The sequence below is a fragment of the Vanellus vanellus genome (genome assembly GCF_965231255.1).
Source record: "Vanellus vanellus genome assembly, chromosome: 3".
Classification (NCBI taxonomy): Eukaryota; Metazoa; Chordata; class Aves; order Charadriiformes; family Charadriidae; genus Vanellus; species Vanellus vanellus.
In genome coordinates, this window is record NC_138907.1 from 70,227,148 (window position 1) to 70,288,095 (window position 60,948).

The 60,948-nt window shown below is 40.4% G+C and overlaps 1 protein-coding gene across 1 annotated transcript; it reads right to left on the reverse strand.

Moving 5' to 3' along the window:
- Positions 1-3,088: 3,088 nt before the first annotated feature.
- TPD52L1 (TPD52 like 1) lies at positions 3,089-59,196 on the reverse strand (the record flags this gene model as incomplete). Its single annotated transcript, XM_082481469.1, is given in 9 exon segments — positions 3,089-3,220; positions 6,594-6,654; positions 9,267-9,305; positions 12,064-12,078; positions 19,004-19,105; positions 32,030-32,178; positions 40,997-41,112; positions 59,117-59,147; positions 59,149-59,196. Coding segments are annotated over 9 exon segments (693 nt in total).
- Between the last annotated feature and the right edge of the window lie 1,752 nt (positions 59,197-60,948).

The window sequence follows — 60,948 nt, forward strand, 5'->3', positions numbered from 1 at the left end:
CTGCTGAGGGAGGGAGCAATAGAGCAGCTTTGGTGGGCACCTGGTGTCCAGCCAGGGTCAGCCCACCACAGTGCCCTATGGCAACCCTGGAAGAACACACTGTGCTTTACTGAGCAATATGAAACTAGTGGTAATTGGTGGCTGACTGTGACAGTACAAGCGATGGGTGATGGAGTGGGCCCACCATTCCTCAGCATTTTTATTCCACTGAGATGCATACACACCAGTCTCTGTTAGCTTGTATTGAATGCCAAGCACGAGAGCGCTACAGATGCATTGGAAGACATAACTGAGAACATTCTTGACAAACAAGAGAAGTGGCCTTAAAAAAAGATGTGTGATAGAAACACACATGGCACAAGCGCCACCCCAGCAAGAACAGTCGGTTCCTCCAACGCAGCAGGAGGCTTTACTGGCTGGCGGGATGCAGTTCTGCAGGGGTCCAGGGGAACCAAGAACCCCCATCAGCCACGCGATGGTGCAAGGTGAGTGTTATCCTGAGAAACAAAGATGTGTTTTGAGTGTGTGTTGTTTGGGGTTTTCTTTAAAGAAATGCAGCAGGTACTTTATGTAAAATTACATTCCCTTCTACTCACTGCAGGTGCAGTTGCGTGTCAGTTTTGGGCACTGCATTTTAATAGAAATAGGAATTGGCTGGAAAGAGACTGGAGGAGAAAGTGCAATCGGAGTGGGAGCTGTGATGACAGGTTGATGGAAAGGTCAGCAAACAGTCTGTGGGGCTTCAGGCTTCCTTACGCAGTAGCGAAGTGCACTGTTCACCTGTCAGAAAAGTGTGGTAGGCTCTGGACATGCGACCTGTGAGAGGAAATTGCCTCCTCCCCCATCTTTCTCCTGATCACCATATCGGAGATGAGCTTACACATCATGGCAGCTGCTGTAATGACAATAGCATGTCAGGGTTTATATGGAAGAGAAGCTTGTCTGGCCACCCTGCCTCTGCTAAGTCATATTGACACAAGCTCTTTAAAGCGTACTCCTAATGAATCTAGCTAAAAACAATTTACTGCTTTCCCAGAAGCATTTTGCTGTGTGTATGTACATACGTATATATGTATATGAATAAAATGAGGTCTAATCAGCATCCTGTAGATGACAGTACTTGGACTATGTGTTTTAACCTCAGTATATATGCTGGCCCTGTTGCAAAGAAAGTCAATATTGTCAGAACTAGAAGATGTTTTCTGCCATGCATTTCACTTTTACTGATCTTGGTTCAGTCTTTTTTCTCCTTTGAACCTCAACAATTTCAAAACTTGGGCCACAGATTTCCATGGGGAATTTCAGGTCCAGAAGGGAAGTGTAGGAATGGCAGATTACGTTCTTGCAATGTACCTTGATACTCTGCAGTGACACAGAAAGGCTTAGAGATGCACAGTAATACTGGTAAATACAGAATTAAAAAGAAAACGTCACAAAGTGTAAAAGAGTAAGAGAGAAATTTATTTTTAGTAAGAATCAATAACTTCATTTACACAAAGCTGACCATTAATACCTTCTTTATTTAAATAAATTCACATTTATGCACAAAACCACATAAAATAAGCTAGCAAACTGTCACAAGAAAACTGCACTTAAAAAAACAAATTAGATTTGGTTCCATGCTAAAAATCACACTAAAGAGGCATTTGATATAAATGTCCAAAGTTAACTTATGTCCAGTAGAACATTATGAAAGGAATTCTAACTTTATAAAAACTATAACAAAAGCCACACAGGGAAAAAATCACTTAAAGCCAAGTTTCCTCACAAGATTTTAAGCAGTCTGTAATGTCAAACTCACTAACACTGATTTGAAGCTTTGGCTTATGATCAAAAAATGCATCCATTTTGAAAGTAGCCAGACTCTTTTCCATCTTGTTTATACTATATTTACTTTCATCAGTCTGGTGAACTGAGCATTGCAACATGCAGAATGACACAGGCTCACTAGACAGCAAGACAGTGTCACAAGTGTGCTGCTCTTTTCTTAGAAAAATATGTTAAAAGGATGCAAGAGAACATGCTGAAGCAAAGCTGAGAGATGACTCTGGCTCTGGGTGATTAAGCAGATATAATGCGGCTGGTGGAATTATGTCCCAGAGCGAAGCATGACAAAATTTGACACCAAAAGTGAAGTACCTACTCATCCTGTGTATTGTAAGATAACAGGGTATATGCGAGCAGCTCTGAAACGCGGACTGAAGGCATGGGCTCTCTAACCTATGGCACATCTCAAGCCAGTTGTTGGTGTTGTCTTCTTTCACTTAAGGCTGTATCTTGACTGAGGCTCATAAATTTACCTTCCCTTATTTTTGAGGGGAAGATATGGAGGCAAAATTATTAGAGGTTCCCTCTGCTCCACTTCCTTTTGTAATTAACTTACACTGTCAACCCTTATCGAACCACAGAGGGCAAGAAATGGAACATATTTTTAAACTGAAGCTTTTCCACCTACAATGATCATCTTAAATCAGCAGCTCTGATCAGTTCAGTTTCTGGGTGTCTCTTCCTGTCCTCCTTAACTCTGCTGACTAATGGGTGGAGGGCAATGCCAGGCTGTACCAGTGAAGGAGAAAAAACTTTTTGTGACAATAAGTGATTAAATTCCCTTAGGAAATAGATCATGTACAGACACTCCTGAGCAAAGGGCACCTGGTTTGGCTGGTAGACAGCTGGTACATGGGCTACTGCTGGCAGTAGAAATCTTTGCACAGCTCTAGGTCCATCTGTCTGATGTGGCACTGAGAGGGGAGTTGGAAACCAACAGATAGAAAACTGTAAACTAAAAGAAAAAAGAAACAGAGACTGGGAGAGCATTGGAGGGAAGTTATGTGAGAATCAAAACTATTTTGGTCACTTAACATAGAATTTAGACCATTGTAAGTCAATGACTTGCATGTGGTTTCTATGGTGTACCAGATGATTAAATGGCCCATTCAAAATACAAATATAGATCCCCAGCACGAGGCAATTTTCCAAAGCTGACCAAACCGTGTTGCACAAGTTGGGTGATGAGGGAGGTCTAAAAATCACTGGCCGATCATCAGTCTCTGAAGAGAGGCATGTGAGGCTCAGGAGGGCCTGTGGTCTAACACTGAAGCTCCTCTTCGCTCTCAGGGAGTCGGGCGCCAGCAAGAGAGCTCTGAGCGCTGGCATGGGCTGTAGAGCTGAGAACTTCTTCAAAACTGCCCCCTGTGTGGCTTGTCCCACCAACCTTGGTCTGAAACAAAGCAAACAAAGAGAGCAGCAAGTTCCTCTGCTCACACTCTAGCAAGTTCCATTTGCATTCCACTCCCTGGCCATGGAGGGCTGGGAACTGTTCAAAGCAGGCAGAGAACTTGTGGGGCTGGGTTTTTCTTAGAACAGAAGCCATAAAAACAGTCAGATAAAGCAATCCCTTTCTTCCCCTAATTTCTAAACTTCTAGGCTGCAATCATAAAATCTGCCAGCGGCATTTATCATATGCTTAAAGGAACAACTCCCTAAGCAGATCCCAGGCAGGATCCTAGATCCTACGAATAAACTTAGTGTGGTTCTTTCTACGAGTAGCTCACTGGTTTCACTATAGTTCTATGCAGGCTGAATAAGAGCTGGGTATTAAAATGAACTGGTTCATTTGCTGAGTAAAGTGGCCCATCCGCCATCAGTGGTAACACAGCTGCTGTCAAAATACATAAGCCATACTGAGATTTTGGACAGAAATAGTAATCAAAGAACAAAACCAGCAGCTTGTCTCCCTTTAGGTACTTGTAGCTGTCTAAATACTGATACCTAAAACCGCCCACAGCATTTTCCTGTGGGGAAGGCAGGAAGAGCTATCAAATTCCATTAATGAAACACATGACACTGTGCTCACAGGTCAGCTGCTTTCAAAATGAATTTGGAAATATAAGTATTAAGAACAAAACCCAATATGGCTAAATCTCTGAAACAGAGTTTTCCTAACAAAGACAGAACTTTAGATAAAGATTTGGAAATGGTCAAGGCTAAGTGACAAAGAGACAAAGCTGTTTTGACTGAGTTGTCTTGGTAAGCAAATGTTCTTTTGTAGTTTGGCTTGCTGATATGCCCACTCAAAGTTGATTCAAGTCTGAAAATAGGGCAAAACTTTTTACTCCATCCTAGAACTGCAGCACGACTTAAAGACAAGCTGGCATTTTTCCCGGCTGTCAGCCACTGAATGCTTAGGAAGATTATTTTAATTAAATGAACTTTGTGTCTTAAGTTTCCAGAGGGTTAGTTCTACATAATCCTTTGTTTCACCAGCTAGCACAGAAGCTTGCCTAGCTTGAAAGTTCAATAAAATAAGGTAGTAGTAGGCTTGATATTTGCTCTGACAGTTTGAGTCACTGTTATTAAAAGTTCCCATCTCAAGAGGTAAAAATCTGTATCCAGTCTAGCGGGCTGTGCTGATGTTCAGAAAATATCTATTGGTTATCTAAATGGGTAGAAGTAGAAGGAAAACAAAGGGATAAGCAAGCAATACGCTTGACTGCAACAGACAGGAATTCAGACCTTCCAAGCTGATGCACCCACTACATGGATGATTTCTCTTACAGTGAGGTTGAGTATAAAAAGCATTTGCAGCAAAGGTGAAAAGAATGAACAGGAAGGCATAGAGTCGCACTGAGCTGGGGCTTTGGAGATCTTTGTTCCGTTCCAGCTCTTTGAGATGCTCCTAGTCTTCCCTGGGATGCAGCCTCCCACCTGTAAAACTGTGATGACATTTCCTTCTCTGACACAGTGCAATGGAGATGACATTACCCTATGCTCTCATGACTTAAAGTTGTCAGAACAGCCTATCACTAAATAGACGTGAACACTCAAAATCTGAAAATGATAGAGCAACCCTGCATTCTTTGATGGACGTGCTTATTATTTAGAAACATAAAAATAAATGAAGCTCTCTGCTGCTTACTTTCCTCACACGCTGACTGGAAAATTTTATCTGCTGTATGATTTCACAGTGGCATGGAAAAGACAGACCTTCCCTGTGCACCTGCTGCTTCAGTTCTAGCTGTAATTTGCGTTTTCTATAAGAAGGAATGTCCTTCTGCCCCAAATGGAAGGCCATTTTCTTGCCTTTTTAATGTTTTACAAGTTTTAACGCCTTTTGACATTAATCTAGCATTTTCAGTTCTCCCTAAAACGAGGGGTGATCAATCTGGCCCTTGTCTGCTGACAGGAATGTGTTGGAATCTTTCTGTCTCAACAAAGTAAAATGCCATTTTATGAGCACACTTGACTTTATCTAATTAATGAGAACCATTAGGAGACAAACCCTCTTGTTGCCGCCTTGAATGTGCTTTACCATGTAGCAAAAGACTAGCTCACTGCAAATTTGCCATGTCTGCCCTGCTCCGTAAGAGCCTTAAGTGTTATTAGTGATAACTGGTAACTTTCCCATCAGATCTTCCTGTCCCACAGCAAATATGCCAACGTAGTTTTGAAATTTAAAATCCAGAGAAAACATTTAAATTTGAGAGGAAACACACCTGCATTAAAGAAAGATGAGTTCAGCACTAAGAGCCTCACTGGTAGCGTGAATCACACCCGAGTTACATGACAGCTCCCACCAGCTGTATGCGGGGCACTTGGTGACTACATCTCTGGTATGGACAGGAGTGTAGCTCAGGGGTGGAAGTTCACTCTGTGGCCTCATCTGGCACAAAGCTCATGAGGCCACACTGCTTTCAAAACCTGACCTTGCATCTGCACACGGCTCTCTGCCTTGCACAGCCTAATCAATTGTGGTCACACCTTATGAGATGTCTCTGCCTTTTATTTTCATAATGCCATGTTTCTGGCACCTCTGAGACCACTTGTTCACTTTGGCAAACAGAAGTAATTTCTTAGTAATAAAGCAGAGAAAGACTATTTCTTTGCATATTGCCTTCATTTTCCATTAGTGCTCCTGCAGTTCACACAGAATCCACAGAATGGTCAGGGTTGAAAGGGACCTCTGGAGAACTAGTCCAAACCCCCTGCCAGAGCAGGGTCACCTACAGCAAGTTGCACAGGATGGCGTTCAGGTGGGTTTTGAATGTCTCCAGAGTGGGAGACTCCACAACCTCTCTGGGCAGCCTGTTCCAGTGCTCTGCCGCCCTCAAAGTAAAGAAGTTCCTCCTCGTGTTAAGATGGAACTTCCTATGTTCAAGTTTGTGCCTGTTACCTCTTGTCCTATCACTGGGCACCACTGAAAAAAAGACTGTTCCCATCCTCCTGTCACCCTCCCTTTAAGTATTTATAAGCATTAATAAGATCCCCCCTCAATCTTCTTTTCTCTAGACTAAAAAGACCCAAGTCCCTCAGCCTTTCCTCATACAAGAGATGTTCTAATCCCCTAATCATCTTTGTAGCCCTTTGCTGGACCGTCTCCAGCAGTTCCCTGTCCTTCTTGAACTGGGGAGCCCAGAACTGGACACAGTAGTCCAGATGTGGCCTCACCAGGGCAGGGGAGGATGACCTCCCTCGATCTGTGAAATTCTTGATGGAATAGCAAATTCAGTCAGTCTCCTCTACAAATGATAGGGACAACTAAAGCTGTCACGCTTTAACACGCACAGTCACGTAACTCTCCCTCTAACCTTTACCTTAAGGCTTGTGACAGTGGTCTCAACCTTCTCCTCAAATGATTTGAAAGTTGGAGAATTCCTAGGAGAAAAGCAAAGTTGAAGGAAGGAAGAAGAGTCAGTTGCAAACGTAATGGGGTAACACCACAATTTAATCAATTCTTACCAGGCAACAATGCTAGAAGAGAACAAAGGCTGGCCAGCAGCAGAGGGTATAGACTGATAGGGTATAAACAATCACTTTTGTTCTGTCAGTCAAATCCAATTACGCTAATTGGATGAGGTTTTTTTAGCTACAAATTTGCAAAAGCAGAACCTGCCTAGTAATTGAAACCAGTGACTGGCCTGCCTACCCTCTGATACTTTTATTATGTTCTCAGAAGAACAACCAGAGAACACCGGCTGTAGTGCTGCATTTCTTCTGTTTTATCCATTTGTGTTGTTACTATAAAGAAATTAAATTTTTTTTCAGCCTATGAGCAAGTTCATAATTTACATAATTATAAAGATGACAGTTTAATGTCCTAAGACTAGGATTAGAACTATATAGGAAGTGGGACCCAAATGCCTTTAAGGAAACCTGACCCCCCTAACTCCATGGCTTTGTGACTGCAGGTGTATCCTGCTGCTTTCAAAGACTTTAGGGACACTTTTCCAAGGGTGCCCCTCTGACAAAGCTAAGCTTTTCTCTGCCTTTCATTCCCCGTAGAACAGAAGACAACACTGGTTTTTGGGAAAACTGTGAGTTGGACATATCTTAAAAGAATAATAAAAAAAAAAGGCAACAGCTGTGATTTTCCTTCTTAAACCAAATCACATATTTTGCTTGCCAGCTTGCCTGACAACTTTGTTCCTTCTTTCTTTCTCCAAAACTTGAAACATAGCTTCTCCCTCATTTTAAATGCATCCATTTTTTTACATTTCTTCCTGCAAATAGAACATACTGACCACAACAAATAACTGCCATGTAATGTTATGAATATAATGCATATGCTGTTTCAAAGTGAGAGTATGGATCCCCATGGAGATCTGTACTCAAGTTGCCCCTCAGTTGCTTAGATGGATACCTCTTCTCTGCTGTTCGCAGCAGCTTCCCCCTGCTGATAATCCCCATCCCATATAGGAAGATGTGTTAGAAGTAGGCAAGCTGTAGTGAATCCAAAGGCTTGTCTCCTCCTCCAGCAGTTCAGCCAGCACAAAGGACTTGGGCAAATCTACAGCGGGTAAAGGGGACCTTCTTCTCATTCTCTGCTCCTTGCTTGACAACTGAGAGCTCAATTATAGCACACTTTGTGCTTCATTATTAGTGAAGACTCTGCAGCTCAGAAACTATTGTCCAGCAGGGTTCCTCTTGAACTTTCTCTAACACAAAGAGGTGACAGGATCTCCATAAGCCCAGTGCAGCATAACGAAGCAGTTACTTAATCGAGTGTTTAGTTCTTCAGCTTTTTTTTTTTTCTTTTCATGTATCTATTGTGGTATATCCAGAAAGAGATTATAGAAACTACTACCACTGAAAGCACTGGTACCTCCTACCAACATGGCCAACAGGATGCACTAAAAACACTACACCCATTTGTTCCTACAAGAAATAAAACATAACAGTGATCTTCAACCATAACAGAGGGTACCCTCACAGTGGAACAATGAGGCAGAACCACTTTACCCTGGCAGGTGCCCATGCCTCTGTGTCATCCACAGGGAAAGGCAAACACATGCAAGAGCCTGCGCTTCATTTCACACAGCAATGAAGCCAATGGCTGCTAAAGTTTTAGTGTTCCAGTACATCCTCTTTGCACATTCTGGGAACTTAGCAGGAGTATGATGATGGCCTCTATTTCTGCACATACATTTACATCACATCCCTCATCAGGCTAAGTTAAACTGACCCTAATTTAAGGAAAAGGCAAACGGAAGCCAACTGGAAAAATAATGCAGGTTTACTTCTGGTTTCTGTTAAACAGGTGAAAAACTTTTCATAAGGCAAGAAGGGTCAAAAGGAGAGAGAAACTGGGTTTTATGACCCACATTTGACCCATATTCACACTGGTGAACGCTTGCCTTAAAGTATCCACTTTGTGAAATTGAATGAGTTAGCATCCATCGTATAGTTAGGAGATTTGTTTTCCCTACATGCTTGGCGGGGAGTGGGGATCTTCATATATGTAGAGACTGAGGGGGTAAAAAGAAAGCTGGATCCTAATTTTACTGGAAACAGTCGAAGCTTTACTTGAACAGACATCAATATTTGGCTGCAGTCAAATAAAGCGTGATTACAGCCATTAAAATATGAAAGCACTCATATAAAATCCCTCCATAGGAGCATGATCCAAAGCCTGCTGAAGTGGAAAGCATCTCCGACGTTAATGGGCTTTGGATGATGTTCTAGAGACAGCAAAACAACTGAATTTCAGATTCAGTAATACCAACAACAATCAACTACCCAAATACATCTCAGAACTGCTTCATTCACTCAAAGGCTTGTACAAGAGATTAAACAGTTAATACAATTAAAAGGAAAAAAACCACAGATGGCCTCTCCTGCAGCCCTTATCTACATGAATAACCTTAATTGATTGAAGTGGCACTATTCATCCAACTAAAAACTGCAGGATCAGGATCAAAGTATGCAAATCCCCCCTCATTACATGGTTGAACATCACCATAGCAAATAGAATATGGGTAGCACATTACCTCATCGCAGGCATGCTTATGGAATGGCGAATAGAGTAACTGTAGGATGAAAGCAAAAGACAAGGAAAAACACTTGTAAAATCCCATTTGCAACATGATTATAACATATAATTTCTATTCTTTAAAATTAACTTAAAAAAATGCATATATTTTCAAGAGTGCTGGTACTCTCCCCTCTCCTGATGGCAACAGCTTGTCAAACTCACCTGTAAATTCCATCTCACTTTCAGCACTGAAGATCTTACCACCACGTTCTCATGTCAACTGATCAGCAATTTAATACGGCTCAAAAAAATGATGCAGAACAGTTCCTGGCAGTGTCCATTTAAATGACACAGACCCCTGCTATCCACAGAGACATGCAACACGTGAGAGAGGAACAGAGAGCTACCTCTGTGTTCCACAGCGATAAGACGATAAGCTGTGTTGGGAGAATATGGTACATCTCAGGTCTGTGAATACAAACAGAGCTGGTTCAAGGCAGTAAGTAAGCAGGCAATTGCCTGCCTTTGTTGCCTGTACAACGTATACAGTTCAAATAGCTAGTGCTGGTCCCCAATTTGTATAGGTTCCTGCACAACAGGCTACCTTAACAAGAGGTTTCTTCAACCAGAAAGGCAGCGCTCTCAGATGCAGCGGTTGCTGTCCCCATCTCTCTAGGACATTTCACCTCCTCCTTCACACCTCAACGCTACCAAGAGTAGAAGGCTGTTCTCCACAGCTCTTATCCAGCTCTCCTTGCCACACTTCCCTCCTCAGACTTCCCAGCAGCAAGAGTATCAGAAGGTTGGCAAGTGGAGGATGGAGCCTCTGCATCCTTCAAAGATCCCCAAATCCTCCTGTACACCTTCAGACCTGCAGATGGCCACTCACCCTAACTGCTTGACTTAACATTAGCTGCATTCTCCCACCTGAGCTGCCAACACCAACTCTGCTATCTTAGCATCACCTATTCCTTGCTGCTGGGAAGCATCAAGCCTGTTCCGACTATCAATCTTTATTTGAAGTCTAAGAACTGTCCATAAGGACATTTAGATCTGAACATTATAAGTGCACTGCAAGAGTACGTATTGTTTCAAAAATTCACGCATGGCTACTTTCAGTGTTGACTGACAGCTGCAGCCTGGTCTGATTGAGAACAGCGAGAGCTTTACTTAAGGGACACCAACATTTGGCTGCAATCAAGCAAAGCATGATTATAGCATTAAAAAATGAAAGCTCTCATATAAACAGCACATGTGTTTGTTCTAAACTATACAAATTCAGAGCAGCGCTGTGTTCATATACAAACAAAAGGTTGGGTTTTTCTTCCAGATTAAAGATTCAGAAATGGGGGCAGGAAGGGGGAGAGCTACTTGGCAAGCAGGTGAGACAGCGAGATCTTATATGAACTGTTTGCTGTTGTGTATATTTTAAGGCTTCTGCTAAGCTCAGATAGCAAGAACTGACAGCAGACAATGCAAATGTTTCAATTTTTCACATAATTTTTAAGACTTACAAAAGATTAGCCCAAACATTTCACAAGTGCAGCAAATCTTTAACAATCCTAGTTAAATTAAACAAGCACGCTTGCCATTTTAGTCTTGTAATGCATGACAAATAGGCAAAAATAAGAAATTGGAAGTATTTCAGCATAGGCTGCTTGTCTAATAGCAAAACATTCCAAATATGAAGGTCTAAGTAAGAAGATTACATTGTGCCAAATTGAATTCGCACAGCTGAGAGATGGCATGTGACAGACAATCTGAATACTAAGTGCACATTTCACTGAGTTCATCTTTTAATTTCTTTACAGAGGTAAAGATGCAAGTTATAGGAACAGTGGCGACACCTTCTTTTACTAGAAGCCTAAAACATTAAGCTTTTTAAAGACACGTCTGTGATGGTGATCAGTGCAGAGGCAGAGAACAGAGATTCTCTGACAAAGGTTGCTAAACATTACATTTTGGTTTCATGTCAGAGTGAGACAGGATGCTCACCCTATGACCATTTTGCAGTTTTCTGAGTGAAGTAAGGGGCAATGTTAGGATCACTTAGCTGAATAGAAAAATTGTTCTTGAGCTGTCCTGTGCGCTGGCAAAGCTACAAGGCCAGAGGGACTGCAGGGGATTCAGGACTGTTCAGCCCCTCTGCTGGGTGAACTGACATAAAGCCAGACCACTTGTAGAATCTTTCAGCACACATAAAATTGTTTTATAATTCATCAAAATTGTTTTATAATTCATCATATACTGTAGTGTTTTACAGCATCAATAAATTCAAACTCTAAATATAAAGAACTCCTTTAATCATGTTAAGAACTTGGCCTACTATTGGAAATTTCCCCAGGATTCAAGACTTCTAAAGAGTCACCCCATACACTTCAATAAAGCAAAAGTATGTTAGTCATGAAGAGGAGGTAATTAAATGCTTTAAACAATCTTTATAAAACTCTGCTGGCTGAATAGAATTTTTACTGAGCGTTTGTTGTCTATGTTCCAACCTCTGACAGAAAATGGTTGAGAGAACGGGATTACATATAAATAGGTTTTCCCAAGAGCAACATCTTTTGAATGTGTTCATTATTTGAATTTGAGACTAATCTAGTCAAGAGCAAGGCAAACAGACACTAGCCCCTTAGTCCAGTCCTCTCCTCATTATACTCACCATGCTGTAAAAATGAGGCATTACAATGTAAGTAGTGTACGTTTTTATCATATCTAATGATGCTAAAAGGAAAGATGTTACGGCATTACATTCCATAAACCAAATCCTGCCAAATACAGAGGCAGTATTCAAGGACAGTAATGTGTCTTACCTAATTGAATGCGATCTGTGGTGGATGCACAAGGAAAGAGAAGTAAGAGTTAAAAGTATTATGAAAATATAACAAAAATATACATATCTATCTGTAGCATATCAAACTGCCTGAGGAGAAAAATAAAATCATTTGCATTCGTATCTTTATGCTGGAATTCACACCAGAACACAGATCAGTTGAGATGCCTTCAAAGCAAAAATTGTCACACACTCCTTCACTATGCAGTCGCCTATTCTGTATGCAATGAAGGACAGAAGTTTTGTTTGCTAAACCTTGTTTTCTTTTCATTAGATCAGATTTAAACAATGCTAACTGTTTGTCCCTCCCAAAATCCTACCTTAATCTCATTAAAGAGAAAGTATAGGTGAACTGGAACTGTACATCAGCAGCAAATGTCTTTTCTTCCCCTCTGGATTTCATAATCATCTCTCAGTTGAGAAGGGTATGGAAAAAATAAGGGGGTTTTAATTCCTAAAATGACATTTTCTAAAACACTTCTTTTTTGAAAACAATACTTGAGACACTTTGACACTGTTTTCCAGCTCACAAGAAACTTAATTAAGGCAGCAGAACTGCAAAAGGCACACTGATACACAATATTCAAAGGATGTCATTAAGGTTCCAAAGTCAAGAAATGATGAGGCAGACAGCCTCTCCTTCATCTGTGTGATACTGATGTAGTCTTTAATTACAGACCACTTCAAGGGAACACCTGCCTCATGCAGTGAGCCAGATAGATGGTGCACACTTAATGAACATCTCTTCAATACTTATTTTTCACATCCTTTTTCAATCTGTGGTGTGATGCATTATTTACTGCACAACATTCATAGCTTGCTCTGAAGAAAAGCATTGATTTCTTCAGGGTTATTTACAGGGCTCATCATCATGTATATTGGTGCTTCTCAAACATTCATGGATTTATCTTCAGAATAAATGTCTGCTTAGACCTGCTTAAGTAATACTGTTGCCATACGTAGCCTCCTTTTACTACCTGCTGACTCCCAGTGACAGCCACCCCCTTCTCTGTGCTAATACAGGTACTTGTACACCCATATTTGTTACTGGAAATCTGTGTTACTGCAGAGCTCTAAAAAAACAGCACAAATGAAGGGGTGTCGGTAGAAATAAGAGAAAACAACTGCTTCACTAATCAGCAAAAGAAATGCTTATGAAATTACATTCTGAAGCAAGACAATATTACTATCTCCTTTATAGGGGATATCAGAGACACAGAGGTTTAAGAATGGTAGTTTGGGGTATGACAGCTACAATAGGTCAAGGAATTCAGCTCCCAATTTGTTCAGCAACAGTTTTAAGAGCCCAGAACATCCCTAGATCATGGAAATCCTGGAAATGCACAGCAAAAGGCTGTGCAAAAACTCCCACAGCACTAAAGCAGATTAATTATATCTGAGCCATCTCCAACTGATATTGGCCTAACCTGCTTCTAAAAACTTCCAGTGAGAGGATTTTGCAGCCTTCAGAAATAACCTGTGCCCCTGTTCATCTTTACAGCTGAATGCTTTTCCTGATCTCTCGCATTAACTTACTACATCCTCCCTCTCCTTTCATTACTCAGGCACACTTGTCCAGCCTAAAAGCCAACTCGTTCAAACACTCTCACTGGCTGTGTTTTCTGAAGCTGATTTTTAACTTTATTTTTATTTTTCTCCCCATTCCTTCCAGTTCATCTATACACCCTTCCAAGGGTGGTGACCTTGCACTGGCCTGAATACTCCAGCTGAGTCCTCATCAGAGCTGGGCTCCTGTAACACTTGCTGGAATTAAGTATGTATTAGCAATGATCACATGACAGCACTGACTCCTGCTGCATTTGTGAGCCACTAGCGTAGCACTTGCTAGGCCCTTATCTGCAAAGACACAGCCCAGCTGGCTGGTCAGTGCTGCCCATCTCTGCTTTTGATTTTTTTTTATCTGTCAATAAAGCACCTTACACTTTCCTACACTGAATTTTATTCTATCATTTAAAATAAATTTGAATTCTAATCCTGCTGCCTAAAGTGCTTGCATTCCCTCCTACTGCAGTCATCTGGGGATTTTAATTGTACGCACAATGTCATCATCTAAGCCTGTAATGAAAATGCTGAAGAGTAACAGATTCAGGACAGATGCCTGCAAAATCCTGCATTATGGTGAGCTATTGAGACCTATTCTTTGAAAATCATTTTCAACTCCCTATGTCTTCTTCCTGCTAAAGCAGTAATATGTAAACTCTGTTTCTCTAGTTCACTTGCAGGAGCGAAACAAGTATGGACAGCCTTATCAACGTCTAGCTCTATCACATCTCCTGCCTCCCCTCCATCCTCTATGACAGGTGCTGTCAGTTTAAGATAATTGTTCCTGACAAACTCTTTTATGTTTTTGCCATCACGCTATCTTCTAGACACTTAGAAAATAACAGGTTAATGCATTCCCCCACTATCTGCTTTGTATTTCCCAGAACTTCCCTTGCCCCTTTCCAGAGGGATGAACTTTGCCTTCTTCCACCCCTCTGGGACCTCATGTGCCTTCTGTGCTGATTCCCGTCATCTCTGAGGGGTAAATTCAGCTGCCACAGTCATGCCTCCAAGCTCTCCCTCCCTGCAGTCTTCTGTCTCTTTCCACATGTGCCTTGCAACTCCTGGCAGCAATGAGGCATTATATTATCTTTATTCATCTTTAGAGCTGGCTCATCCCAGGCACTGAATCTGAAAGGGGTCTGTGCTATCATGTAATTAAAGAAAACGTCGAGACAGTTGAATGAAGGATGTATAAGCAGCATAACTGCTGACATCCTAATTTGCATGTATGCCTTTGTTAGCTTAATCTTTAAATGCATTTACTTGTGTAGTATTAATATATGTGGTAGTGTGCATGTAGTAGTGTAATGTACGTAGTTTCCTTTTTTATTTTTTAAAGCAAACAAAATTCAGAAAGTCTCTCACTTGGTATCACAACTTATTACTAAAAAGGCCATCAGCAGGGACGAAACTTTGATCCACGTAGACAGCCAGAGAGTAGTCCATCAGTATTGCATGAAAATACGCAAACTTTACCAGTATGCAAAAGAGTAAGGGATAAAGACCCTCAACTTTGTATCACATCTGTGCTCTACATGGCAAGAGCCATGTTGAAATGTTAGCGTAACCTCTATTTCTGAGAGGACTGAGCTCATGCTACTGGCTTTCGAGTGATCTGGGACTCACCTCTTCCCCTTTGCCTTCCTTCTCTGTGTCAGAAAATGTTGAAGGACACAATATAAGCAGGGGGTGGAGGGACAACAGAAAATCCTGATGGCATATCATTAATCACAAGAGCTATTAATGAAGAATCTATTATCTTAACTCTATTACTAGTGCCTGGTTTGTATCCTAAAGCAAAAGTATCTGTATACTGTTTTTATACACATTTCTGGTATATCTAGTAACATGATGATACTAAATAGAATGCATTACTACAGTAGAGAGACCTTACAAGCACTGATAATTAATAAAAAATTTGCAAGATGTAAAATGCTACTGATTATTCATGCACAAAATGAACTAGAGAGTTGCGACACTGGGAAGCTGCGGTGGGGATAAAAGAGAAGCACAGCAGCTGCATGAAAAGCACTTTGTCCCCAAAGGGTGGCTTCTCTGTTCTTTGGGACACACAGAATTTTGTGATTTTTCTTTCTTGTAGTTTTCATCTTCTTGAATTCTAATGCAGCATAATAGCACATTTAGGGGAGACTATCTGGCCTGTTGCTGATATATGATATTTTAGTAATTTTTTTAGAGATAACACAAGGTGAAAATTAAGACCCTGCATCTTCAGAACAGAAATACATGATTCTCGTGGTGCTTTGTACAGTTGACGTAGCAGGCAACCCAGAAAGCAGAATTTTGTTTCACAATGAAAGCAGGCTTCAATATTTAGAGTCAGGCTGACTACAAGCACTTTCAAAATCACCATCGCCACAGGCAGGTGGTAAAGGCCAAACACGCCAGACTGCTGAACATACTGGGAATTATGATGAGCATCTGGATTTTAGAAATCAGTTTCAAGTGCCTGCTCTGAATGAAAGCAGAACAGGGATTTGCATCTGGATGCCATTGGTGACTGTCAGCCTTAATGCCCTAACCAAGAGAATTAAGCCAGAGTCCAATGTGTGTTTAAATCAGCATTATGGGAGGGAGCGGTGATAATCCATATACTACATCACTGAAATGAAATGGTCTGGATTAGCAAAAGAGCAAGCAAACAATGAAACAAAGAATGCTCGCCTCCATACAGCTTACTCCCCTAAACATGGCTGGCATTGGAGTGGGAGAGAGTTTTAAAATCAGGTCATTCAAGTGCTAAATTTTACAGTGGGACCCCACACAGAACTGCACCTGCCCAACTTCAGCCAAGGTCTTAGGCCAGCTTTGCTGCTGACCGTTACTCCAGATTTAGGATGTTCAGCTGATGCAGAAGGCCCAAGTCATGCCACGCTTTATGTATCTATGGGATACTGGCTATACCACTTGCTGCTTCATCATCAAGTGTCAAGAAAAATCTATCATCTGAGAACTTAAATGAAAACAGTAAGCATACACAAAAAGTGGCAGTGCTGGTAGTTCATATTTTCCTGAAAAATTCCCAACCAGGTTCAAGGTAACCATTTTGATCAAAGAAAGCTACTAGAAACAAGCTTCTTGATTAATCAAAATACTTACGGACTTAGCTTCTGCTTTGAGCTCTTGGCTAAAGGACTAATGGGATAAATACCACCCATCTGCTTTCCAAGTGTGAGTCAGAAGCGTGATCACCGTGGGGGTGGGGGTTGGTACTCATAGGTAGGACAAAGGAATTTGGTAGCAGTCATTAATTAAGGCAAATATTAAAGGAAAAACATGCTCTATTACAGTGAAGACATTTTTTCCTTTTTAGTTAATCTTGCACCCTGTGCAAAGCACAAGCAACAGGACCTGAGAAGCAGGGAATTGTTAGAGTCATCCTTGCCTCTATGACCAAGAGCCGGCGTTCAAGGTATTTGCACACCGACTCTTTGGTCACTGCTGTAGGATCTAAAGCATGGAAGCAGCAACAGGACCTGTTCACTGAGCAGTGGGCTTGTCTTTGTTACAGGAGGAAGCGTTAGGAAAGAACAGAAGATGAAACAAAGGGTATGTTGGTGCCACGTGCAGCACATGCATCTCATGCTCTTCTCAAAAATACAGAATACAACTATGAATGCAAGGAAGGCAGTAAGAAGAAACAAAGGTAGGAAAAAGGCTTGTGAAAGCAACTCATGCAACTGGAGCCTCAGCCTGTAAAAAAGGGAACTGAAGTGAAATACGATAAAACCACAGGAAATCATGAGTGAGATGAAGGACAACAGAAGGACTACACTCACTGCTTCTCACAATAGAAGAGCCAGAAGGCATCAAAGGAAAGACCAGGGAGAATCAGAATAGGGAATGAATGAACAAATGAATAAACCATACACTACCACAAAATTATCTGTTCATCTGGTTCATTCATGAGGTGTTATGAATGACAAAAGCTCAAACAAGTTAAAACAAATAAATAAAAAAGATACATTAATGAAGAAAAACTCTTCAAAGACTTTTAAATGAAAGCCCAAACTTCTGTTTTAGAAAGTTTTCAGCTCTCAGATTGCTGAATGCTAAAAAAAATGTACTACAAAAATGTAACTGCATGCCTCCTTATTTTTGTATCCTTTTCTAGGCATGTACAACCTATGGATGTTTAAATGTATTAAGTCAAACAATTCTTAGTTTATGTTCCCACCCTCATTTCAAGTCACTCACTAGTTTTCTATTTTAAACTGCAATGTGGAAAAAGACATTGTAAAGCAGATCACACAATGATGAAGATTTGCCTTTTTTAGTTTCACCTAGTAAAACAGTAGTACTTCTGTAGAGGGTTTATTAAGCTGTATGTAAAAAGTAGGTATAAAGGAGGGACTCTGCAGATTTCTTAAGATTCAGATTAAAACTAAAAAAGTGGAAAAATAACTTTTACCTGCCAAGAACTATGCTTCAGCCATTTGCAGAAAAAAAAAAAAAACGCATATATTTGAATAACTGTAAAATGATTCACACAGGATATGTGATATGGATATGGTTAGCTCATACATTACAAAATGACCAAAAAAGTGAGTATATACCAATCTCTCTAATAAATGAGACCCTAATTCTGCAGCTGAAACAATATATTGTAGAGTTACCCTTGCCCATTTTGTTCATCACAAGAAAGTCAACTCCCTAAAACACTTGAGAATAAGTTCTGTAATCCTGCTACCAAGTTGAAAACTGAAGTGCTGGTTTACAGTGTACAATTTCTTCATTTATGCTGTTATTCTGAGGAACTTTAAGACCAATACTTTTAAACATACATCAACATATAAAGCATGATATTTAAGTTGCATTTAAGTGACAGTTCTCCTGACCTCAATTCCTGCTACTTTCATTTTATACATACAAATGCAGAACAATACTTTGCCTTTGTACATCTTTAAAAAGCTGGTAAAAAATAGCCTGAAATATTTTTTTCTATTTATCTTTCCACAAGCACCTCGGAGGCAGGCTTGTTTTTGTCAGATGATGTTGGTCTCCAGAATCCATGTAAGAATAAAATTGGGTTAATAAAGAACTAACAACAATTTTTTGTTCCATTTTACGTGTACATTTCGTTGAGCTTGCAAACTTATTCCAAAAGGATTTCAAATTGCAAGGTTTTTTTAAAACCAGGACTCAAATAAGAATTATATCTTCATTCATTGTTAACCCTTCTTTTTGGTTGAAACCATGAATGTTGTAAAATATTCTGACAAAAAAAGTACTTGAACCATTAAAACACTAATGCAGAAGGAAAAGAAGAGCCAACAGACAACTTAAACTTTTTGTCCTCAAAATAAGACCAGAGAAGCAGCAGATCCTTGTACCTCATATCTCCAAACTTCTTGCTGATAGCAGTTCCTACATTGCTGATAGCTGCTGTTGCTTTTTGTCCTGCATGGCTCAGGGTCTCATGTGTTTTCTTGTAACTGGAAACAAAAAATACAATAGAAATAGCGATAAGTATTAAAAGAGGGAGGCTAGAACCCCCTACAATTAATTCCCCTTTCCCTTATTTCCACACCGTAATGTCCTATCCACTGCAAGGTTAAGAAACGTAACAACTGTAGCACAAAACAAATTAGAAAGATGCCCACTTCTGCACAGCTTCCTAAGTGCAGTTTAATCCTAATGTGAGAAAAATGCTCTCCAGAGCAATGCTTCACTGTCTCTCCCCCTTGCAGGTAACATCCTCTGAGTAGGTCAGCGCAAGCTGTTTAAAAGTGGAATGCAGTGATTTGTTGAATAGCTGTTTGATACATTTTCTGTAAATTGACATCAAATAAGCATTCTTGCAGCAGACACTGACTTGGTAGCAAAATCTGCTGTGTAAAGCACAAAAAAGAATCGGGACATATAAACTCTGCTCTTCCATGCACATAAATAGGTACATTTAAAAGATGCACTTCAAAATTACTTACTGACATTTCAAATTAGACAAAATTAATCAATCAAATCTGTTTCCATATGCTACAATTTTACTTTTTAAAAAATTATTTAAAGGAAGAAGGTTTTGTGAGAGACACAGAAAGAAAGATGAAAAATCTAGACAGTGGATGCATATTCTTAACAGCACTGAATATTTTAGAAGTCACTCATTCACGTGTAGCATACACATTCAAACACAGAATCATCTTAATTTACTGATCTGGTATATATGCTCTGAACCACATAGATCCTTCAGTACAGTTAAGTTGCATTCTCAGAGTAATCAATAAGCTTTTCTGCATAGACGCCTTTTTGCTGAGTGAACCAACTCTGAGCGTGTCTGAGGCTTCCTTCCGAGTAAATTATCTGATACTCCCAGTGACGCAGACAAGCTCAGAATTAGAAGTACTGACCTAGTAACAAAAAGAGAGCACATTATAATCAGCCTTGTATCCTGTGGTGTGCGTTGGCAGACAAGAACTGAAGAACTGATCATGAAAAATTCAGAAAAACAATTCCACTGGTTCCACTTCTCCTTTGAACAAAATCTGTATGATTGCAAACGTGTACCAAAATACACTGGAGATTAATAAAAAAATGCCACTGCCTAATTCCTGAAACAGAGTATTTTCTTCTTACTTTTAGGTATATGAAAACAATATAACTTTGTGGAAGGAGGAAGGGAAATAAGAGAAGATTAACAATTGCAATATGGCAAATCATATTTTTATATAGGGTCCTTTTAGACTTAGCAGTACCTATTACCAAAAATCCTCTGCTGAGGACTGTTTTACAAACTACAGTTTAGAAGGCAGATGCCACGTAATGCTCTATTCTTTCAGAAAACAGTCTATCAGCAATTAAATTTTCCCAATACAAATACTTTGATTTTATGTTCCTGAGCCACAAAATATCTTACAGACTACTGACCTAACAACTTCTAAAACTGCCAAGTGAAATGATTCGTTCTATGAAGGTGCTTGTCTCTGTTTTAATTGACTAGAAAGGCAGTCTACAGGGAGCAACTTAGACCAGGGTACCAAAACTCTAGAGACCTAGAGTTAGATAAGCTGAATCAATCACATGCACAATGTTGAAAGACAAGAAGGGCTAAAACATTCTAACAGTGACCGAAGAAACACAAATTACAATAAGATAGGTAGTAGCACTGATTATGCCTGTTATTTTTCTTCTGGCAGAATACACAGAAGACAGAAAAGATTGTTTTCACTGGGTCTCCTTTCTCCTCAGCCATGCTGTCTGTGCCTGGACATAGCAAGATTGCTACGGCCTTATTTCACTGAGGCCTCATTCTTGAGCTTAACTAGTTTAATAGCTCTGTAATTCTCTTGCTGTCAGTGGACATACTCTCATATATACTAGAGTGGGATTGAGACCCTAAAATTGATATCATGATGCTTCAGTCAAACTATAAGCATGTTGCTTTTTGATAAGTGTTGCCTATGGGGAAAAAAAAAAAATAAATCATATATTCTAATGCCTGTGGGTTTTTTTATATCTATGGGCATTTCTTAAAATGCCTACATTATTGCATAGAAGTCTTTAGACATTTTCCTAACAGAGAAGTTTCCTAAACCATTCAGCATATGTGGAATTTTGCTGATGACAAAATGAAGTCCAAGACTTCACTTCCAGGTCTAAGAGGTCCTTGATAGAACAACCTAATTATGTACAGGTTGACCGTACCTAGTAAAATACTTTGCAGATATCCTTCTGAATAATTTTTTTGAAAAAGACACCTTGGAGTTAATTTTATTCACAGGTCTATTTAGCTTTATGAAAAAACATCTCCATGTCTTCATGTCTTACGTTTCTGCTGCAGGTTCTTCACACTGTGTAAAACTGTTAAGAGACTAGTCCCAAATGCCCCATGTGGCAGACAGACTCAACTTTAATTGAGAAACATTAGAGTCCTCTATGTATTTCTGAACATTACATTGGCCAGAACACACTTTCTGGGAATTGGCTAAAATGACACAGATTTTGGCATTCCAACTAATACTGTGTTTTCTCTGTAAATCCCATAAATCCAAGATCCACCCCAGTATTTCCACTAGCAAGGAAGACATGGAGACTGCATTTATGTTCCTAATGCTTTTGACATTATATAACAGCATCAATCCAGCTAAGACTGTTACAGAACTCATCTTTTTTCAGCACCAACTTCAGCAAAATGACCTTTGACATGAACCCCCCCCCCCAATGCTGAGGAAGAGCAGAACAAAAGAATAACAAAGGTAAAAATGCAGTGCAACATCCAATACCTGTCAGCAGAAACAAGAAACCCTAATTTGCATCTCAGTAGAGCTTCTTGATAGTTTGCTTAAAAATCAAGCCCCCCGCCATCTCTGTCTCTTCAGCATTATGCATGCCACTGTGCCTTCTTCATAAATAAATTATCTTTCCACAGAGCACATTGCCTTACTGGACTTGGTTATGCTCTGTATTGATATACAGCATGGTATTTTGGCTCAGATTTTTTATCATCTATCATCATAGTTATGTCATATTTACAGCATTCATTTGATACCTTGCCAAACACTCTGGTAACAATGTTCTCCAACTTATTCTCTTTGACTTCTAGGAATCTTCTCAGTTGTATGTAGCATTAATAATCCACGCCAGCAATTTTCATATCCTCATGTAACACACACTAGTTTGCAGTTTTGTTTTAATGCACTGAACAGCTTACACAGTTTTCGGAAACCTTTAAGAGCAGAAATAAAATTGGATATTCCAGCTGAGACCTACTAACATTTATTCATTAGAAAAAGTGCTGTACATATGGCTTAAGCCCTCCTAACACCGTCAACTGCTCCAACATGCTAAGTCATCTACAATACCTGTACACTCTCTCATCCTTTGAGCAGCCATTGCTGGCAATCATTGGGCAAGTACTGACCACCCAGCCCATCAGGACAGGTGACAGCATCTCAACAGGCAGTCAGCCATCAGCTGAAATAAAGTCAGTGACCCTGAACCTTAAGGCAGAAATGCTCCAGGAGAAACAAACTCAGAGAATTTAGGACACAGAGATTAAAGAAATATCACTTTCTGTCTGACTCACAGCACTGATTTTTACACATTGGGCTCTATGCCTTTCTTACACAAAGTCACCATGATGTCCCTGAGTATAACAGCATTATGCCAGACACCCAGTGGCATTAGTAAAAGTAGGAACAGGCTACTTGATTTATGCAGTTAAAGTAGAAATGCCTTCTCTGTTTTTGTGGCATCTAAACATACTCCATAGCACAGAATTGCTGGTAGTGGCTGACAAGGATTATATTCCATGTTTTTCACTTAGCACTTAACAGTAAATATTTATAACATATTTTATACACAAGAAAGGTTAAACAAACATGGTACCTGAATTGTAAACTTCTTACTCACCTGTGTCATTTTGAGCATTACTTTTTTATATGACACTTACCTAAGAATTTCATCCATCATCTTCTGTTTATAATTTGATTTTTAAAATAGGGTATTTCTTTAACAAAAGCACATGTTTATAAAACTGATTATTAGAGGTTATCATAAAATATGCTGATATTGCAGTTATATTTTAATAATATGCCCAACACATTTAAAAGAAGCTTTAAAGATAACTCACATCTCCAGTACTGTAACATATGAATTAAGCAAAGTAGATTTGCGGCATATTTTGACTGCTTTTTCACCTGACTTTTTCGTATACTGCATTTAGGTTGTGCTGTCATACGACAACCAGGTCTCACCAGCTGATTTTTACAGCTAGCGAAAGGAAATGAAAGAAGATACTGTTTCATAAAACAGAAGATGTGAAGGAAATACTGCTTCATATAGGGTATAGCCAGGCAGCAGACATATAGAGAGGTCAGAGAACTAGATGTGTAAATGACCAACATCATCTGCAGGATAAGACAGAATAGTCATACTGCATGCTATTTGATCTCAACTCAGTACAGAATCGCCCTTCACAGGGCAGAATTAAATCAAACCTTCCTTCATAGGAGCAGTACATGCACTGCTGACAGAAGTAGGCTACAAACACAATATTCACATTTTGCATGGCAAGCTGCACATTGGACCTACTACAGTAAATTATAAAGAATTTAAATGCAGCTTCTGTAAAATCAGTACATCTGCTAATTAGTATGTCTTCATTCAGCATTGTGCCCCTCCATCAGTGCTTGCTGGCAAAATTAATCCATTTGAGAAACACTCTTCTGTGATAAAGCTTACATAAGATGCAATAAAATGCAAACAATTAACAACAAAACCATACAGCAGAGCAGAGCCTGGTGGCACAAGCCATGCCCTATGGAGATTCCTTCTTTTCAGTTTTTAAACGATTACTCAGCTTAAAAATGACATTTCTGGAATCCATGTGAAGCATCTTGATCTCATGAGAACCTCTCAGCTAGTAAACTATTTTTCTGTCGATTTTCTGTGAAAAACTGGGTTCAGCATTAACTAAATTATGCTCATGCTCAAATGAAATAAATGCATATATGAATGGCAGATAACATGTACATAAAACATTCTCTAAGAGCATTCATATTGCCATTTTGCCCACAAGTGAACTCTAAGGTGTTGTGGGGTTGGTTTTATTTTTTTAGTGGTCACCTGAAATTCATTCCAACTTCAAAAAACAAACAACGAGAGATGTACTTTTTTTAGACATTCTTCCCTTTGCCACGTATGTTAAGAATGAATGGGAACTGTGCTGGCACTTGGGTGGGTACATATGACTAAATCAGTAAAGGAAGCGTGCCCCAGGTAGTTCCTCTCCTACAGAGACAGGAAGGGCAGAGATGAGGGAACCGAACCTCTGCAGGTCGCAGGGGATCTGCCTGCAGCCAGAAATCTGTGCACAGCACACCAAAGATGACTGTTCAGTAGGACGGAGAGAGTCACGGGTCAGGAAAGGTGCCAGAAAAAAGGTGACAAATATTCTGTGCTGTCCTGCTTTGTAATCTTCAAAACCTTCAGAAAAAATAGGGATACAATTGTGTGAAATGTGCTATTTGTGCAATGCAGCATAGAATACGGGAAAACCATGCAGCTGTGGTACATTTAATCTCCAGGTAGAAAAGCCACAGTATGTTGTCTTAAGCACAGATCAGATTAAGACATTCCAAACCGAAACTTCACAGTTCATCACACCTTTAACTATGCCAATACTGCACACTACATCAACAAAATTACACAGATTAAATATATCCCAGCCTCCCTTTTCCTTTTCTCCCCTTCCCATCCTCTCCTTTCTTCCCCTTCCTTTCTCCTCTTCCTCTTTCCTGTCTTTCTTCCTCTTCCTTTGTTTTTTTTTTTTCTTTCTTCTTTAGTTTTCCCTTCCTTTTCCTTTCCTCCCTCCATTTCCTTTCCTTTTGCTTCATTTCTGTTCTTCCTTTTCCTTCCATTTCTCCCTCTCCTTTCTTTTCCTTTCCTTCCCTTTCCCCTGTCCCCTTTCCACTGACCCTCTGCTGAATATTTTTAATCCTCATCATTTCAGAAATTCCAATTTACACTCAGGTCTCCCCTCCTTACAGTTAGATAGACATTTATACAGATATCTATAATATATGTATCTGCATTTTCTGGTGCACAATCATAATTACAGTGGAGTTTTCCCTGAGAAACTACCGCTATATTCACTGACATTGCTGGGGAATTTCCATTAGCTGAAGCTCCTGGTGTAAACAAGTAGACATACATCTTTTAGAAAAGGGACAATGAGAATAGCCTAAGTTAACTTCTCAAAGTCCTTTCTCCAACCTTATTTTCCATTACTCCACCCTTCCAAGTTCAAGGTTAGAGATACATGTGGAAAAAGCAGCAAAATAATTGTCTTTAAAGAAGTCATGAACATTGCCTGATGTGACCCAAAGGACACAAAGTCAGTGGAAGTGAGAGGCTCCCTTTCCTTTCATATAGCACAGACTCACATGCAGGTAATGTAGTTGCTAAAGCTAACACGCTTATCTCTTCACTTACACAACTGCTACATTTACTTGCAAATTTACAGAAGAAAATGTCAAAAGGTGATTACACATTGCAATGAACAGAAACACCCACGTTTCTTTTACCACCACTCGTAACAAGTATGTGTGTGGGAACATGGTATACTGAATTCCTAAAAGTCACAATAGGGCTGCGGTTGTCCACAAATTATATGCGACTTCCTGAGAAAATTCTGAACCTCTGGAACACATTACTATGTATTTAAAATTATACTAATGAAGACTGCAGGTACAGTAGATTGTAAGTCTAAAACACATGCAGCGCAACTATTACTTTCTATTTTCTCATCACCTGGCAGAAATTTGAACAACAAAACGTTAAGTTCCCACTATTTGTGGAAACCCATACAATTGTCCTCAGGTCCCCTATCAGTAGAACTAAGCTTGCTCACATAGTTTTCAACTAGTAGTCGACAAAGAGATCTTTATTCTGTCTCTGGAGGGAAAGGCCAAGTCCCTGTTGAATGCACTTGTCCCAAACCTCAGGTAAGTATTACATGTAAGAGCATGTATTGAAACCTTCCTAAAAAGGCTCCAAAAGACAGGCACCACCTGAGAAAGCCCCAGGTACTGTCTAGGAGACATACTGTTCAGAGCTTGCAATTACAGTTCTCTTGATTCTGGCCACTAATTGATGAGATTTTCTGTTTATACAACAAGTGACAATTTTTGTCTGTGAGGGCAAAAGATGAAAAGTCATTTTGAAAACACAGCTTTGTGAGACTCCTATCCTAGATGGCAGTCTTGCATGGGTCCACTTTCCATCACATCAAAGGCTTCCCAATCCCCTGGTTGGAATCACTAAGTATATGGGCTTTGAGAGATTTCACTTCATTTCACTACTACAGGCCTCAAGGAGAGAATGGGTTTTCTTTAAGTTTTTAGCTATTCTAATAATTTATTAGCTGTAGCAGAACTGCTGCTTACAGTGGTCTGAATGTCTGGGGTATTGGGTTTTTTGAGGGAGTTAGTAGCAAAACCCAACCATTTTCATCTTCCTAGAAGCTATCTCTGTAACTATATTGCTATTCCATCCATAGGCTGAAAGGTTATCCATTTAAAACAGAGGAGGCTTATGCCTTCTCGCAGTTGCTAACATTTCAAGCAAGAATAACAAAGGAGCTTCTGGGAACTATTAGGCTGGAATAAGGTTATTGGTGGGTAATTTTACAGATACAACTGCTCCTTAGAAACTCAGTAGTACCAAAATATCTCCTGAGAGGAGAACACTGTAATGCCTTACTGTTTTTTCCCCAGAGATGTACAGAAGAGCACCAACTCAAAAGCTGAGGGAGAGACAAAACTGAGCATGGTTACAACACAGATGCTTCGCAAAGGTCAAGGTATCTTGTGGATCCACGTTCTTAGTGCTTCATGTGAAGGATTGGTAAGGAGGATAAATTAACCCTTGTAACTTCCTCCAAACATAATACAGTGCAATTCTGTGACTGCATTGAAGAGTACTATTACTTGGGACCTTGACTGTCTGAAAAAAAAAAAAGGGGCAACAGGAGTCTCATGAAGTTCAACAAAGGGAAATGCAGAGTCTGGCACATTGGGATTAATAACCCCACGCACAAGTAGAGGCTGGGGACCCACCAGCTGGAAAGGAGCCTTGCAGAAGACCACCTTGGGTCCCGGTACACAACCAGTTGAACATAAGTAAGCAATGTGCCCTCACAGTAAAGGTGGCTAACAGTATCCTGGGCTGCATTAGGAAGAGTGATTACAGGTCGAGGGAGGTGACCCTTCCCCTCTACTCAGCCCTGGTTAAGGCCACAGCTGGAGTGCTGAGTCCTGTTCTGCGCTCCCCAGTACGAGACCGACATGGATGTACTGAAGCAAGTCCAGTGAAGGGGCATAAAAATGTCTAAGGGACTGGAGCACCTCTCATATGAGGAAAGGCTGAGAAAGCTGGGACTGGCCAGCCTGGAGAAGAGAAGGCTCGTGGGGGGATCTCATCAATGTGTACAGAAAACCTGATAGAAGGAAGTGGAGAAGACAGAGGCAGACTCTTTTCAGAGGTATTTAGTGAAAGCGCAAGAGGCAACGGACACAAAATGAATGCAAGAAATATTTAAACAAAGGAAAAAGGGGTTTCAGATTAAGGGTAACTGAACACTGGAATAGGTTGCCCAGAGAGTCTCCAGAGTCTCCATCCTTGCAGATATTCAAAACCTGACTGGACATAGTCCTGAGCACCCTGCTCTAGCTCACCCTGCTCGGAGAGGGAGAGTTTGACTAGACAGTCTCCTGACATTGCTGCCAACCTCAACTATTCTGTGATTCTGTATAAAACTCGGTCAATCTTTATAGAAGCTATCTTCTTACCTTAATGCACGACGCAGTGAAAATCTGAAGTACGGAAAATTAGAGAGCTGTGGAAACTTTATTGAAGCAACACCAATCAAACAGCTTTAACTAAGGAAGCATACTGCACTCAGGTTACATAAAACCTTTCCTTTGTAGCAAAAAATTAATTTAAAAAGCTCAATTATAGTCTTTGCAAATATCCCTGTAAAGACATTTTTAATGATTCCTTAAGCTAAAATAAATAACCTCAAAATATGCCAACATTACCCTGCTTCTAGCATCTAAATAAGAATGAATTATCCCTGTTTAAAATATAAATTTAAAAACCTGCATTGCTAGAAACTAACTGCCTATCCACCCACCTCTATTCACTGGAAACCTGATCTTTAAAAAGGTGTGTGGGGGGAAGTCATTCCAGTTGAATGCCTTACCATCATGAAAGCAAATTAAACCTGAGGCAACCATTTGCCCTCTAGTTACTGATATCCTCTATAGTAGAAACCCCTGCCTTCTTTAACATATTATGCTAAAAAACAGTGCACAGAAAAGAGCAGAGGAAATGAACAAGGAACTTGAAAAATGCATTCTGATTCTGGTCATCATAATAAGTGAATGACTTCCAGGTGTATTTCATACAAGGCTGAAAAGTGCAAACAACATTACAAGTTTTCTTTAGAGAGAAACAAAGCCGATTTAAATAAGAAAAACCCACCAACTTATTTGATACATAAAAAGCTGCACATTACTGTTGGAAATGTAATGTCTCACTAGAGGTAGTCAGAATTGCTTTTGCATACCTTAAAGTATGAATTAATGACAAGGAAACAGATTGTACAGAACTGTATTTTGAGCCTGACAATCTTCAATCTATGGAGGACATCAGCCCATTGACCTTTAGCTCTAGCTTTCCTCATGATTAAAACTATTACTTTTTTGTTTTCTTTTTAAGCATAGCAATCCTTTAATGACAATTTCTAACATGTACATGTCAAGCATGCTCAGGCTAACTTCTAAGCTACCTGTGGCCAACCTTTTAAAATGTAAATGCTTAAAAATAGTCAGAATCTCAAGTTTAAATTTAGTCATTCCAGGTGGCATCCATCCTGTGAGTTAGGTCATGAGTCTTAACTAGTTGTTCAGACACGCTTTACAGAACTGTTTCTGAGAGAAGTCCATCCCTCTGCCTCTAAGTCCACTTTAACCTTAAGAATGCATTCCTAAATGGAGAACTTAAAAAGATTATTAACAATACGAGGACAAGAATTTGGTGCTTAATTGTTCTCTGTGGCTTTGAAAAATTCCCCAATAAAGAGGTTTTAACTTCCAGAAAAGCACAGCAGCTACAAAACCCAGTAAGACTGAGTGAAAGCAAAATTTGTCTCCTTAAAAGCATGTCTTCTTAAAATTTAAAATCACTAATTGTGTATTTAGAAGCCTAAAGTACAGGCATGTAAATATTTTGAACTTTTATTTTTTAGAAGAGGCTTTTCATCCTTACTAAATCAGAGAATCTTGGTGAGTAATGCTATCCCATTGCTATTTTGGTGCAGCAACAATGAATCACCTCTATTACTTGACACATCCATTCTGAAGAATGCAGGATTACCATGATTTGTACCGGCATCAGTATCCTGGTGTGAATGTCAGCCAGAATTATAAAGAAGTTGGACCATGGACATCAGGATTTTCAAGGGCGCAAATGGATTCCTGCTGCTCAGCTCTACATAACTACTTGTAGACTCTCATCACCTGATGGCTTGTTGGTTTTGAAACTCATTTTAAATAAAAAGTAGAAGCCTCCATACTGATAAAGTCTCCTAAGTCTCTCTATCCTTGTGCAAAATGTCAATATTGTGAAGGGAAAATGAAACACTGTTGTGGAATGTAAAAGTAAAAGTAAAAATGGAAGTTTTTGTTTCAATATTTTGCTCATGTCTCCCAGTAACTCTAGTTCAGGTGTCTTGTGCCCCTCCTCTCTTCTAAAGCTCAGTGTGTCCAGACTATCCTCCCCTAGTACATGCCAGACATCCTCATTGAGCCAGCATGGGTGCCCCTGTTAATAACTTGTTTTGAGAAATAGGACCTAGCGGAGAAACTGTCCAAAAGTTAGAAATAGGAGACATACAAACTACATTTCCTATTAAGGGGTTTATACCTTATTTGACTTCTCATTAAAGAAGAAAGAATTATTATTTTTTCCAAGTTTCTGTCAGGGCCTTGAGTGTACCAAGAAGCACTGCAAACCCTTCTCTCCCCCCCCCCCCTTCCATGGGTTTGGCCACCTGGGCTCAAGGCCAGCTCTAACACTGCACAACTGTTTAACCTTGGGTAAGACTGTGGTGACAGTACTGGGTGAGAGAGTTGGGAGAAGCCTTGTTAGGCTTCTCCCCTCTTCACTTGCGAGCTACACTAAAGCTTAATCTGCATTTAAGCCTGTGGTCCTCGCCTGAGTTACCTTACTGGTGGACCTGTATCTGGTCAGGTAACTCACTGATCTTGACCCACAGATTTTACTTCCTGGCTTGACTTTGGAACTGGCTCATAGCTACAGACTCACCTGTAGATCTGAACTCATGGCTTGACCCCGTTTACTGCCACTGGACCTGCTCTGCTCCCTTTGTTCAGGTACTGTGGGACTGCTCCTTCGTGCGTGATACCACTGCCCTGTCTGCCTTGCTGTTGGCTCCCAGCTCAGCTCTGTTGTGGAGCAGCTCACTCTTGCTTCTCCCCAAGAGTGTCAAATTCAGTTGTCAATTGGGGAAAAAAAACAAACTATCAAATAACTTTTCAGACAGCACTCGATGAAAGGTGGGTGGTTCTTTCTACCAATGTTGCTATTAATTCAGCCCAAAAAGTCTTAGAGGAATATAGTATGTTCATTTGTGTAAGTATAAGGATCGGTATGAAGATGAGATCAGCTTCACAGTAATTGTCATGACCTTCCTGGAGTTTTGGCATTCAGAGTTTTATTCACCATCTCTCTCAGTGATGCTCCATCAGAGATACAGAGCAAAAAGTGTTTGAAGCTTACAAGTAACACTACCTATCCTAGGTTTTGTGGCAGATTCAGGATAGGTCTTATCATTATATCCATATGAATATTTTAACTCCATCCTTATGTGAGACAAAAGGCTTGTAGCAATAATTCTTGGTAGCAAGCTGCAGCCCAAATAACCTCCCTCCTCTGCTTTCTCATCCAAGAACTGGTGCATTTTTAAAAGGCACTTTCCTGGTAAGCAGCAACTGACTTAAGACTAAAGACTTCCACAGCATAATTGGTCTGGGTCAAAAATAAAATAAAATAAAATTCAAGTTACAACCGTTTCAACAACAGCAGAGCAGAGCTACAGTTCTTCACATTTATGCATTACCTTTCACTCTGGGAACTCCAAGCTGCTTAGACATTACACAAGGTGAGTTTCACTGAACTCTTGTGAACGAGTTACCCATTCTGCACAGCGGTAAACCAAGGCTGTGAGAGGTGCCAGGGACTTGCCTAAGAATACACTGCTGCAAAATAACAACAAACTCAACAGATGTAGGACTTATGATAACCTCAAAGATGGTACGGTTACTCCAATAATTTTTTTTGTTTCTTTTGGACAACGCAAAGCAGGAATTAAACAGTTACACATCAACTGATCCTGCCAGTATTCTTTGTAATTCAGATGATGGTACTATTTTTTTAAATAGTTGCTAATGTTTTGGTAATTTTTATTATTTTTTTACATTGTCTCTCTTGAAAGTTGAAAAATATAATACAATGAGATTAAAAAAAGTCCTTTCCTCAGTAAGGACTCTGTAGGAATGTGTTACGGGACAGGAGGGTAACCTTCTCAGTGCCATGACAATTTTAGTAGTTGTGATTTTGCAAGAGTGAGGTGTGACACAGTAGGAAAGCATGGTGCTGCTGTGGAAGGGCTTTTTTCTGGTCTCCTTTCTCTTAGAAGCTTGATATGTTTGTCCCTGCCATCTACTCCACTCAGCAGGTATTTCAATTGCTAAAATTCGTACCAGGGCTCATCAAGACAATACCTCCAACATGCTACACAACATACAAGAATGAATTTGTGCAAGGTCTGTACTCACGCAGAAGTTGTCTGCATATCATGCCAGCTTTTGCTGAAGTTCTGCTTCAGTTCATTCATCAGACTTATGCCAAGCTTTTGTTTAATTTCAACCAGGTGCTTTTCTTTGGCTGCTAGCACTTGCCGCAAAGTTGAAATTTCATCCTCTAGCTGAGAGACGCAAAGAGGGAGGAGAAAGGTGTTAGCCTGTTCCTACAGAACATTAAACACACACTATGTCAAGAGATTAAATAACTCTTACATAAACTTGCATTTTTCATAGGTGACTAGAGAGACAGAGAGATTCAAGTGCTTATGACAATCACAAAGACATGCCCAGAACAGAACTGACACTACATTAAATTAATATCTCAAACTGTGTCACCTATGTGCACCATCATACACACACATCTGATAAGAGAGAGAATTCTCCACTAAGAAAGTGACTATTGAGCAATTTGACCAAGATCTGCCTTAGGGCATTAGGAGTCTCAAACATCAGCTTTCCATTCACTTGTAAAATGGGAAGGGGCAGAACTGGATAATTCAGGCAGATAGCTCTCTTTGAATGCACAGGGGTTTAACTTTTTATTTACAGCTTTTTAGTCTTCCACTCACTAAAAAAAAAAAAAAAGATGCAAATTCTTAGGAGCAGGTTAAAAAAAAAAAAATAATCACATTATAACGTATGACCTGACTCATAAAAAGTTACATCCTTGTCACATGAGTATTATCTACGTTTTTAGGGCCTACATATTTCAAAATTGTAACATAAAAATACATAGGAGATGGACTGTTAACATGAGTGACCAGGTCCTACACAAAGCATAGAAGCATTCAGAAGACACAGCAGATTAGCCTTTTCAGAGCTCGTAGTCATTAACCAAACTGTGTGAATCCAAGTTATAAAGATGCCGTTCAGCCCAAACAGAGGAATATAATTCTCCCTGCAGTCGACATTATTTGAAACATTTAAACCAAGCCAGTGTTTTAGCAAGGCAAGGATCAGAAGGCTTGACTGAGAGGAAGGACCGCTGAATCAGCCTGCCACTGGCTCAAGATCCTCTACCTTAGGCAGCACTCCTGCAAGTCGGGTTTGCATTCTTCATCCAGGAGCCTCCCAAGCCAATTATACACGCGGCACTCAGAGGTACCGAAGCTAACAAGGGCAAGTGACACCAGAGCAGCTGCCTTTCACTTCAGGTTTAGAAGTTCCCTTACTGATTGTGTTCCTTCCTCCATATGTTGAAAGGATGACATATGGTAATGTATCTGATTACCATATGTTAAGTTCCCTGAAACCACAGTCTCCCCGTGATTTAACTCCATAGGCTGCAGGGAAGGAGGCAAGCACCAGCTGCATCAGTTGCTGACCGCCAGGGCTATATTTAGGCTGTAAATACCAGCATTATTTTTATTTTACACACTCATGCATTCTGCTTCCTTGTAAAACTGGCTGCAAGCTCATTGTTCTTGGAAAAGTCTCACCCTTGAATCCCCCAGCTATCAATTTCTCTTTTGTCACTACCTGCTATCTAAATTATTCAAGCAGCTCAGGAATTAAGCAGCAAGACTATGAACAGAAGGCAAAATCATGACCTCAGAGAAGCAGATACCAGTATTCACCAATGCCTGCAATGTCAACACTTCCCAGTAAAATACATAACAATCCAAAATCCTTCCTATTCCATTATATTCCTAACCTGCCAATGAAACGCTGTCAAGCAGCAGCATGAGTTTCTCTTCTGAGGATAATTGATTAAATGCTTACAGAAAGAAGAAATCACAAGTGTCAGCATTTTTCAGGTAGTAGTTCAGAGCTTCCTTTATTTTTTTTCCCAACCACAGCAAACCAGTCTGCCTGAGCAACACTGCTAAAGAACTTAACTTAAACCGATACCAGTATGCTTACATGTACTTAAACATTAATGCTTTCCATATGGGACAGCACTAGGCTGATCATTAGGTACCTGGATATGTAAACATTTGAGGGCTTCTATTAAAATTACTTTCCATCTGTTCTGTTGAATAGACACCAAAAGCTGTAAAGCCCTAAGGAAGCATTAACCATGTGCTCAATGGCATAAGTATGAACAGCATTTTTGACTGTGTTAAAACTAATAAATTGTTTTTCCTTAGAGATCAGAGTCTGGTTTTGATTTCACAAAATCCTCCTCAAGTTCCATCATTTTAAAATAATGGACGATACAAAGCCTCCCTGAAGCACTCAGATATCAGTGATTGAAGACTGTGAAGTAGGCAGAAAGGATTAGGGACTTATAGTGGGATCTTGAAAAGCATTTAAGTAGGTTACACACCTAACTCCCATAGAAGTCAGGTATCACCTGCTTAGGCATTTTTCAGAAGTCCAGTGTTATAAATGAAGACTCCATTATGAAACTAGGGCTTAAGCCAATAAAAATACAAGCTTCTGGTCCTCACACTTCCCTTCTAAGTGAAATGGAGTCAGAAGAATAGAGATGCATCATATAGGGACAAAGTTCCCTTCTCCCTTTTCGTGGGCTTAGGAATCAGAGTTCATAGCTGTTTTTTCTTTCCTCCGTTATTGTGTGGGATGCGTAAAAGCAAGGAGAGGAGCTGACCACCTAAGACACTACGATTCCTATGATTAGATGACACGAGTAATGTGTAAATCACACAAAGGTGAGACCCCAGGAAAAAAATCCACAATTACAGACAGATATCTCTGAAATCTGGGACTGACTAGTAATACGGAAGAAGGACAGTGAAGTCCAGCACACAAACACAAAAAAGTATTATCCTTTGTTTTGCCCTTTTTTATTATTATTTTAGGGCAAATTGTATGTTTTATGAGGTTGAATCACGGAATCACGGAGTTTCAGAGTTGGAAGGGACCTCTAGAGATCATCTAGTCCAACTCCCCTGCCAAAGCAGGATTGCCTAGAGCACACTACTCAGGACTGCATCCAGGCGGGTCTTGAAAAGCTCCAGAGAAGGGGACTCCACAACCTCCCTGGGCAGCCTGTGCCAGTGCTCTGTCACCCTCACCGTAAAGAACTGTTTCCGTGTATTTGAATGGAACTTCCTGTGTTCTAACTCGTGCCCATTACCCCTCGTCCTGTCACTGGGAACCATTGAAAAGAGCCTGGCTCCATCCTCCTTCAACCCACCCTTCAGATACTTGTACGCCATAATAAGGTCTCCCCTCAGCCTTCTCTTCTCCAGGCTAAAGAGTCCCAGCTCTCGCAGCCTTTCCTCATAAGGGAGATGCTCCAAGCCCTTAATCGTCTTAGTTGCTCTTCGCTGGACTCGCTCCAGCAGTTCCCTGTCCCTCTTGAACTGGGGAGCCCAAAACTGGACACAGTATTCCAGTTGTGGCCTCACCAGTGCAGAGTAGAGGGGGAGAATGACCTCCCTCGACCTACTGGCCACACTCTTCCCTATGCAGCCCAGGATTCCATTGGCCTTTTTGGCAACAAGGGCACATTGCTGGGCCATGGATAATTTACTGTCTACCATGACCCCCAGATCCTTCTCCTCCAAGCTACTTCCCAGCAGGTCCGCCCCTAACCTGTACTGGTGCCTAGCATTCTTCCTCCCCAGGTGCGGGACCTTGCACTTGCTTTTGTTGAACCTCATTAGGTTCTTCTCTGCCCAGCTCTCCAGCCTGTCCAGGTCACGCTGGATGGCAGCACGGCCCTCTGGGGTGTCAGCCACCCCACCCAGTTTGGTATCATCAGCAAACTTGCTGAGGATACACTCTGCCCCCTCATCCAGGTCATTAATGAATATATTAAACAAAATTGGACCGAGTATTGACCCCTGGGGGACACCACTGGTTACAGGCCTCCAACTAGACTCTGTGCCGCTGATCACAACCCTCTGAGTTCTGTCCCGCAGCCAACTCTCAATCCACCTCACTGTCACCTCATCTAGCCCATACTTCCTCAGCTTCCTAATGAGGATGTTATGGGAGACAGTGTCAAAAGCCTTGCTAAAGTCAAGGTAGATGACATCTACGACTCTCCCCTCATCCAGCCAACCAGTTATAACATCATAGAAAGCTATCAGATTGGTCAAGCACGATTTACCCTTGGTAAATCCATGTTGACCGCTTCCAATAACTTCCTTGAACATCCATTTAAGATGGTGACATGCCTGAAAAAAAACACCCCACTCCAAGATATAACTTTTCCCATTTTTTTCAGTAGACACTCACAAAACAGCTCATAAAATACAAACCAGAAAGTACTTATTCAGTAAAATGGAGCATTTTGGACAAACTACTATTAATAAAAATATATGTCAGTTGGAATGATTTATATTCTGAGATACACATAGTACTACGTAAAATGTGGAGGTGGAAAGATTCAGCTATTGGTTGGAATAATACTGATGAATGGGTTGAATGGTAAGCTGAATTGTAAATTGTATGTTTGTTTTAAGGATAAAGGCAGTAAGTGACTAAAATATTAAGGGGCCCCAATAGAAAACAGAAGCCATCTACTTCTAAGTTAGTTTAAGCATCCTTTTTACCTACCACTACACCACCCAAACATGTAGTGCCCTGACCTGGCTGTTTGCACACCCCTCCTCACCAGGGGAAGCTGTACCAGGCAAAAGCCATCACCAAAAAAAACAAGGGCTATTTTTAAGGCAGATCAGTTCCTAGATCCAGTGCAGAGACGTGCACAAGTACCTGTGTGGGTACAGCACAGGGGGCAGGAACAAGTAGCTGGAGATGGAGAAGAGAGGAAAGTAGTGATCAGTTAAAGCAGTACATGCAGTACACCCATGGAGGTCGAGTACTGTGATGTGTAAACAACAGGCACACAGCACTACTGAAAGGAAGGCAGACATGGCTGTTTAGGAGCAAGAACTACCTTACCTAAGGGACAGGCTTTGAAAGGTATTGTTTAAAGAAATAAAAAGCAAGTTACACAAGCAACACCAGCAGTGTTATAATATGCTCACAAAAACTTTAAAAGGAACTGGCAACTACAGCAAAGCCAGCAAAGAAACCATAGTCATAGTCCCTTGGAGCTAGTGCTGTCCCAAGGAACTCCCACTGTCATCTGTGGGCAGGTACATCCATCTTGCAGTTGCACCACCATGATTCACCCCTGCACAGCTGCATGACAAGCTCACAGCACAGCACAGCACCTCCCAGTCATGCTGCCAAAACCAGCCAAGAGGCCCACAGCTGAAAATAGTAGGGGTAGAAATTTTGAAAGGGCAGTGCCACGAAATCTCTGACATCATGGAACCATGGTTCAGAATACCCTGGATCCCGAGGGCAGGCTCACACACTTCACTACCACAGGTACCACTGCAGCAGCCAGGCTGCAGCACGCATCTGCCCACCTGTGCTAGAACTGAACATCAACTCTCTGCATAGCTATGTCCTGTAAGAAAAGCTGGAAAACATGTAGCAGACAAAAAACTCAATAAGGAAGGACCAGCTAAATCACTGGTAGGAAGAACCACTACGAGGAAGTACTTGATAACATAAAGACATTCATTTTATGAGGAAGAAAATAATCTTTTCCTTCATTTCATTGGCTTTCAAAAAAAAAAGAAAAATCACAAGACTGCATTTTCTCTGTACTGTTCTTTTTATAATCCTTTTTACCTCAGAAGACACAAAGAAAGTTACAGCAAGTACACAGAAAAAACTGTCTCTCAATGAAACCAATCCACGGGACCCTTAAATTTTGACTAGCTGTTGTGTTTGGTAAACTAGTGATTGTTATCAAATTTTTACCCCTTTTCAAAATTGCTGAGTATTGTAATATGTATACTAAAATGCATAAAATATTTGTAAGGAAATGTGAGGACCATGGTAGCCTTTTAAAGAAAGTAGTTGTAACTGTGAGCAGAATAAAGTAACACAAAAAATAACAGGCACTTCACCTCTGCACCAAATCAAAGTTTACACCTCCAGGCTGAGTACCTATTGATTTTTGTTTTTCCTTGGGTGAACAGCACCCAGAGACATCAGGGACACACATAAATAAAATTAGCTGTTAGCAGAAAAAAGTACTCACATCTTTCCTCAAACTTAAACATGCAGTAACACACATAGCTGAACTTAGAACCTGTGCATCAGCTAGAAAGCTTGTAGATCAAACCACATAGCTGCTTTTGTGAAGGTATAGGAGGGGGGAGACAGCAAGGAGTAAATGACTACTTTGATGAGCGTAATGGAAGGACAACTGACAGCAGTGAGCAAGATAGCTCAAAAACTCAGCCCCCGTCATGACTCAGGAGTCATGGGGAAAAAAATCTGTTCTGCTAATAAGCTTTTGGCCTTATGTAAAGTTTCTGGGTTACAATTTTCATCTTTTATTCTGAAGCATCAGAATGACTTCTGTTAAGTCAAATGACTTAGAAGTTCCTGTAAGAGTTACTCATTTTACTCGCATTGTAGAAATTCCAAGGCTTGATTAGAGTCAGAGCCCTGCTGTGTTAGCCAGACTACAAATACAAGAACAGAGTTAGTCCACGCTCTGAAAAGCTTCCAGTACAAAGAGACCGCTAGCAGGGGAATAGGAAAAGAGTATACAAGAAACCTGTCAGAAAAACAGTATTGCTAGTTCCCCTCCTAGTGTCAGGGAAGGAAGAAGGAAGACAAAGATGACAGAGAATATATGTATACAGCAGATAAAAAACACAGAGAGGGAACATATTTTTTCTGTTTAAATGCATGCACAACAGGTGCTCACCACAGCTCCCCATTATATCAACTGTTGAGAGACTGTAGCATTAAGGAAGCTTTGGACCTTTCAGAACAATAAGAAGAAAGGTGCTTGTTCCTACACGCTCAAACAGGTATTACCTAACACATAAGAAAACAAAACTACCACTGGTGGAAGAGAGGAGGCTTGGAAGTAATGACTAGCAGCTTTTCAAAAGGAAACATTAGCCCATTCCCACAGAGGTTTCTCTCTGGAGTCAAGGTCTTACACTTTTTTTAGTCTTTTCTAAGAATCATAAGCCTCATTTAAGTTTAGACTTTGTTCATGCTAAATCCAAGTTTTCCAAACATTTCTTAGCATAATTATCAGTTTTATTTTGATTTCAAGCATAAGCTATATGCCAGTAAACTGCTGCGAGCAATTCAGAAAATAATTTCTAGGTCAGCCAAGATCATAATATTTGAAAGGCAATCTCTCACTTGTGTGTTGGTACATGAATTAAAACATTTCTACCATGAGCCACTGAGAACTCTCTGCTCCCACAGGAATCAGCAAGCAGAAAGGATGCCCAGAAACTCTTGATATAAATTCTCTTGAGAGAGGCATATCATTTTCAGATGTTTGCGGGAAGTTCTTTTTTTTATAATTCCTTGTTTCCATCTGCCTTTTAAGTCTCTTTCAGCAGAAAAGAGAAGAGAAGAGAATCACAGAATGGCTGAGGTTGGAAGGGACCTCTGGAGGTCATCGGGTCCAAGCCCCTGCCCAAGGAGGGCCACGTAGAGCCAGTTGCCCAGGACTGTGCCCAGACAGCTTTTGAATATCCCCAAGGAAGGAGACTCCACAACCTCTCTGGGCAACCTGCACCAGCACTCAGTTACACTCACAGCGAAAACATGTTTCCTGATGTTCAGAGGGAACCTCCCATGTTTCAGTGTGTGCCCACTGCCTCTGGTCCTGATGAAAAGATAATAATGAACACCCCAACTTCTAGGTCATCACTATATGATGAACTGAACATGTAAAGTTTCAGTTTCCTTCCTGTATTTACAGATGTGACGGGATCAGCAAAGAAGTAAAGATTAACTAGCACCTCAGAAACACAAGGCTTGATAAAACATTAAAGCAAGAAAACAATCTTTTGGTTTTTTTTTTCACTAGAAAATCCTAAATCGGCACTGAAGGTAAATGACTTGAGAGTCATTAAGAATATGACTTCTTAAAGTATTTAATATTACAACTTATTACTAATTTAAATATTTGTTGTATGAAATACAGGGATCAATCTCTGCAAAAGAACTGTCCCCTGGATGCGCCCATTCTGTGCGTCATAGCAGCAAGTGCTTCACAGAGCACTATGGAACAACGATGAAGGAATGCTTTTTCCCTAGCTAGTTTACACTTTGAAAGTATATGCTCACAGCCCAAATTTCAGGTTTCTTACTATTTAAATGGGTTATTTTATTCATGCTATCTGAAGTTTCCAACCTACCGTCTTAAAAATTCATTATTTCAATTAGACAAAGACAACTCTCCTCCTTCATACATCTGTGATTTCTGTTATTTGTCTCTCATTTAAAATAAACCAACCCTCACTTTTTCCCATTCTCTCATTTTCCATTGTGGAATTTCACTTCTGTTTCTGCAGTATTCAGCAGCAGTAATTAAAACTGAATCCACTCTCCCATTGTAGACTCAATCTATACAATCTCTTTAACCTTTCTAATAAAAAGACCACATGGTTCACACATTTTCCCTCCAATCTCCTTGCTATTAAGTATTATTTTTAAACCTCTTCATGGCGCCATAATATCTCCAGAAGTTCTTTAATTAAGCAAACAACAAATGCAAACCAAAAATATAACCTTCTCCAAATATATCAGTGCCAAAGGAAACAAAAATGTGGTGAAATTACTGTTCTCATCATCATCAATCTCTTCTGGAACCATCATCATCAGCTTTTCCTCTGAGCACCACACAAGGAATCTTTTCTATCAGGTGTCACAACCACTGTAACAACAATACCATAGATCTAATAAGAAGAACACCTACCATTCTTTTATTTATGAAGACATAAGTATTGACTAAAATGGTAAGGTATATTTAACTTTCTCTCTACAATCATCAAGTAGAAGATATTTAATCTTCAAAAAACATATAAGGAAATTAATTGCTTCAGATTATTCTAGCCTAGAACAATTTTACTAAAAGGGAAGAGCATACCTTTACAATGTGTACATCAGCCTACAATTAATATCTTCCAGTTAAAGGAAGTAGAAGCAGTAAGACTCATAGAAATTCAAATTCATTACCTTGACTAGCTCAATCTTTAACTCTTCTTTTTCTTCTTCAGAAATCATATTGGTGAAATCAACATCGGTGACCACATCTTCATCTGTTTCATGCAAAGACTGGGTTTCCAACAGGCCTTAAAGTAAAAAGTTAAAAGGTCAAGACAACCATTATAAATTATTTCAGCTATGCTATTAACCTCCCCTAAAATCTAAGAACAATACAATATTCACCCTCTAGGAAAAAAAAAAAAAGAAAAAAAAAAGAACCTTTTCCCTGCTAAAGGTCATTTGTATTCTGCTCCTCTTTGCTTCTGAAAAGCTACTGGAAGTATCAGATGATAACCTCTGCACAGAAGCAATTTAATATGTGAAAGCAGCACTCATTCCCAGAAAGCAATCACCTTGGACCCCACTAGTGCCTGACGAGGCACTTCCTTGCTTCTAACAATACAGAAGAAAAAAAGGGGGGGGGGGGAGAGAGAAAAAGAAAGCTTTTTCTTCAAAATAAGAAAGCTGGTTAATGTGGATCACTGATGTGAATAGTGGCAATAGTACACTGAACAATATAGGAACTATATTACTGAGCCAAATTTGCTGTAAAAGTACTTCTGATTGCAGCAATTCAAGAACCTTACAGATGTACACAGCTTCCAGAAGCAAATGCCATACCTACTGTTTGAATCTTCTAAATGTTAGAGAGAAGCATACCTTGATCGTTCAATCTAAACTGGTGAAGGGTGAACAATTATACTGGACCTCCAGTTACTTTCTTCTTCTGTGTGTCCAAGAACAGGATCAGTATGTATAAGCACATACATAAACGTTTGAGACCTGGGCCTACCTTGTACAACAGATACAGAGGAAACAAAATATATCCTATCTCCCAATCATTTAGTTAAGAGAAGAATGATTGCTGGGGTTCCAGCCACTAATAGCCTCTCATTCTTCATTGTCTGCAAACAAAACAAGGCAAAACATTCTCGATCCTTTGGAACTTGTTTTAAAGTTCTCAATTTGTTTCTGTTGTGGAAGAAAATTCTCCTCCAGGCTACATCCGGGACAGCACTTTTCCCTGTATTTCAGTTCTTTAGCAGGGTAATCAGCCATCTCAGCTGACTCCTGACATATGTGTACTGCTTAATACAGAAGAAAACAATTTCCTTCCCAGGTCCACAGAGTCCTGTATACTCTATTACATAGAGATTAGAATTTAACTTTGTTAAGTTTTGGCAGTAGGGAATAGAGGTTACACACAACAAGTCTGGAGTATTGAACAACTTGAAATTGAGTACTTTATATTTTCATGCAGAAAGCAAAACTCCCTCCACCTTTTTGTCATTTCTTCCACATAGAGTCCCTCAACATACCTGGATTTCCTCATATATAACAGAATAGAACTGATTTGATTCATACTATCAACTTCACTGCAGAGCACAAGGTGAACTCAGCCTTGTTAATTACAGCCTCCCCTGAGTGGGAAGATAAAGAGCAGCAACACAGATGCTGAATGCCTGCCTGACACCATACGCAAGAATAGAGCACCACCCTTAAGCACAAAACCTTTCAAAAAACATGAAAGCATATAGAAGCAGTTGATACCTTAGCTATTACCCAAAAATCAGCTTGCCAAGAAAAGCTAGATTGCCAAAGTCAGAACAAAAGAAAAGCACATTTATTCAGTAGGAATACTCCCAAATCACCCTTATTAACACCCCTCCATCTCTATACACAATTGTTGTTTGGTATTTGTTTGAGGATTAATAGTGTTGCTATGGGAATCAGGCTAAACTTAGTCCCCACGGTCTTGAAAGCAGTCTCTTTTTCCATGGATGGAGGAGCAGCAGTACAGGGTAGCTCTTGGAAATGCCAGGAGGAATCTCAGGGGCAACAGGGTTAAGGCTGAACACCCTTAAGCAAAGTCTTGGGGTAGATGCGAGATGAGGTGATCTTGGAGCAACAGATACTTGAGCTAAAAAGGCAGCAGATCTGTGCTCAAAGCATTAGTTTGGGATTGGCTAGGCAAAGAGGCCAGAATTGTTGGACAACAGTTAGGTAGAGATGGAAGCCAACCTGGGCCAAACCCACCCAAGGCAACTGAGTAACACTTAACTAGACCCAATGATCAAGTTCAAACTTCAAGACTGAACTGAAATTAAAATCCATTCCAAAATAGCACATGCATGTCAATCCTCTGCATGATCCTCTGAGACGTCATCCAGTGTCTGTCCCAACTGCTATCTCTTGCTTCTCATTTAAATCCTCTGAAATCTAGTCTGACCCTTCAGTCTCTACTTTCTTGCTCAAGCCACTACCAGAGTCCTCCCTAATGGTCACTGTCCCTCCGCAAAGGCTTCACTTCAGTCATCTCACAGTTCCAGTCTGAACATCTCTCCACTGTGCTGTGGGTTGCAGTCTTCTTTCAGCCAGTCTCAGTTCTGACACCTTCTCACACAAGCACTATGACAAGTAACCTACTCTCTCACTTTTCCCTTGCTGTTCACAGTCTTTGTCTTTCCTTCATTATCCTTGTTTTTTCCAGCCACACCTAGTAGCGCTAAGTCCTGGACTTCACCTTCTGTTGCCATTCTACTCTGTTGAAGACAGCTTTACTGGTATCCTCTCACTCCTTATGACTGGTCACTTCAGTCCTGGGCCAGGTCTATCAGCATAGGCAGGATGCTTCAGTTCTAGTGACAGGTCACCTGAACTTCTCAGTTTCTTTTCCCTACTTGGGCAACAGAAACTCATTTCTTGAATCTGACCTGAAAAGATCTCTTCACCAGTGTCTGGCACTACCCTCACAGACCATTGCTGTAATTTCTGTCTTAGTCTTCAGTTTAGGAAAGACAAGAATAAAAAAAAAAATGAACACATTTGGAAGAAAACAAGCTTCCTGAGCCAGAAGAGATCTCAACTCTTCCCATCCAGAATGTAAACCTAGAACTTTGTCCCTGTTCCCTGTGATTTATATCCTACAGAATTTAGCATCCACAATTTTAAGCAACTGCACAGCAAAGCATGCAGGCAAGGTTCCCAACATTTTGTTCTTCTTAGTCTTTTTTTTTTTTTTAACTTACGTGCTTGTCCCTGTTTCTCCTTTAATAACCACTGAGTCCCAAGCTCTGTATTAGATTTCAAACAGAGTTAGAGGTCTCTTAAAACAAGTTTAATGAAAACAGTCAGTTGGTAGAGAAGATTTAAAGTGATTTCACAAAGAGAATGCTAGATGAGCTCATCCTTACATGAGGTATCAGAAAAACCAAACAGGGAAGGAGGGTCATTTATAAAATCTGCTTTACAACAACAGAAAAAAAGGTCCCAGTTTGTACTTCTGGGTACCACAGCATCCATTCCACCAAAGCACACCTTCTGGTGACGTTCCTACAGCACCTTACCCAGGAGGAGTTCAGCACAGCCTCGGGAGGAACTATAATATTAACTTGATTCAAGAAAGTCAGCCAACTACAAGACACAAAACCACAGGAAATAAGGCTATTGACTTTTTCCTACTCATAAGACAACTTGTTAGTTTTGCAGTCTCCAAGGAGAACAGGAATCTGCAGCAAAATTCACACCACTATATAATTCTACTCTGTGCAGGAAGCACAGCCTCCTCTCAACCTTCCTTGTAGAGTCCTTTGAACTAAGCAGCCTGAGAAATATACCTTTCAGACATTGGTTATAGATGCACCAAGTACCGGAGCATAATGGAATACTGGAGCTCAGTGGGATTGCTGTTATGTCTTGAATTAACCGCATGAGTAATTCTTTAAGAATCAAGGAAGAAGATAGGATTTATTTCATATGTTTAATCTAGCTACACATTTTGTTAAACACACTTAATCTAAGAATTCACGAAAACACACAAGGATGAGCTGATTCAGCTAAATGGTTAGAGATGAGTCCCAGAATTTAAGCATTTTTCTACACTATATAGAAGACTGCCAGATTTAGGTATCTAAAAGCCAAAATTTTAAAATAACATTGCATTTTTATATTTCACCATGTACATCCCATTCCAACAATTATGTTGGAATTCCTTCACCCAGGAAAAAAGAAATCTGCACTTTAGCAATGCAGACATTCCTCTGTGCGCACATACAGAGATTCAGTTTATACATACAGTTCCTGCAGCTGAGCACGTAACACAGCTCTTCTTGTTAGTTTCACACTTCTTCCTTTGGGGGTAGAAGGTACATAACTGGTTCCCAGTTCACCTGGAATTAAATATATCTACATAGTATATATCTATATAGATAACTATATATCTATACATAGTCATAATGTATCTATATTTATATAATCTGTAACTTCTCACAGAAACTAAAATACAGAATGGCATTTTGATCAGAAGTCCAAGCCAAATCTTTCCTGCAGCACTGGAATATGATGGGTTTCACAGTGCACCTCGATTTCCATTTGCTGATCTATATGCAAACCCCATCTTTCTCTTTAAATTTAGGCTATCTTAAAAAATAGTATTCAAATGATCATTAGCCACTTATTAGAATAAGCTTGTTGGGAAGTTGTAAATCTGGTCAGGTAACATTTCAAGGCTCTTTTTCCCCCGATAGTTTACTGAAAGTATGGAGAAGCTGTAAAATTAATTTAAGTCATTCTTTCTCCTAACTTACAGGATTAGGGAAAATATTACTTACTAACTCTCAGTTAAGGCTCCTTCAGACAAAATATAGGAAGCATAAAATTTCAAAGTTAAACATTTCCCAATGGCTAAATTTGTTTTCCACGTGAAGTGACAAATATATGCCCAGTCGGAATCATTACTGCCAAATTACCAGATGGTAGTTTATGTGCAGGGAGCTAAAGCTGTATTACCTGCATGCTCACAAAAGTAAAGACACTAAACAAGCCTACTCTGCTAGGGTTCCTACCCCTGATTATTACATTTAACTCACTTCACCGAACTGAGACACAGTAATTCTAGAATTGCAAGATATCTGATAGTCCCCAGACCAATACATAATGATGCTTTAATCCTGCTAAATAAAAGTCAAGTTCGACATAGTCAATGGCATCGCTAAAGCAGCAACAATAAGGAGAGGGGTTACAATTAGGACATGATTATATTTGCAATGAAGCGCAATATAGGTCAGCATCCAACAGCTTAAACTCAGACTACACTTGCATCAGTATGAAGTTATTCTTCGCTAGTTAGCCGTGTTGGCTAACACAGCTTATCAACTCAGGCACGCTGATTACATAACATACATAACATACATACCATACCATACCATACCATACCATACCATACCATACCATACCATACCATACCATACCATACCATACCATACCATACCATACCGCTCTGGAGCTTTGAGCTAGGACCTCTGCTCTGGATCACATGTGTAAATTGCTCAGAGGTTGTGGGTATCTCTGCACTGTGCTACACCGCAAAGACAGCAGAACGTTTCTTGCAGTTACTGCTTTCTCTCTCTAGATACTGCCATCTCACACGCTTACAACTACAGTGTCCAGACTGAGGGGAGTACTGTGAGACCATGACAATGACTTAGCCGTACTTTAAGGGCAGGTGTCCAAGGAGCAGCCTAGCACCCTCCAGTGCACTTATAAGTGGGCTTATATGACATCCCTTAAAGTACTGCTCACACACAGTCTCAAAATCCTGGGCAAGCATTCCTCTCCTGCCCAGCTACATAACCTGACAACACACAGCTAGTTGGGCTGGGAGAGACAGTGTTTTTGCCTAAAGATGCATGGAAGGTTTGGTCACTTTGGGAAGGGAGTTATATGAGTAGCTGAGATGTTTTCAGGATTAACAAAACCTTGATGGATATTTGGTAGCAGAAGAAAGGAAAAAAAAAAAAAGAAAAGGAAAAAAAAGTCAATCTGAGGTTCCCAATGCTCCTCCTTTTCCTGACAAGTATGTTATGTGCTTCTTCATGGAGGAGTCCCATTCAAGCTGCATTGCCTGCTCCCCTTCCCCTGAAGATCACGCCTTGTTTCTAGCTGTGGTCAAAACTGGAAAAACTGGAATTATGATACTTATTAAAATTGTTCAGATGCACAGCTGCTATAATTTTAGGACTATACCACTAACCAGGTGTGGAATCAGGAATTAACTTTCACCCACTTAGAACAGCAATTTAGTGGGGTGAGTGAATAGCTTCTGCTTTACTTTGTAGCATAGGCGTTGCAAGATTCCCAGAATTAATTAGGAGCTTCATCCAATAGATCACCAGCCATCACAAGAACCCATTGCATTGATGTCCTGTATTTTTCATGTCCTTTACTAACAGCACAACATTTTAGGCACTGACCTTCACATATTTGTCTAAAGTAGAGGTTTTTCAAGTGTCATTCAAGCAGGCCACTAACAGATAGGACATGAGAATATGGCCCATGCACCAGTACTTACTAGCATCTATTTTCTTCTCCTTCTCCATCTTGTCCAGATTAGGCCAATCCTGGTTCTCCTGAATTTAATTTCAGTTGCCGTGCCTGGTACCCAGCAATTCTCTTCCAAAGAATAATCACACAACAGGCATCAATGGAGCAGAAGCCATCTTAGAACCTATTCCATGAACTTCCCACCCCTCATACTCCATGGTCAGATCTTGTTGCCTATTCCCTTCACTTCTTTCAGTTGCAATCAAGCTCAATCAGGATTTAGCTCTGGGATGTTCCATCACAGGACTCTGCCCAGAGACAGATGCAAGACCCAGCCCACCTCCCTCATTATCTCTTCCAGACAGCCCCTCTTCTTGTGGCCTAAGATTGCTGGGGACAAGGTCTGAAGGTCCCTATGGTTTCATACAACCTTATATTCCTACAACAAATTACACTAAGAATATACTCATGTAACTCATTTATCCTCCACAAACAGCCAAACGAGTGATTGTCTGGACATATGTTACTTCAAAAGAAAAAAAGCGCCTTCACAAAGTATGTGAAAACATATAATAGGTATAAATCAGCATAAAGAGCTGTTTGGCTTTTACTTTAAAGAAAGTTTTAGTACTTACTGTCACATATAATTAGATAAAATATGCAGGAAATCTGAGAAGTATGGGATTATCAGTAATTAGGACCTGCAAGTCACACAGAAGGATCCAACTCAAAACAGCTGAGTGAACAATCCTTTGTATTAGGATATTTACACAGAACAAGTAGGGTGTGGACAGCTGAGGGAACACATTTACTGTGATCTTCTGAAAGACTCATACCACAAGATAATACAACAACCATACAAAGAGCTACAGTATGCCGAAATTTGGGTCTTTTTAGTCTAGAGAAAAGACGACTGAGGTGGGATCTTATCAATACTTATAAATACTTAAAGGGAGGGTGACAGGAGGATGGGAACAGTCTTTTTTCAGTGGTGCCCAGTGACAGGACAAGAGGTAACAGGCACAAACTTGAACATACAAAGTTCCATCTTAACATGAGGAGGAACTTCACTTTGAGGGCGGCAGAGCACTGGAACAGGCTGCCCAGAGAGACCGTGGAGTCTCTCACTCTGGAGACATTCAAAACCTGCCTGGGTGCCATCATGTGCAACCTGCTGTAGGTGACCATGCTTTGGCAGGGGGGTTGTACTAGATGATCTCCAGAGGTCCCTTCCAACCCTGACCATTCTGTGATTCTGTGAAACAATTCACAGGCATTTTTGAGTTTTCTCCCAAAGTTCACGTTAGTTGTAGCTGAGATTAGTAACTAGTTTTACATTCTGCTGTTAAATCTGATTTAATGCAAGAAAGTGTTTCAACACTGATCTGTACCGTGCAAATGTTTACTACTAGAATTGTAGGGATGACAATAAATAACCCACTTAGAAATTACAGGATCTGTAACCATCCCACAAAATTTAAATTAAATAAAGAATACAATGATAAAATCCAAGACAGATTTTTAGATTCACTGAGGTATCTGAAGATTAACTGGATGAAGATGTTTTAATTAGTGGTCTTTTTATGTATTTTTTTCCATATTTGTCTCAGGCTCATGTTCTAGAGTATTATGTATCAGGCTAATTTTTGTATGTTGACCTTGTTTAAAACAAAACAAAACAAAACAAAACCCACACACACACTACTGGCAGTGATGTCTCTTGAATTAACCATGACAGCAAAATTAAAGGCAAGAACACTAAATTTTTGCTGGTGTACATACTCTGATATTCATTTCAGGGAAATATTTAGATGATCCTTTATTATAACAAAACAGTTAAGAACTGAAGCCCTTTTAATGCTTTAATTTTTTGTTTCTCAACCAGTTAAAAATAGCATACCTACTTTGTTATCTAATATTCATATCAAATAGTGAGAAAACATCTTCTAATTGTATAAACCTTCTAGTAAACAAAATTACATGTTATAGCTTCTTTTGCCATGTCGATATATTGCAGCTAATAGCATAGCAGAAGAACAGAACTGTTTATTTAAAATTGGAAAACACTTGTTTACAAATTTAAATTGTAATTAAGTCTTCAAAGGCACGAAATGGTAAGTAGAACAAAGGAACTCTCCAGACATTGCATTAGCATCTTTGATCTTCTTTCTAATGTAGTCTTAATGCTAGATATAGAGATTAAGGGGGGAAAAGGGACTAGAAGAATGTACAGTAATTTACTATATTGATCAGAAAAACTATTAAAAATTGCATGTATTTCCACTACTACTTTTTCCACGCAGAAGTTATTACAGGAGGAACCAGCCAGAAAATAAACTGCTTGAAGGAAGATCTTCCCTTCTGTGTTTGGCTCTAACTGTGGACGAGCCTGAACTTCTTGAGCCTAGACATTACTGTACACCCTGCCTTTCTCCTAGAGGACTTAGAACTCAGAGTAGAAGGAAGGTTGATTTTGAAGCTATGAATGGAAAATAAAACTAGAGGCTGGATTCATCTTCAGGGAACTACAGTCTCACCTCTGTGCCTGGCAAGATCATGGAGCAGATCCTCCTGGAAACTCTGCTGAGGCACATAGAAAACAAGGAGGTGATTGGTGACAGCCAGCATGGCTTCACCAAGGGCAAGTCATACCTGACAAATTTGGTGGCATTGTACAAAGGGGTTACAGCGGCAGTGGATAAGGGAAGAGCAACTGATTGCACAAGTCCAGGTAGATGACAAGTGTTTGACACTATCCCACACAATATCTTGGTCTCTAAATTGAAGAGACATGGATTCGACAAATGGACCACTCGGTGGATAAAGAACTGGCTGGATGGTCGCACTCAAAGGGTTGCAGTCAACGGCTCAAAGTCCATGTGGAGAGCAGTGACGAGTGGCGTTCCTCTGGGGTTGGTACTGGGACCTGTACTGTTCAACATCTTTGTCAGCGACATGGACAGTGGGGTCAAGTTCACCCTCAGCAAGTTTGCCGATGACACCAAGCTGTTTGGCAAGGTAGACATGCTGGAGGGGAGGGATGCCATCCAGAGGGACCTGGACAGGCTGGAGAGGTGGGCCCAAGCCAACCTCATGCAGGTCAACAAGGCCAAGTGCAAGGTCCTACATCTGGGCCGGGGCAATCCCAAGCACAAATACAGGCTTGGCGGGGAATGGCTGGAGAGCAGCCCTGAGGAGAAGGACCTGGGTGTGCTGATTGATGAGAAGATCAACATGAGCCAGCAATGTGCAAACGCAGCCCAGAAGGCCAACCGTATCCTGGGCTGCATCAAAAGAAGTGTGGCCAGCAGGTCAAAGGAGGTGATTCTGCCCCTCTACTCCACTCTCGTGAGACCCCACCTGGAGTACTGCATCCAGCTCTGGAGTCCCCAGTATAAGTCCCACCTGCTGGAGCGTTTCCAGAGGAGAGCTACGAGGATGATCCAAGGGCTGGAGCACCTCCCCTATGAGGAGAGGCTGAAAGAGTTGGAGCTGTTAAGGCTGGAGAAGAGAAGGCTCCGGGGAGATCTTATTGCGGCCTTCCAGTACCTAAAGGGGGCCTACAGGAAAGCTGGGGAAGGACTTTTTATTAGGGCATGTAGCGATAGGACGAGGGGAAATGGCTTTAAACTAGAAGAGGGCAGGTTCAGATTGAACATTAGGAAGAATTTTTTCACTTTGAGGGTGGTAAGGCACTGGAACAGGTTGCCCAGAGAAGTTTTTGAGACCCCATCCCTGGAGGTGTTCAAGGCCAGGCTGGACGTGGCCTTGGGCAACCTGGTCTAGTGGGAGGTGTCCCTGCCTATGGCAGAGGGGTTGGAACTTGATGATCTTCCAGGTCCTTTCCAACCTAAACCATTCTATGATTCATCTTGGTTCAGACAGTGAAGAACTCATGACACATAGGTCATGTAGATCAAAAGTGTAAACATTAAACTAAATTGTAGCTTCTACTTCCTGCAATCATGGGGGTTCAATCTTCCTTCTCCTCTGTGCATGCTCCTTGGAAGAGAGAGATGGATGGGCAAGTGTCTTTATTTCCTCTCTCCACTGGGCTTTGGGTTGGGGGTAGTGTCAAGGAGAAGGAAGAGCTGTAGGACACAGTCTACCATCTCAGAATAAGTGTCCTCAGTCATCCTGGAGCAGCTCCTTACAGACCTTACTAAGGCTTTCCATTCCATCCTTTAACCTCTGCTAAACCAGGCATTAATAACAAATCTATCCATAGCTATGGATAGATTGGCAGGTTTCCAAACAAAGGAACACTTTTACTCAAAGCTCCTGGAAAAACAGCCAGTTGTAGTGTGCTAATTCTTTTCTCTGTTTTAGTAAAATAAAAATAAATTAATCATACATTGAGGATCTCGCTATGTTTTTTTTTTTTCTGCCAGAAGCCATTAACACCACTGTGGATCTAGGCCAGTGAAGAGAGACAAGCTACACAGAAACAGCTGGCAGAAAACAGACTCTACAGATTGGCCACTGCACCAAGAAGCCATGCACATTGGTAAGGAGTTTGATAGTCATCCCAAAGACGAAGTGCAATGGATAACAGTGAGAAGAGCCATCATGGTAAAAAAATATAACACACACTAAAAGTAGGTACCAAGCTTCAACCTGAGAACTGATCTTCCAAACAAAATAGTTATCTGAAAGATCCAGAAATGCTCAGTAGGCACAATCTTATGAATTGTATCCAATAGCTAGCTCTCTTTGTAGAAAATAATAATCCTGCCTGCCTGGGGAAGACAAGGGCGACATTGCTTTCTAAGCTGTAGCTATGGAAATACATTTCACAACAATTGCTTTGTAACAGTTTAAAGACAGCAGATGCTTCTTTCTATTATGTCAATACTGAAAGTAATGACAGTATTGTACCACTTACTGTGCTTTCTATTGATCATTCTGCACAACTTTCTGTGAGGTCAAGGGTAAGAGAAAGATGCCACAAGTGGAAGGGTTATCATCTCTTTTTCTTTCTTTAGGCAGAACAGAAAAAAAAAAAAAAAAAAAAAAGATGAAGTCACGATGGAATAATAGGGAATGAGAAAGTAGATGACACTGAGTCACAAAAGAGACTTGTTCTCTACAAATAAGGTACTCTAGAAACTGTAACAGACTGCATAAAACAAATGAAGGAATAAAGCATATATAATCAGACTAGAGAAAAAGCAATGTAGGGGAAGATAAGAGCTATGACATGGAAATGCTGGCAGTCAGAGGTGGAAGTTGTCAGTCAAATTTCTTAAACCCACCCTTTCACACTAAAAATACATGAAGGTACATTTTTCTAATCTCAGAATAGACAGGCACCTTAGGTCCCATCCTCAGCTGGTAGAAGTGACTGCGATCCCATCAATTGTATAATTAAGCTCACACACCTGCTTCACTGAATCAAAACCACAGAAACTTAATAGTAGGATTTAATAACCTCTCTCTCCTAAGAAATGATCGGTTTATTGTACTTTTCTAAAGCCAGGTGCAAAAGAATATCACTAGATAGCAATCTAACTGCAGTACAGTTAAACTCACAAGCCTCCTCGATTTCCAACAAAGTATCTGTACTGCAAGAAGTGATAAAATTGTATTTTTTAATTAAAATTAAATTCTTGAAGTAGCTATAATTTGTATCCTTTAGATGGCAAAACACATAATTAACAAGATCTTTACAAGTCTAATTTAAAAATGAGCAAAATCTTGCCGCAGCCAGCAGGTTGCTTTGCTTTCCCACATCCCCATCCAGCTATCACAACACGTAAGGCAGATGTGTCACTTTTGATCCTGTAAACTTACTAGGGAAAATACACCGGAAAAAAATATAACTGGGCACACAACAGATTCTTAATTCTCTTCAGGCTCAAATTCATTATTCCTATTGCTTTAATACAGATTAAATGCCTCAGCATTGTTGCATATACTAAAATACACATTTAGGAATGCTGAGAGAGAAGGGACAAATTATCCTCCCCTACTTTTGCTCAATCTCTCACATTGGGAGAGTAAAGATAACAGTTTTTAAGGACCAGGACTGTCTTTTTGGATACAGCTTGCCACAAAAGGTTGATGATCTGTAACTAAGCTTTGTAGGCAGCATCATAATTATAAATTAACAACAATAAATCACTCACTAAGTTGGGATAAAGGCACAGTTGCTGTCCCCAGAGTTTTTCTTACATGCTTATCTTAGGAATGTAAGAGCTTAGGGCCACCAAGAAGAGGCAGGGAATCAACATGCTCCTCAGAGCAGGCACATCTTGGGTCGTGCATCCCCCCCCGCCTCAATTTTTAAGCACCACCTGCTTCAGTCTGCAATATCCTTTTACCCCTTCGTAATTAAGACTAGCTACTTTGCACCGGTGCCCTTTCACTTTCCTAAGGCGGGCTATCTGACAGTGTAGACCTCCTCCAGGCTTCCCTAAACAAACTTGACCTACTGTTGGATGCATCTACCTGCAACATAATTACATTCCCATTTAAAAATAATAAAAATAAATTCATTTATATTAATGTTATTTGAAAACAATCCATTTTACCAGAGACAAAGGCCGTATGTTCCCTTGCACAGGCCCTTTGTTTAAGATAAAACAAATTTTTATTTGTTAAAACACATACTCCAAATAAATTGAAAAACTGCTCTAATTTGTGCCATTTCGTGCCTTGCAGCTAGGTAGCCATTGTTGTGGCAGGCTGCTCTGATAAACCTGGAATTTAGAGTTGGAGCGACACTCATTCTCTGGACACAGGCCTCACACAATACTTCTCAATCAGAATAGCACCATCTAGCTGGGCCTGTTCAACTCAAAATTTCATTTGTTTTTCCTCCAGGTTTTTTTTTTGCCAACACCTTGAACTGTGAAATGAGGCATTTATTATTCCGCTCTTAATGTTAAGCTCTACGTTCTGGCCTTCAGAGTTTTTGGCATCATTAATTTTGTGGCTTTGCCCACTCAGTGTTTTGTAGCATGTCATTACAAAGAAACGTGTTTGCTTAGTGAGGTTGTGGGTGGAGACATCTGGGGTTTAGGGCCCTGGATATCTGTGAAGTTCCCATAGAAACAGGTTTCTTGGCCTTTCCTTCTGCTGGGTAGGGTTTGAAGACAGGAGGCATGCCTCTGCAGTTGGCCCGAGTTACACAAATGACCGTATCCGAGAAGGGTTGGCTAATTATCAGACAGGAGACAGAGATTGACACTTCCCAGCCACACTGTACTGTCTCAGTCTGAGGTCTCTGATTTACCTTCAAGGACCAACCAAAATGGAAGTCGTCACAGTCACAGCATGGTTTTTTCCTCCTTGAAGATCAACAGGGAAGATAAGCACTGAACCACAGAGGGTCAGCTTCTCCAACAGCTGCTCTGGACACAGGTAGTGGCAGGCCAATCAGTAGGAGAAGGAAGGGATTTAGCTAAGCACATGGCATGAGTTGCTACACCCTTGAGGTTGCATTAGATCACATTCAGTGGCAAGAACATCACTCAAACCTCTACCTTAATCCATATAGGTCACCCAGTCTGTTATCATGCCTATAGTGACCTCGGTATCTTAAGAAGGTCTAGAAAGAGCACAAGACAGTCCTTTTCTTCTCTTCACTCTTCTACTAACTTATGTAAGAAGACTTTTCTGAGGATGTTCTTGCAGGATGGACAACACAATATACTTTTCCAAAATAAACTAGTATTCCAATGCTTGCATCTCTGCTAATAATTTCCATTCACATCTTCATCCCTATTCAACTTAATTGTTAAAATCTTATTCTCTCTTACCCTTCCACTGTCCTTGATGCCCACGTGCAGCACGTAACTATGACCAGAACACTGCTGCTCCCCTTTCAGGACGTGTTCATGCTCTGTACTTCTGTGGAGACCTGAACACAACCAAGCAGCCTTCTAATTCTGGGTTCTCGGTCTAAATCTAGTTCTTCGCTCAAATGGGTACAAACTGTTACATTTACATACGCTTCTTTATTCCATGTGATTAATGCAGACTTCATCTATATTGCTTATTATCTATGCTTCTCTATTTTTTGAAGCAATTTAAAACCACAAGGGGAGATGTATTTTTTCCTCTACCTGTAGTATTTGACTTCCAGTTTCCCGAAAATATCTGTTATTTAACTCCGCAAAGACCTTATTTAAATCTTCAAAACTGCATTGTGATTCAGTTTATATGAATAACATTATTCAGAAGCCTCTTTTTATTTTTAATCAGTCAGGCTGTTCAAGTAATTGTTCCTTCTTCACCATCTTCTTTTCTTTGCTATCAAAGCTTCTGCACCATCTGACCCACAACAGGACTGAAGGATTTACCCTTGCAAGACCACATGGCTTCACTGGTTCTTCAGTATTCTCATATGCACATAACAGTGTACAGCACTGGTGAGATAGTTTAATTACATGGCAAACATCATTCTCCCTGATTATGACTTTGATTCCTTCCTCCCACAATAATAAGTTAATAGCTGCCATCTGCCTATTAAAATACTTTGAGCAGAAGATAATCTTCTGTTCCTGGCATAATTGCCCCTCTAACTCTGTAATGTACATACATTTTACTTGTCTCTAAGGAAAATCTGGTTGTGTTTAAATACAACTATCTCTGATCACTTTTTAATAAAAATTTAGCATGCACCAACCTAGCAAGAGAAAGAACATAAAACATCTGAGGCCTTCAGAATATCTTCCTAACTAAACACACTTGCTCCAAATAATTCTCTAAAAATCTGTAGGCATCTCCTAGAGTGACCCATCTGAGATCTACGCAGCAGAGTTAAGAGCATTTTAATTAAAGTGTGAAACAGAAAGAGGAATTAGATAAGCACCTAAACTGCCTGAGCCAACATCAGCATGACAATTTGTTACTAAATCTACCTAAAGCACGATGAAAACAATTATTCCAAGGGAATTGTGCAAAAGTATTTTAAAACTTTTAAGATGGTTATGAGCAACCTTTTAGTAACCACAAACCTGCACCACCTTAGTTCCACCCAAGCAGCAAGGCAATTTCCTGGTGAGGAAACTGGTGAAAAGTGAACTATCTTAACAAACAGATGAACACAGAAAAACCAAACTCTACCAAAGAAGCAAACGTGGAAAGCATCAGCGCCCTTCAGCCACCATTTATAAATATTTACAGAATATAAATCATGCAGCCTTTTAAATCCATACCATAAGTAGTTTTTAATAATCCTGTCCATACTTCACTTATAAATTAGTAACTTTAATTATTAGGCAATTATTAAACACAACTTCGAAGTGTGGCACAGGTACTAAATAGAGACAACTTATGTATTTGGATGGATAAAGAGGAATGGTGTTTTACAAGTTAAAGCAGAACCCAGGCAGAAATCAGACTGTACAAAGGGAAAGAAAAAAAAACAGAAAGAATGGTCCTCAAAACAGGAAGAAATAGTTTAGGCAAGATCTGGACCCTTGGGGCCTGGGAAAGCAAATAACGGCTTTACTAACCAGCAAACAAAAGTAGCCCTTTCAGCAAGTAAACACATGAAAATAAAGTGCTACAAAAACATTTTGTGCAAACACTTTTTACTGGGAAAACCAACACCGTATCTATTGACACTTGATGCTCGCATAAATATCAAAAATGTTTTCAGAGTGTAATTTTATGTCTCTCTTCGCCAAAAGGACCACTAGAGCCCTAGTTCCTGTGCTACATTAAATGCTGAAACGAGTTTACATTATGAGGATCTGTTGTTGTTAAAAGTACTTCAAATTCTATTATCCTACAAAAACATTAAAAATCTAATTTTGCCTTTAGAACAGCAAAGCTGAGAAGTGACTGTTTTCCACTACACATTTGAAGTACTTTCATTACTTTAAAACACTTTACTGACTAGGTTCCTGGTGGACACCAAGGCTAACAGCATGCTAAGGTAAATTAGTGGCGATAGCAGGACAACTTTACAAAAACCAAACCCCAGAAGACCAACAAAAAAACCCAGAAGCAAGTATCTTTCCTGACAGCCCTCCTTGCTTCAGAAGGACCTGGCTGCTCAACGCATAGTGTTACCTTCCCTTTTCTGGAAGTGACACAGGACATTAGACCTTCTTCTGATCTTCATACCCACTACCTGTTTTTCCAAACGCCCTGGATTCTCCTTCAGTAACTAGAAGCACAACAACGTAAAAATTGCCCCAGAACTGTATCCCTGACTACATAGTTCCTAAGCGTCTGAAATTTTCATTAGTTGGACAAGAGACTAAACAAGAGAAGCAATTGCATCTGGCCACAGGATACACACACGTAACCATGAGTTATCCTTATTTCTATAAACCTGACTTTATAAATGTTACTGCTGTATTATTCTTATTTGGCTGTTGTAAAAGCCTTGGCTTTCGGCAACCAAAATGAGATGTCTTTCAGCAACCAGCCTTACATTAGAAAACTTAATGACAGATAGTGTGGAGAGAATACCAAAACTTCTAGCATTTTGTGTGACTATTTGCAGTGGGAACTTTCTTGTCTGCTTGGGGATCCAGTAGTGGATCCTTCACTTTGTCATGCCATTAACACCATGCCATTAATCATAGAATGGTTTAGGTTGGAAGGGACCTTGAAGATCATTGAGTTCCAAATCCCCTGCCTATGGCAGGGGAGACCTCCCACAAATACAGATACAATACCTTTTTACTGGAATAAGTGAAAAAGAATCAAAAAGTTCAAGAAATTTTACACAGAAGTAATTAACAAGAACAGCCTTTTAGAAGTCCTTTTTATTATCCAGGGAGTTTAAATCCTACAAGCACAGAAAAGGTACAACGTGCCAAGCAGGAGAGGGAAAATGGGAGATACTGTAAGACCTTAATCATCATGATAAGATGGTACTTGAAGCACTACCACTTCGCATATGTCACGTTCGTGAATTTTACACTTCCAGATAAGAACACTTGCAGAAAGAATCTCACTGCTGACATTCTACTGCTTTTTACAAAGTGAAAGAGAAAGGGAATGAGAGATGGCATATGAGAAAGAAAAGGAGATTTAGTGTTAAAGTGCAGTACAAACACTTGCTAAGTGACTGTGTCTTTTACCGTTATCCACCTGCAACAGTTAACCATGCCACGGATGCAGAAGTGTAATGATGATAGCCCAATTAGCTATTACATGGTTTTGATCCAAGGAATCTCAAAGGTGGCTAAGCAGCATTACCTCTGCCCTAGAGAATCAAACAAATCAGCTAATACACCAAAGGTTTTGGAGAAGGTCAGTGTGACATCTGATACTAGAATCCAGATTTGTCAGTCCCCTCTCACCATTTCTCTTACACAACAGGTTTAGAGACTGCAGCAGCCAAAAAGCCCAGTTCAGAGAGCAGCGATATGATTACAACAGACTACATTTCTAAAATATGGCATTGCCACTGTGCATTTCTATGAGATACAAATAAAACTAGACAAAACTAGGCTGCCCAGATCTCCTATATTACCCCAAGAGGTATTTGCTGATTAGTAAGAGAGATCTAATTTTACCCTTAAAACACTTTCTGAAACAAAGGCTGACTACAGCCTTTCTAAACCCAAATTCCAGGATTGTGCTAAAAACAAGCTACTAAACAATATCTAAATTTCTAAATACAGCCACACAGAACATACTTCAACCCCTCTGCAGTGTTCTGCCAAGCTTGTGCCACATCCTTGACCTTCAAGCAAAGGTCTTCATGGTCTAAGCAAAGCACCTTAAAAGTTCCACACATTTCTGTACTGTACTGTATTGCACAAGTCAGAGAGGCACATCAGAATGGCATCAGCAGACTCGTCTTCCCACTAGTGCACTTGAGAACATTGGCAGAGCAGACTCAGACTATACTTGTATTGTTTCACAGCAGGACTCATACCAGCAGTCTTGTACAAACAAGAAGGAGGAAAAAAAAAATAGAGCAAGAATTTAACAACAGGTTTTAGGGTTTGATGTGTTTGGATCTGCATATTCTGCATTTTATATCTTCATGGTTGTAAACCTGGGAAAGTTACAATGCTGTATTAAGACTGGCCCTAGATTTTATAGGAGGTATCTCTTATATCTCTTTTCCAAATCCCACTGTATTCTATTCTCAGTTCTCTTCTGTAGCATGAAACCACTCAAATTTTCTCAGCCTCAGCAAACTGAATTTCATCCCGTGACAGGTGTAATAAAACTAAAAGCAGTACAGGTTCAAAAGGGTAAAACAGAAGCACTGCATTTGATTTCAGACATTTATTTGCTTAAAATCTGATATACCACATAACTCATTCCATGCCTGTATTTTCCCTCCTTTTAGCATGAAAAGGATGAAAGCACAATTATCTCAAGCTCTGGGTGCTCTTGTTAAATATTTAAAAATCCTATTATAAATTACAACCCTACCATTTTCACTTGACCTCATCTTCATGTGATCTTATTAACAAGGCAGCTGAGACTTCCATCATGCAGTCAAATATGCAGGTTATCACTGGCTGGTTCAATTACCCCAGTATCCTCCTGACCCTTTGCGAAGTCCTCTCTCCTGCTTTCCATCGCAGGGCAATGGTGAGCTCCAGAGGACAGTAAGGAGTCAGCACAAACCCCTGGTTGACAAGAGTGAATCTTGAGGCATCAGAAGCATAGGTGGCCAGGCACTTTCCTTGAAAAGATAGGAACGTAAATGCATTTCTCACAATGGAAGGAACTAGCAGCTGCTGCTGGGAAAGAAAACTAAGATTCCTCTTGCCTCATCCTTCCCATTTTCCCACATGTATCAACACTGATCAACCTTTGTGCTAATGGACTTACCCAAGCAGAGGGATTTTCTTCTCACAGAACAATTCACACTAAATCAGCCCCAAGCCACTAGTTTTACTCTGCTTTTAAGGGAAAGGTGAACACAGAACAATACAGTCAGTGCTCCTTGGTAAAGTCACCAACCCCAAACATGAGACTAAGGAAGATACCGCCCTCTGTAGTAAGACTGTGCTTTGGTGTGACGGCCACAGCACTGCTGCTGCAGTGAAGTAACATCTCCGTGTGTTCCTTATCCCCACCTTCCGACTGTGAGACTGACTCTCTATCCAGATTCATATCTGTATTAGCAACCACATGAACAGCTGGTGAGGAAAAAGGGGGAAAGAATTCTGACCAAGCTGCCAATGCCCTGTTTTGATGACTCTTTTACACCATCTCACAGGTAACACGAGACCTCCTCGCCACTGCCTCCCACCATGGAAGACAGACCATCCGACTGTGAGATCACAGGTGCCACTGTGGCAGGGAGAGGGCCACTGGGATAGTGCTGCAACTTCTAATGATTTTCTTCAGATCGTAAGCTTCAGCCAAATGGCACGTGTCCCGGTGCTGCCCCTCTGCTCTGTAACCTCATGTGTCAAATGCAACTGGCCTGAGGATCACAGATGGAGCATGTCATCTGCACGCAGCAGAGGAAAGCAGCACAGTGCTGCAGGCCTGCGAGACACAGGCCTCAAGGAGGAGCATAACGTCTCAACTAACTACAGCTCCCACCACAATGCTTTACAGGTGCGTGCATAGCTGCAGCAAGCTATTATGGCTACAATGCACTGTTAGCAGAGGATGCAGAACATCTGTAAGAAGAATTGCTAGGACAGGGAGATGCC